This window comes from Polistes dominula, unplaced genomic scaffold (assembly GCF_049000335.1).
Source record: "Polistes dominula isolate Pdom_NZ unplaced genomic scaffold, Pdom_raw_medaka contig_436, whole genome shotgun sequence".
Taxonomy (NCBI): Eukaryota; Metazoa; Arthropoda; class Insecta; order Hymenoptera; family Vespidae; genus Polistes; species Polistes dominula.
Window position 1 is genome coordinate 277 of NW_028301050.1, and position 72,089 is coordinate 72,365.

Here is a 72,089-nt window from a genome sequence, read left to right on the forward strand (position 1 = left end):
CACTCCGCAAATATAGCGATCACAACCTTAAGGGTTGTGATGTGGAATGGGCTCACTTTCACGAGTCTTGAAGATTAGGAATATTCTCTTCGTTGTCCTTTGTGAATTCTTAAAGCCTCTATAATCCCTCAAGATGTGTAGTCGTAGGCGTCCGGTGAAGGAATAGAAAGAATGCCCCTTTTGTACGGTCACAGCAGGACGTACGTACTAGGGCGATGAGAAGTGGGGATGCGAGAGGTGGGGGTTGCTAGAGCAACGCTTCGATAGTTACTAACAGTTGATCGATGCTCGCAATGAGTATCGATCTAGAATCCCAATCGATGGAAGTGGATGCGCGCGAATTTCGAATACCGCTAATCACCGTACGATCCTTTTCGGATCGTACATACTCCCCCCGTTGAGCGTGTAACGATCAATAACATTCGTAATACATGGTTTGTGTTGTGCGCTTATTACAATCGATTTTACGATATTTGTGAAACGAGTCACAATTTATGTATTGCTATAGCATATATCGCTTGCAGCACGAGCTGCCTGCCGTCTTCCGTGAATCGCTGTATTATATATCGCTTGCAGCACGAGCTGCTTACCGTCTTCCGTGAATCGCTGTATTATATATCGCTTGCAGCACGAGCTGCTTACCGTCTTCCGTGAATCGCTGGCCAGTCGATTTATCTGTTTTGTACGTACGAGAAAATTATTCATAAGAGATTCAACGCACGAGCGTTAATTATAAAGGATACAACGCAAAAATTAATGATGGTTTAACAATGGACAAATAGTCGTTGCGTTTCGCTTGACAACACCGTGAACCGTCTTCACGGTGAATACTCGCATTGATAGTGGACAAATAGTTGTCACACTTTTCTTGACGACTCCGTGAATAGTTTTCACGGCTATCTCACGTATAGTTGATTTGTCGATGAGAATGACGGTGGTGTTCCTTTGATTTTATGCTGGGATTGGGTCCATTTCTAGCGTTTTTTTTTTTTTTTTTTTTTTGGAATGTGTTTCCATGAAGACAATCGATTAGCTGGTGTCTTAATATAATTTTCCTTCCACAATGTCGTAAACGTTCCTTTAATCTAAAAGAAATGTGCAGGCGTTAGTATGGTTGCATCATTTAAATCTGACGATTACGTTACCCTTAACGGGCGTAAACTTAAAATAGCTTCGATTTCGATAACAAATGTGGTCTACTTCTTCGTATGCGAAACGCAGTTCGCTCACGTTTCGTCTAAAATGATGTTTGAAAGATTTGACTGCAATTTCCCCCAGACCTCCTTACCGTCGAGGAGTCAAAAACGTTGTTGAAGGGCATAGAGGGTAGTCTGTATACCGGCGTGAAAGTTTTGTTCATGGAGCTTTCGGATGAGATCGGTGACGTGATGTGAGGGCAATAATATCGGACATTTCTCGTGGAAACTTAAATTTGCGTTCCGAAGTCGACCCCCCACTCGAATTAAACCCTTTTCGTCACGAATCGGAATTAACGCGGCGAGCCTTGCGCTCTTGACTCCCCCCGCTGTTTTCAACCTTTCTCTTTCGGCGTGACATTGTAAGTCTTGCACGATTTTAAAAACGCGTCGTTCCGTTTCTGTTATTTCTGCGGTAGACAATTCTCCCTTATATGAGTTAGTTTTAAGCCATCGTCAGCATCGAGTTACAATTTTTAATCATCGCGTGAGTATCAATGCTCTGCATAATTCTAAACGTGGTACAGTGGTGTCCTTAAGAGGAGCCACGCGACTTTTAGCGCAAAGTAGACGTACGCGTGTGTTACCGAATTTATGTCGCGATCTTACATATAAGCAGCCTCCGTAACCAGATTGACTCGCGTCGCAGAAACCGTGTAATTGGCCGTCGATCGGGTCATCAACGTATAGATCACGGTCTAGTATGTCGGCTCCGAGTGGATAATTCGCGCTTTCATCTTTCGCGAGTTTTTTATGGTTCGTATAGCAAGAAAAGGTGTTAAGGTTATTTCGAGTGTCACCGTGTTAAGTTCGAACTCGCGAATCCGTTCGTTATGTCACTAAAATATCTGTTGATATTGGCGATCGTCTGGATGAACTCATGTATGTCGATACATTTCTCGATGTCCGCGTTCCATACGTACTGATACGTTCGGAATCGTAACAAGAGTTTTACTACAGTATCTCGACTTGTAGGTTCTACTAACAAAGTGTTGTTGAGAAATACCTCTGATCATTTTTTCGCGGAAGTGTCGAATACGACCCATACCTTAGTTGTCATGCTGACTGATTTAATGACCGCGTGATGGGGAAGATAACAGCCTCCCGTAAGTTCGTCTTTAACATTCGACATATGTCTTAAATCGATATATTCCCGTATAATCCGTTCATATTCCTTCCTGAGTTCGGTATTCGCGTGTAACTTCTTCGAGAGATTGTGGAATCGGCGTGAGGCTATACTACGTAGGTGACTGTGATCATGTCTTTCCTCGCGAGGATATACGCACCATATATTTTCCCGATTCGTATCGTCTCGCCTTTTAGACGTAATGAATTTCGCCTTCTAATTTGTTTACTGAATTCGATCGCGCTATATTAGAGACGATGAGTAGCGAAAAGTTCTGCTTATATTTATGGTTTAGCGATTAAATGATTACCTCGATGACGATCATCGATCAAGTTCTGATCTAGCGTGAGTGGAAACCTAATATGGTATAATCTGTTAGCGTAACTCTCTCGTGACATTTTCGGCAATGAAGTGTGCGGCGACGCATGTATCTAAGAATACCCGAAATTGTTTAAAGGTCCCGTTTCGTTTTTTCTAACACGGTACTTGGCGCTCATAAGGAATTAATTCGGTACACCGTGCGAATTGAAATGAAGGATCGGTGTTAGTCGCGTAGTGATGGGTTCGTTTGAGATGTCGACGCGGTCTCCGTTTTCGCGGGGGTGTGGCTCTCCTGTTTCGTGACCTCATGCTCGTCATTGTCTATATGTATCGACGTATGATGGGATCGGCTGCAGATTTGACAATGTGAACTCTTACATGGGTCTCGATGCTTCCGTAAGCAATTTTTACATAGTCCATAACGTTCGACCATCGCCAGTCTGTCTCGTTTCGTCAGGTCATGGTACCGGGGGCATTGGTATAAAAAATGTTTATCTCGTTTGCAAAGAATGCAATTAATTGAGGTCCGAGTAAGAAATGTACGCGTTATATGTGTCTCCTGTCGCTTTAGTGGCCGTAAAGTCATCGTATCAGTATGTCTACGTTTTGAGTGAGGCTCGTTTCCCGATGTCGATGGAATATTCGACGACGCGACGCTACGGAGTGTGTACTCGTTCACAAAGTCGCAAAGCTGATTCATGGTCGGATAATTATCCGCATCTAACTGTTTGTCCCATTCTTGTCTAAGGTCGCGGGGTAGAATGCGTTCGCCAAGGCGTACCATCAGTGCGTGTGGTACATTGAAAGAAGTAATAGTATCCGAATGGGCCCGCAAGTCACCAGCAAGCCGTGTCATCTCTTCTATTGACATGCTTTTCGGCCGTGGAGTGTCTATGAAAGCGTCAATGGCCCGTGCTAGGAGTATGCGTTGCCGGTCGAAAGTTTTCAACAACATTTCCCACGCATTCTTATAATTCTGCCCGGTCGATGAATATGTCGCGATCGTCTGAAGCGCTCTACCGGTAAGAGACTCGCGGAGGTATATATGTTTTTCTAAATTCGACATGTCGGTACGCGCGTCCACCAGTGTCATGAAACTCCCCCTTGAATTGAATCCACTTTCCGATGTCTCCGTCGAATTTCGGGATCTCGATTCGGCGTAATCGTATTTGCTGATCGCGGGTATTTGTAGCACCGTCGTCTCCATGCGAGCCGTTCGCGTTACTAACCGCGGCCGTATCGCCCGAGTCAATTTTGTCTCCGATCGCGAAATATCTCTCTATGATGGGATTCAAACTATCGACTCCTCCTACTTCGCGGATGGCAGTAGCGCACTTTTCATACAATGTTTCGTATTTCTCTACTAGCTGAGTAAGTCGTTCGTAACGCTTTCTTATTTCCTGTTTACTTAAATTCCCTTCTTGAATTAGATTTTCGACGTGTGTTAAACCTGATTCTAAAACTAGCCGTTTTTGTTCGAGCTGTTCGAGCTGTTTTTGCGATGCCATTATGAACCGTTATTAACTATTCTACTCTTCGAAATCTACTCAAATGAATTTGTGATATTATAAAAATTTCCTTTGCACGAGTATATGACCGCGCGTTGGGTTCTTGATCACGCGAGTACGGTCCTGCTGCCGTAAATCGTTGGAGGGGGTGTCCGTTTATTGTCAGTGGTAGCCCGATGGAGGGGGTATGCGATCGTCGCTAGCTGTATGCCGATAGATGGGATGTCCGGCGATGACGTCACGGCGTCTTCGTTCTAGTCGACCGTTCAAACAAAGGAAGGTGGCGTGGCGGTGAAGCCGCCGAAAATCTTATCGTTCTTTGTACGAGAATAAAGCGTTTTCCGAGATGGAGAATAACCTTCGATTATATATAATGTATCCGTTCAAATTTAGAAATTAAGTTCTATAAGTCTTTTCGATGTTAAGATGTGAATTTTACAGAGAAATGAGCGTAATGCATAGATATATAAGAAATTGCGAACTTCTACGGGGTTCGAAGACGCAATTTCCCTTGAGATATATATTAGTAAATGAGGGTGTGTACGCATAGGCGTATGCACGGGTAATTAAAACTACTTATCTCGCTTCTAGATTTTTCGTGATGCTGCCTCCGCTGAACGGTGTAGATGTTCACAAGATGGCGGACTCCCTCGACTTCGTTGTTCTCTAATCGGTTTGCTCGGTGTGGTGATAGTCTACTCGCTGCTTCGTAAATCAGAAGTCGGGAATTCGCACCTCACAGGAGGCACCAAAATGTTATGGCCGAAATTCCTCAATTAAGAGTCCTCTGGCAATTTATTTATGCTATGAAGTGGAGAATAAAGGGTTAGGTTAAGGTGTAAAATAAAACACGTGGTTGAGCCAACCAAAGAAACAATGCCTTTTTTATTGGCTCGTCAGGGAAAAGCCTTGCGGCATAAAAACCCTGGATGGTACTTGATTATACAATAAGAATGCACCACGTGGCGTACCACGAGGGAGAATACCGTCGATGTGAAATAGATATATATTGGAAAGATCTCACCTCTCGCACTCCGCAAATATAGCGATCACAACCTTAAGGGTTGTGATGTGGAATGGGCTCACTTTCACGAGTCTTGAAGATTAGGAATATTCTCTTCGTTGTCCTTTGTGAATTCTTAAAGCCTCTATAATCCCTCAAGATGTGTAGTCGTAGGCGTCCGGTGAAGGAATAGAAAGAATGCCCCTTTTGTACGGTCACAGCAGGACGTACGTACTAGGGCGATGAGAAGTGGGGATGCGAGAGGTGGGGGTTGCTAGAGCAACGCTTCGATAGTTACTAACAGTTGATCGATGCTCGCAATGAGTATCGATCTAGAATCCCAATCGATGGAAGTGGATGCGCGCGAATTTCGAATACCGCTAATCACCGTACGATCCTTTTCGGATCGTACATTATATTATATTATATTATATTATATTATATTATATTATATTATATTATATTATATTATATTATATTATATTATATTATATTATATTATATTATATTATATTATATTATATTATATTATATTATATTATATTATATTATATTATATTATATTATATTATATTATATTATATTATATTATATTATATTATATTATATTATATTATATTATATTATATTATATTATATTATATTATATTATATTATATTATATTATATTATATTATATTATATTATATTATATTATATTATATTATATTATATTATATTATATTATATTATATTATATTATATTATATTATATTATATTATATTATATTATATTATATTATATTATATTATATTATATTATATTATATTATATTATATTATATTATATTATATTATATTATATTATATTATATTATATTATATTATATTATATTATATTATATTATATTATATTATATTATATTATATTATATTATATTATATTATATTATATTATATTATATTATATTATATTATATTATATTATATTATATTATATTATATTATATTATATTATATTATATTATATTATATTATATTATATTATATTATATTATATTATATTATATTATATTATATTATATTATATTATATTATATTATATTATATTATATTATATTATATTATATTATATTATATTATATTATATTATATTATATTATATTATATTATATTATATTATATTATATTATATTATATTATATTATATTATATTATATTATATTATATTATATTATATTATATTATATTATATTATATTATATTATATTATATTATATTATATTATATTATATTATATTATATTATATTATATTATATTATATTATATTATATTATATTATATTATATTATATTATATTATATTATATTATATTATATTATATTATATTATATTATATTATATTATATTATATTATATTATATTATATTATATTATATTATATTATATTATATTATATTATATTATATTATATTATATTATATTATATTATATTATATTATATTATATTATATTATATTATATTATATTATATTATATTATATTATATTATATTATATTATATTATATTATATTATATTATATTATATTATATTATATTATATTATATTATATTATATTATATTATATTATATTATATTATTTTTAGTGTAATGTTATTTTTTCTCAAACTGTAAATAAAAGTGTGCATGTAAGGACGATTTAAATATTCCCTGTTTTTAGATAAGTTTTTTTCTTTGAAAATTATTTAGTAGATTATTGGATTATAAAGTCAACTTGTGATAGAAAGTAGATTAAAAATTAGAACGTTAAAAAAACTGTATTTTACGAATGTGTATTAAAAATTGTAATTAAGCTTTGTACATACCCAAAGTTAAGGTATATTATTATATTACAATTTTTTTAAAAATATACCTCACTAATCGTAAGATTATACTCGTAACGATGAAAGTTCTGATTTTGTCACTATGTATCTAATCAAATAGATTACAACAAATTGAGTTATATTCTAATTACCAGACAATTCTTTCACCTACATATGTTATTACGTATAATCTGATTATAGCTAATTCTTAAAAACAATTATTAAATCAAAATATTATTTCGAATAAAATTCTTAATAAACCTTCTTTTTTTCTTTTTCTTCCTAAATAAAATATAAATAAGGAAAAAAAGCAGGGAAAATTATTTTTATCGATTTCTTTTCATTTGATCACGTCATTAGTTATGATTTCCTACTAGAAAGTTTTCTTCGTTAAAGATATTTTCATCCTATGATGGTAGTGATATTACAGGTGCTTTCTCTTCCTACGGAATATCTACGTAAACTGGATCACCTAAACGTATGATACCACTTGGTCCTCTCAAAGCAAGATGAATTCCCATAACCGGAGCCTCACCTATATAGGGACGAATTATTGGATCCACAATTTGCCTATAGCTATAAAAAAAAGATAATCACAATTAGAATATTTACTCTTAAATTATCAATAGATCCTATATTATTTATGAGAATTATATTAAAATGTTCTCAAAGGAACATGACTAAAATAAATTAAACATTATCTAGCAATGAGATTTGCAATTAATTACAAAAATTAAAATTATGTAAAGAAAATAATTAGTATACCTTTTCAAAGTCTTTAAAGGTTCAACCTTAGGACTTTTAGTGCCGGTTTCAGGATTAATCGTAGTTAAAGTACATCTAGTACAAGGTCTAACATTTCTGAAAACAACGTCTCCGATCTTAACCCAATCCCAACTATCTTCTTCGTAAACGTTCGCACCTGTCACAACAAAATTCGGTCGAAAATACGACGAAGTTATCGATTCTTCCAATCGAGAATTTAAATCCATTATTGATGAGTAATTTATAAGATGATAGCTGGTTTCATCAGGATAAGCACCCTGTTAAAAAAACGTTCGATAAATTATAAATAAATCTGAAGAAAATTATTTCTACATTCGATTAAAAAAATAATCAGGATTTAGATAACGCGATTATTAATGTACTAGATGAGTACGGTAATAGAGTGTAATAATAATAGTACTAAAATTAAAAATAATAATAATTATTCGTATATGGCTTCACGTATATTCTTCGTAAGCAGAGAAATTAACATAAGTTTGATTACATTTGTAACAAATATGCGACACCATGTTCGTATAAGAAAAATTGTATTAATCGATATGTGCTCTTTTTTTTTTAATAAAGTTGCTCAAGATGACAAAGTACAATTGATGGAAAAAGTATGTAAATTTCCACATTTCGATTAAATATTTTCTGATTCTAGGAAAGTAAACAAAAATAAAAGAAGAAGAACTTTTGTAAATATACTCACGCTATCAGCTTTCTCAAGCAAGGGGAAAATCTTGTTCTTATCTTGTATTTCTCTCACTGGTCGATCTAACGGATAATAGACCAAACGAAAACCGACGTCTTCTTGAAGAAGAAAACGTGACAACCATTTGGCTGCTTCTTCTCCACAATCGCAAGCAGGTACTGTTAAACCCCATACTGCTGTTTGAAAACTTTTTCCAGGAATACGTGCAAGATCTACTGACACCGACGTCATACCTGGAGCATTTAGGGTTAAAACTGAACCCGAAATGCTTGGTAATATCTGTTAATAATTTTCATTAATTTTTTTTTAATTTTAATATTTCCATACTTATGATGCATGCGCGCAGTGACATGAAATTAACAGCATGAAGTTGATTAATAAACCCTTAAGGGTTCATTCTGGTTTCTATGCCGAAAAAAAAGGCTATTTTCACGATTTTTTTTTAGGCTTTGTAGAATACATATACATATGAAAGTTGTTGGGTATGATAAATACACTCTAGAAGTACAAGAAAAAAATTTTTTTTATTGTTTTTAACGTTTTTTGACATCAAAAATGGCTGACAAACGTGAACCCGTCAAAAAAAGGTATGCTGTTGGCGGGCATCGAAATTTGAGAACGGGTGGTCTAAAACAAAAAAATTAAACGGTTTTAAATTTAGTATGACAATGGCTATCGGGTATGCTAAAACTATCAATTTTTATGAAAGCAAAACAAAATGACAGCCATTTTTCGAAAAAAAAAATCGTTGATTTTTTTCGCAGTTTTTTGTAAAAAAAAAATAGTAAAAATTAATATTTTGACTTGGTTGTAGCATGCGAGATAGCCATTCATGTGTAGAGTATGTGGTTAAAATTTCAGAAGGATCGGTTGAGTAGTTTCGGAGATATCATGCCCGCCAACCGAAAAAACGTTGTTTCGAGAAAAACGCGTTTAAAGTTTCTTTTAACAAATTTTTAAAAAGTCTGACTCTACCTTATTCTGCGATGCCTGCACCATACAGTATGCCTTCTGCTTCTTCAAAATACTCATTTTCTTCAACTCTAACCTTTTTTCGTTGTATCCTGGCCTCTTTTAAAAATTCTCCGCACACGCGTGTTGTCGCGGTGACTAGCGTAATTGACTGCGATAGGGCCAAGTTTTATCTCCAAAACGTGCATTATTTTTAGTATTGGATCAAAACCTTCGTTAAATATACAAGCTGCCAATTGACAAGCTATTTCCACAATTTTTTTACCATTAAATAGATGTTTAGGCACCATAGCCCAAACGCATTTGTTGAAGCACTCATTATTATTTTGAGTGTTGCCACCTAAACATCTTTCAAGCAATTCTGGTTTTGTCAGGTCTTCGTACACTGGCTTTAATACTTCTTGGACATCTTTAGCGAGAGGAGGAGGATGTTTATAAGTATCAAGGGTTTTAGCTGCCTCAACTTTACGATACTTACACCAGTTGCTAGAACAGTATGTATGTTGCGGGTCATCATCAGTAGAAATTTTGTGATAGTACCCCGCCCAAATTTCCTTTCTCATGTTCTCAATTGAATTTTTATTTCTTTGAACAGCTAACCCATAGTTAGTTGACAATTCCTTCATCAACTTTATAGTCAATCGTTGAGTTTCAATCACTGGAACACTTTTTTTAATAACTTTTTTCTTTTTTACAACTTTCTTCGGTCCTTTTTTTGCAGCAGGTTTCTTGGCTTCCGCTTGTTTCAAAGCTTTTTTCTTTTGAATCAGTGCTTTTCGTGCTTCATTAGCACGGTTGAAAACTCGTTTGGCAACATGTAAAACACACTCTAATTTTTTGATAACAAAATCTTCGCCGTAGGGAAAAACATTTAGCAACATTTGAAAAGTTTTCGTGTCGCCATCGCCGATATAAAAACCATATTTTACAGAGAACTTCTTGAGTGATCGAAGAAACATCTCCACGATACCATCAACCTCCATCTTCCCGGCACTACCTTCATGGTTTATCGTACAATGCGTTTTATGCTGTTCGTACCAGGCAAGATAGTTTATTTCCTTCACTTTTTTTTCCACATCTCACATCCCTTACAGTAAGTTGACCTTATAGAAACGTCGACAATTTTTCCACTATATTTTAAAATTAGAGAAACTATTCCAATCAACGAAGAGAATCCTCTTTTGGCCCAAGAGCCGTCGCCAGAAACAGACAGAATATCCTCTGGTTCTCCTCGTTTCTTGTTTTCGAGTTGCTCTTCGGTGACGGCTTTATGCGACACTACATTAAAAACAGCATTGACCGCGATTAGTATAGAGTCAACGATTCCATAATATGCAGAGATACTTAAACCTTTTCCGAGGTCCATAAGATTGCAAAACATATTTATACCATGCACACCAATACCAAGTAGCCCTCCTAAACTTTCCTTTTAGTCTCTGCATAGAGTTTTCCTTTTCAAAAAAAGAATATAGCGAAAAAAACTGAATACTAGTTTTGTTTTCCTACACCATTCTGAATAATATGCAGAGACATTTCCACTTAAACAACCGTTTATGGTTTGTCTCCTCTCTCTGTAATATCTCTGTGTTTGGGTCGCAAAATAATATACTTAGACTGTTCGGATCGTTCTAAAATTTTTGTATGATAATTCTACATATGTCTACTTTCGAAAAATGCAAAAAAAAAAAAATTAATTTTTTCAAAATTATAAACCAGAATGAACCCTTAAGTTTTATGTGGACTGATATCTGTATTCAAGATATTTATTCTAATATTTCTACAATATACACAACATGTATTTTATATATACAAATAAAAATTTTTTATGTGTTTTTTTTTATAATAATTTATAATTAAATTATGTAAATATTTATTTATAAAATATTACTTAAGATTATAATGATGGTACTTAAAGATTATTAAAAAGAATTATTTACAAATTTTCTTACCTGTATCATTTTTGGAAATTGTCTAGCAGTGACAAAGTGTTCGTTAATATCAATAACCAATAATGTTCGATCACGTAACCACCCATCTTTAAGACCCAATACAGTACACTCCATCGTTGTGTATCTAATTGGACCCAATGATTTTACCGGATATGTTACGAGATCACTAAGTTCACCGACTTTTCTCCATTTCGATGGTAGTTGATACTTCTGTTTACGGTTCCACCACCACCAAAGGAAGAAAACTACTGTACCGACACCGACAGTTGTTACCGTAACGCAAGCGAGTCTTGTTCTATCTGTTAACAAGTGTATAAGCAAAAACTAGTAAAAAGACATATGCACTTGATTCTAATTAATAATTTGACTGATCGAGTCTAATTGATTAAAAAAAAAAATATAAGAAAAAGAAGTCGAACTCTTGTTAACTGTTTTTAAAAATGCATCTAACAAATAGTATACAACTATCTATAGAAGATGCTTTTGAATGACAAATTTTGTTTACACTAGTCGAAAGATCATAAACATTTTTTGTTTTAAAATTATATTTTTTTTAACGCAATGGTTAAAGTTAGTTATATCCTTCTAGGAACATTGTAACTATTGTGATTACGATATTGAAAACGATGATTAAACAATAGATATTTTATATAAGTTTCTTTTTATTCTGTATTATTAATGTACTCAGAAAACACATCAAGCAATCTTCATACTACTTTTCATTTCTTTTAACTGCAAGATATATTTTAACCGTTTATTTTAAAAATGGTGCAAGTTCATTTTTTGTTGTTTCAGGTAAATTTCAAATTAGCATATTAATTAATTAAAAAATATAAGTTACTTATGTCAATTTTGGTAATGTTTTCACTAATTTATCACTATATAATTTGCTTATATACATTTCTTTTAAGCTTCTTTTAACTAAAATAATATATTCTTACGGGTTTTAAGTAGACTTTAAGTAGACATTATTTTCATAATTAATCATTTATATAAAAATCATTTAATTTTAATGATAAAAAATGAAATATTACCTAAAATATATTTTGTTTTAATCAAATCTTGTTCATAAATAATAACAAGAAATAAAATAGAAGTCGTATTTATTATTTTTAACGTTAATTATATTTATATATTGTCAAGCTTAACGTAAGATATTGTCATTTATACTCCTTATATGACAGCGTTTTGAAATATTCATCTGATGTACACGTCACGAACATGACAGCTAATTATGGCTCATTTTGTAAACATTTTCAAATTTGTTATCTATAAAGATAAATAAGAATTTTTGAATATTGTTAAGAATATTGTTAAAATATTAAGTAGATTTATTACGTTATGCGTACGTTAGATATGTACGCAAATGGTTCTCCTTGTAGTTAGTTTTTAAGTTTCTATCTTTAGAATAGGATAAATACCTTTCTCACATAGACAAAAGAAAATAGATGGTTTTAGAAAAGGTAAAACCGATCTTCTTATAAGTATAAATAGGTATTCTAGAGTAAGCGAAATGTTTTTTGTTAGGTTAAAGTATAGGAAATGTTAGTCTCTGTTGCTATGAAGAATATAGAAGTATGTATCTGAAGAAATAAAAGAGTATATGAGTTTTGTGTGCGTGTGTGCATTAGGATATACGTGATTTCAAAACGTTAATATTAGTTAGTAGAAATAAATATTTTGGAATGAAGAGTTGAAATAAAGATGTCGGAATAAACAGTCGACAAATTTAACACATATAAATGTGAAATCTACTTTTGACTGTAAGTACAATTAAATTATTTTGAAAGTAAAAATTTCTTTAGAATAGTGGTCATTTGAAAAAATGAATCGCGGCAATTCTATACTGCGATGTAACAGACACGATACTAAATAAGAAAAGGAAAAGAGACAAACATATATAATTGAGCCTACGAGAGAATGATACAAAATATAGCTATACAGTTTTTCCTATTCTCGGTCTCCTCTTTATGCTATGCTTCGTAGTTATCGCTCCTGGTTGTATATGTGTGTGTTTGTATGCGACTGCATACTACGAAGCGTAGACACAAATTATTTCGATACTAAATCTGTTTGTAGGTAGGAGCGATAAAAGGGTAGAAAAATAAACCGAGATAAGCACGTAGGTAGGCGACAAAAAAATAAGGCACAAACGAACCGACGGTCGAAATAAAGAAAGAATATGTATAGCATGCTCTGTAAGTTGTATAAGTGTGTAAATCTGTGTGAATCTGGAAGGTTCTCGAACGATACCGATGCTTTGTTTATTGCATCAGACTGGACGTTTTGCAAAATTCGAGAACCGCAGAATATATATGATGGAATATATGGAAATAAAGGAGCGGGTATTAAAATATATTTTAAATATATTTTATCAGTAGAATTAAACTAAGTGTAACTTAACTTCGCACCTCTACACTAAACCCAATCCTAAGTATATATAGAATCCTAAATATATAGAAACAAATATATATATATATATATATATATATTGTTTCTATCTATGGCTGTCGCATTCGGCATTCTACTATATCTTAATTGATATAATTTGGAAAGTGATAGTTTTTGTTAGTTAGCCTCATCCCAAGATCATACCGATGCTTTTTGATATATATGCTTACAATATTATAATAAATAAATCCTACAAAATATCTTACTGTTGACACTTTGCATTCGTCTCATTCTCTCGAAACTTAATTTTTTGAAGATTTCACTTCTAACACGTATGATTTGCACACATGATATTTTTTTAATTCATATTATTTTTCTTTTTGTCGATATTTACCGAATAAAAAACTATGTTTTCATAGAGAAAAATGTTTCACAAAATATTATACTTTAAAAATCTACTAGAAACTATGATGAAATTTATTTTTAAATAAAATTTTTGAAAAACAAATTCTTTTTCAATAATACCTCAAATGAATCCTATTATAAAATTTTTGAAAGTATCATAAAAATTGCTTTATAAATAACAAAGGTATGTTAATTTCAGAACGTCCAAGTTTGCCCAAAAACGTACGGTCCCAAGCATAAGTCTGACAAATTTCTCTTCAGTCCTTAAAGTGTTAATTCATATGTACGACTTTGTACAGTAATGCACCACCGTATTTATAAAGACCTTAAACTTTATTCGCTACTATATGAAACTATAAATAAATATAATTACAATTCAATTACTTTTTAATGAAAATGTCCGCCATTTTTAGTCCGCTATTTTGTTTTTTAACAAAATAATATCAGATTCGTAATCAACGACCTCTAAAGCCCACAAATACTAATTTTTAATAAAATAAAATTCCATCTTCTACTTTTAGCCACGTTTTTGAGATTTAGCTACACTATGCTAATAATAATTTTATAAAAAACCAATTTTAAAGAAATCAACTAAAAATCCAATAAACATGATCGTATCGTAACGAGAAAATAAAACGATATCATATAAAAATTCCAAATGTTACTAATAAACTTATCGTATAATTCCATTCTATATATCTCTCCGGTCTTTAATATAAAAGCTCAATGAATCTCACTTACTATAACTACGATAAAAAATTGTCATAGAAATAATTTAAAATAAAAAATTATAATTAAATAAATAATAAATAATGCACACATACTTGTTATCATAATTGAAGAAACGTTGAAAATATAGGATGAAATAATATTGAGAAATTTAAGGTTATGTCATAATACGGTTAGATCAATTTAATAATATCACTTGTACTTGAAACGTCTGGCGCTGAACTGAAGGTCGTTCTCGACGAGAGTCTCTCTCGACATCCATGTGATCATCCATCTCTCTTTTACTCTTATCTTATCTTATCTTCTTTTTTCTCTTTTTTTCGTTACAATAAATAATTTTATAATAATGTGGTTTGAAATAACTGATAAAGACATTTTTTTCTAAATTTTGACTTTAGACCGCTTTCATAAATATAAGTATATACAAACATGAATTTCTCTCATTATCAACACTCCCCTCTTTTCTATATTTTGTTTATTTTATTTCTTCTTAAAAGATTAAAAAAAAATGTAGATTCCTACTTCGATCTAGATAAAAAAAAACATAAGTAATTTCCTATATAGTAAGAAGGCATCTTATATAAAAATCATTAAAAAATAAAATCTGTTGAGAAGAATCTTATCAAATGTGTATCAATCAACGATCAAAGAGAGAGAGAAAAACAATGAGTTTGCACTTATATCACGTTGTTTTGCAAAGTTTTATGCTTCATCCCGCCATACCCTGTTTCATTTCTCTAATTGTAAAAATACTTTCTACCGATTGTTTATTTTTAATGTGAAAACTTCTTTAGAATCGAGATGATTTAGAAATCGTGAAACGAAAATACGTTTTACAATGGAAAACGAAACGTCTGGAAAAAAAAACAAACATAAAACATCTATAGGATTTTTCATGCGAGAGAATGAGACAGAAGATAGTTTACGTTTGTTTCTTATTATATCGGCATACTGACTATGCAATGCCTCGTAGACTCCCCACTCTTGGCTACTAAGTGATGTACAATGTGTACGCTTGTGTACGCCAGCAAATTGCCATGCAGAGTATGTACATTAAGGTGGGTCAAAAAAATCAATTATTTTTTTTTTTTACAAGTGCCACGGAAAAATGGGTTGCTAGACACCTTAAAAGAATTCTCATTAAATATGAGCTCTTCATTTTAATAGGAAGATCCTCCTCATCGCAGTTTTTTATTTTTTTCTCAGTCCAATAGAATAAAATTCATACCTCATCATTAATTGATTGTACAGAAAAATGTTCTAGAGGAATTTTGTAGGAAATTTAATGCTCTACAAAAAAAATTATTATATATTTTATCCGTAAACCTCACCATTTGCATGATATTGAAGATTTAAATTTGATGATTTTTAGACAAATTTCATTTTTGTTTATGAATTTTATAACTCGACAATAAATGACTATTATAAGATGCTCAATAAAAATTTTTGTAGGAAATTAACTGCTCTATAAAAATGGTGTCTTATGTTTTGGCGAATTAATTAAGCGTTCAAAAGATATTCAGAGACAAAAATCAGTACACATGAAAGTTTGATGATATATATATATATATATGGGGCATACCACGTTAAATCGGTCACTTTTGACCCCGACCACACTTCGAGACCCTTATTATTTATAACATATCTCGTCCTTATCCTTTGGACCACAAACTTATCTTTCTAAATACTCTCGTCTAAATAAAGAACTGAACAACGAAAAATATAAAAAATGCATTAAATCGTATTGCTCTCTCAGCTTATCGAATTGTGTACACTACGAGTCTCAAATTTCAGCTCCGTGGTAAGATTCTTTGATTCACGCTGGGCGTTCAACATCTTAAAAATGTTTTTATTTTATTGAAAAATTAGTATAAGTTTCTTAAATACGCAAATTGTAATATAATTTTCATATATGCATGGGTCAGTACATCTCTTTGGATATTTTTCATAAAAACATATAAAAATCAAATTGAACAGACATATTTTGTCTTTATGCATCAAATATATTTTATAAAGAAGCAAAATAAAAATATAACAGTAATTTACTTGCTTTTGAATGGAGTTTGTCATGTGCTCCTCATTTATTCCACAGTATTCTCTAATTCTTTTTCTCTGATGTATCTGGTAATCCTTTTTTTTTTTTAAATATTTCAGACAATACAATTATTATATATTCTATATACTTCATAATCATTTATTATAATATTTGCGAAATAAAGAGTTTAATACTAATTTTTTAATAAAATAGAAACATTTTTAAATAAAAAAGGTATGACAAGTTGTAAAAAAAAACTATAGGCATGAATATTATCGCATCGATAATAAAGATAATAAATGTAGATCGAATTTCAACAGACCTTCCCTGTTTTTTATAATTCTTTTCTCATGATAAGGAACCGACCTTGGGGTGTAGGAAGCTGACAAAAACTAATATTTTCAAAATTCTATCCATCAAGATGGAATGCTGAATGCGATTGCCATAGATAGAGACGAAAATTGTAGAATATTTGTCGACAGAAAGATACGTCGTCCTCTAATCCAAGTAAATATAATATTTTTTTTATTTGAGACTCAGGTAGATGAATTTCTTTTCTCTTACACTTTTCACACTTTCTGTGAATGTGAGATATCTTTATCATGGGTTAGCATACACAAGTATTTCTTTTTGTGTTGCAACTAATAACTGTAGATGCAGTTAAAAAAGGGAACAATTGTTGTCATATTTTTTTTGTTTCATCGGGTTTTGAATTACAACGATTTTAAAATCTATTTCTATTTTCGTTGTTTTATTTCAAAATATTAAACATTTTTTTTTAAATTTATTTTTTGTATTTTTTTTCCATATTTGTAAAATAAGTTATATTATTATATTCTTATTGGAAATATAAAGTAATTAAGGTTTATTTGTTTTTGTAACGTGTCTAGTTTCTTCTATTTAAAAACTTTTCTATTTTATTGAAAAATTAGTATAAATTTCCTAAATAAGCAAACATTATAATTAAAAAACATGTCTTTGGATATTTATAAGAAAAATATTCTAAAATGTTGTTTAATTTTTTTTCTCTGATATATCTGACAATCATTTAATTTTTTTGTAAAGTATTGCAGACAATACAAATATTATATTCTATATATTTCATAATTGTTAATTATAATATTTGTGAAATAAATAATAATTTAATAATAATTTTTCAATAAAATAGAAACATTTTTAAATAGAAAAGACATAACACGTTTGGTAAAATAAAAACAGACCATGCACGTTCTTTCTTTATTTCGACCGTCGGTTCGTTTGGACCTTATACTTTTGTCGCATACCTAAACGCTTATCTCTGCTTATTCCTTCTACCCTTCTATCGCTCCTACCTACAAACATTTCGAGTATCGAAAGAATACGTGTCCACGCTTTGTAGTATGCAGTCGCATACAAACACACACATATACAACCAGGAGCGATAACTACGAAGCATAGCATAAAGATGAGACCGAGAATAGAAAAAACTAGATAGCCATATTCCGTCTCTCTCTCGCAGGCTCAATCCTATATGTTTGTCTCTCTTTCTCTTGTTATTTAGTATAGCAGCCGTTTCATAGCTTCGTTACACATAGCTGCGTTTCTTTTCTTTTCAGATAACTCCCATTCTAAAGAAGTTTTCACTTCAAAAAAAAAAAAAGAAAGGCAGAGCTCACAAATTAGAAGATATTGCACCGAATGCTAGAATCAGTATGTACGAATATTAAGACCAAAGACAGCTAAAAATGTAACACAAAAAGTAACAACCTTATGTAACCAATGTACACAGAAACCTCACCTTTGCTTATTTTGTTTTAATAAATTACGTTAATGTATTTAGGTATTATATTCTTTTCCTTGAAGCATTGACCAAAAAAGACCGATATCGTATAATTTAAATGTTCAGTCTCACAAGTACGCAAGGACCGACCAGTGCTGTCAGATCGTGGGTAGATCGTACCCTCTCCCTGTGCCACTGGGATTGCACACAATGAAAGTTATCCATGTCCGTGTGTTCGGGATGTCGAAAGAAGTCGAGTGTAACCGAAGTTGGCGGGCACGCCGGAGTGGCACATTATGAAAGCGACTCGTGTCCATGTGTTCGGACGACACGAGTCGCTTTCATAATGTGCCACTTCGTGGCCAACCGCCAACTTCGGTTACACTCGGCTTTCCTCGAAATCCCAAACACACGGACATGGAAAACTTTCATTGTGTGCAATCCCAGTGGCACAGGGAGAGGGTAAGATTTACCCACGATCTGACAGCACTGGGACCGACACACGCTCTGGGATACAGAACGAAAATCCAGGGCTGGTCCCTAGGGACCGGCGTGGCGCTTAACGTATTAACCACAGAGCATAGATACCAGGAGGGCGATCGACATAGGAAAATTACTAGCAAATACGAATGGAAAGAAAAGGAAAGATTATTTTCGGAAATACGCCGCTAGGTTTCGTTATGTTTGCTGATGTTGTAGAGGGTTTCTCTATAGTAAAGATAATATTAGACTGAATTTGTTTTATGATCTTTATTGTTAGGATGCGATTTGCTTTTCTTTGTTGTACACTTCTCAACGGCTACGCACAGACTGTACTCGTCTGGTGACCACACTTGCTAGCGTGGTTCCCTAGCCTTCTAGTAACTTAGATGGCGCGACCATCGGTCGTACCGCTACATTACTCCCTTCGGAGCATTTTTCTTATTACATAAAATGCGAAACTTAAAATTATAGATGTTTACAAGTATATAAAAATATAAAAATATATAAAGATATATAAAAATATTGCATTATCTCTATCCTAACCTAATAAGTTTTAATTGGTACATACGAATCGGTATTGCAATCTTTTTCGACGAACGCTGGTTTTAGTCTTTCTATAGATACATTTATATGTTTTCCTTTATAGTTAATTTTGAAAATATTATCTGTAAGTCTTTGTATAATTTCGTATGGACCTTCGTAAGGCGCTTCTAATGGTTTTTTTACAGCGTCGACCCTTAAAAATATGTGCGTACATGTATATAACCTATCCTGAATAAAATGTTTCTTTTTGGTATGGTGTGCTGTGGGTATCGGTCTGATTTGCCTTATATGTTGTCTTAATTTTTCTAGGAATATGTGTGGATCTTGTAATAGCTCTTCGCTGAGGAAAAATTCTCCTGGTAGTCTGATGTTTTCACCATATACCAATTCCGCAGCTGAAGCTTTTATATCTTCTTTTAGACTTGTGCGTAGACCAAGGAGCACTGTTGGTAATATTCCTACCCAGTCTTTTTCTTCGTGGCACATTATTGCTGCTTTAAGTGATCTATGCCATCTTTCTATCATTCCATTTGATGCAGGGTGATATGCTGTTGTTCTAATTCTTTTCGCTCCGACTAATTTGGTTAATGCTTCAAATAGTTGACTTTCAAATTGTGTTCCTTGATCAGTTGTAATTGTAATAGGAGAACCAAATCTCGAAATCCACTGCGAATAGAATGTTGTTGCCACTGTATCTGCTGAGGTATCTGGCATTGGAATTGCTTCTGGCCATCGAGTAAACCTATCGATCATAGTTAGGCAGTATCTCATATTTTTAATCGTTGGTAGTGGACCTATTATGTCTATGTGCACATGTTCGAAACGTCCTTGTGGTACTTCTATTTTCGAAGGTACCTGTTTGTTATGACGGCTTATTTTGCACTTTTGGCATGCTAAACATGTACTTGACCATTCTGCAATATCTTTGTTCATCTTTGGCCACATGAAGCTTTTTCCTATAAGGTGTTTTGTTACTCTGCCGCTGGGATGTGACAAATTGTGTACGTTCTTAAAAATCTGCCTCCGTAAAGAGACCGGAACGTATGGTCTTATGCTTTTTCCTACTATGTCGCCATATATGTATTTATCAGAGCTATCGAGGAAAATCTTTTGCAGGTTCCATTTTTCTTCTGCTAAAATATTCTTTAATTCGTCATCCTCTTGTTGCTTTGCCATTAGCTCTTCTGTTGATACTAGGACTGGCATGTCTATGGTTTCCAGTCTTGACATAGCGTCAGCTGCCACATTGTCCTTTCCAGCAACGTAAACAATTTTGGAAGTAAACTGTCCTACGTAATCCAACTGTCTGGCTTGTCTTGGGCTTGCTTTGTCAGTATTTTGCTTAAAAGCGTATGACAGTGGTTTATGGTCAGTCTCTATTATTAATTCTCTTCCTTCGACAAAATACCTAAAAAACTTTAAACTTTTATAAATAGCTAACAATTCCCTATCATACACACTATATCTAATTTGCGCTTTTTCTAGTTTCCTTGAGAAATATCCTAGTGGTTCCCATTTGTTATCACAGAATTGTTCTAACACTGCTCCAATTGCGCTATCGGAAGCATCAGTCTTCAATTTTAATATCGCTTTTTCTTTTGGGTATGCCAATAACGTTGCTGTGGCAATTGCTTCTTTAGCTTTTTTGAAAGCTTCTTCCGCTGCTTGATTCCATTCTACCAGTCTTTTGTCGTGCTTCTTGGCACCTACCATATATTTGTTAAGTGGATCAAGCCATTCTGCAGCCTTTGGTAAGAACCTCCTATAAAAATTCACTACCCCAAGGAAACGTCGCATATCTGAAACAGTCTTTGGTTTTGTATAGTTTTGTATAGCGTGGACTCGCTCATCCAACGGCGCTATACCCTTATTATCTATCTTATAACCTAAGTAGTTTACGCTATTTTGAAAAAAATTGCACTTTGAAATGTTTATTGTTAGTCCATATTGCCTAAGTCTATCGAATATTGCACGCAGATGTTTTTCATGGGATTCCTTATTTTTAGACGCTACAATTATATCATCTATGTAACAGGCACAAAAATCTAATTTGCTTAATACTATGTTCATAAACCTTTGGAACGTTTGCGCCGCGTTACATAAACCGAAAGGCATCACTGTGTATTCGTACAGACCAAAAGGTGTGATTACCGCTGTTTTTTCTATATCTTCCTCAGCCAACGGAATTTGGTGATATGCTCTAGACAAGTCTATTGTAGAAAATATGTTACAGTCACGAAATTGTTGCGTGACGTCGTGTACATGTGGAATGGGGTACCTGTCTGGTACCGTAACGCTATTTAGTCGCCTATAATCTCCACATGGCCTCCATTCGCCGTTTTTCTTTGGTACCATATGCAGAGGGCTCGCCCATTGACTCTTGGACGGGCGACAGATTCCTTCGTTGACTAGTTGCTGAAATTCGGCTTGTGCGATTCGCAGTTTTTCCGGATTTAGCCTTCTTGCTCTCTCTGCTATTGGAGGGCCTTTTGTGATTATATGATGTTTCACCGTGTGACTGATGGGTTTCCTTGAAGTTGGTTTCGTTAAATCTGCGTACTCCCTAAAAAGTTCTAAATACGGACTATTGCAATTAATGGTCAAAATGGTTGGAACGTCAATGTTTACTAATTCTGCTTTCCTAGAAAGCAATGTATTGCCGTCCAACAATTTTTTGTTTCTTAAATCAGGTAATAAATTATAAAAATGCAAGAAATCGGCGCCTATTATTGCTTTAGAAACATTCGCTATAATGAATCTCCATGAAAAATCTCGACGAAGTCCAAGATTTAAGTTTAAAAGTTTTTTTCCGAATGTGTCTATTTCTGCACCATTTGCCGCGTATAACTTACACGTATTGTCTTTGGTTTCACTTATCGAAGTACGTGGAATCACTGAGACGTCTGCACCAGTGTCTATCAGAAAACATGCTCCTGTTTTCCTATCATTTACCATGAGGCGCAGGTTTCTCGTCGCGTCGTCAACTGCCTCTATTTGAGACGCTTGCATTAGTTTTCCGAAGGCTTTCTTTTATCCGGGCCTGTCCACTTGCACGGGGGTCTGCACTTCCACGATTGTTCCGCGAATTTCCAGTGGTAATAACATAGGCCGTCATTGTTTCGGTGTTTGCTTGATGATCGGCTTCTACTTCGGGATCTTCCGCGGAAACTTCGGTACCTTCTTCTGCCGCGCATCAATTTTTCCATCTTCTCTGTTAGTTGATCGATTCTCCGATTGATTTCTGCTACCTCGCGATTGGTTGTTGTTTGAGCGGTACTTCTTATTGGCGCTGCTTCAGTAATGGCGGCCGTTTCCGGCAGACGCTCTCTCTCGAGGATCTTGTCACCCATTTCCGCTAACCTTGCGGGTGACGTATTTTCGTCTGCAATGGCCAGGATCTCTTGTGCCCTGGTTGGCATCCTTTGCATCCATAATGTTAGGAGCATTTTCTCGCTAACACTATCTCCTGCTAAGCGTTTCATTTCTCTCCAAAGTTCGGAGGGTTTTTTGTCTCCTAATTCCACTCCCATTAACAATCGCCTTAGCCGTTGTTCGTCGGATTTAGTTAGTCTCTGTACTAAGGCTTCTTTTAGATGTGTGTACGTACATTGCTCGGAGGGGCTGCTAGGATGTCGTATACCTCTCTTATCAGCGTGGTATCCAAACTTCTTACCACCGCTGACACTTTTACGGCATCCGATTTAACGTTGTACGCCGCGAATTCCTTTTCCAACATCACGAACCATAAATTTGGTTCCTCTTTCCAAAAGGATGGAAGATTTACATTTCTAAACTCACTGGCGTTGACTTCCTTTGTGTCGGTATCGGCACGGGCCACGTTGGCTTCGCTGGTTGATTGTGCCATTGTTCTTCTTTTTATTATTTTTTTTTATTTTAGTTTTTGTATTATTTTTTTTATTTTTTTACGCGGACGTTCCCGGGTTTCGGCACCAATTTACTGTAGAGGGTTTCTCTATAGTAAAGATAATATTAGACTGAATTTGTTTTATGATCTTTATTGTTAGGATGCGATTTGCTTTTCTTTGTTGTACACTTCTCAACGGCTACGCACAGACTGTACTCGTCTGGTGACCACACTTGCTAGCGTGGTTCCCTAGCCTTCTAGTAACTTAGATGGCGCGACCATCGGTCGTACCGCTACAATGTTGTAGAGACCCTATAGGAGGGACGCGCCATGTAGATTGCAAGGCTGAAAATGTGGGGGGACAACTTCCGTTGCATCGCGCAGCCTTGTTTATCTTTAGTATGTATTAACGGCTGTGGTTAGTTTAAGTTTGTAATACTTATAGTTTTTAATGCGATATTTATATTTAATTGTTTTTTTTTTTTTTTTAGTAGTTTTCTATAAGTGTAAGTTTAATTTACTCATTTAATAATTACAAGTATAAATGTACAAACTTAACCTATAACTTATCGTTTGAATCATTCGTGCGCAATCACGTGACTACACGAGTTCCTGTCCCCCAGCAATGTACATAGCGCGTCCCTCCTATAGGGTCTCTAGGTTGTATAGAGACTCATCCGCCAATTTTGCTCCTACAGAGAAGCAGCGATCCCATTCGTACGATAATTTGAGGTCCTGTACGATCCTTTTGGAATTTCGAAAACTTTTTTATCGTTTTATCGTTTAACCGTTTTTATCGTTTTCATGATAGGGTTTAGGAACTTGATGACTAAAAAAAAAAGAAAAAAAAAAAGGTCATCAACTTGAAAAAGTTGGAACTTGGACACTTTTTCCAACTTTTTCAAAATTTTGTCCGAGATTGTTGGATTTTTGTCGGATTTCAAATTTTCCCGGGGCGTACGATAATTTTCTGCTGCGTACGATAATTTTGCGCCCCTGTGTCGATCAAACGAACTAAAGTTTCTGGGATCACTGGTCGAGATAGCAAGTTACCGCGCGTGTGCAGTTGACTTTGCATCGCGCATGGACCGTTTGTCATATAACGACGCTATTTAGTGTACAGCTACAATATTAAGAAAAAAGAGAAAAAGAAGACAAATCTTATGTACGTATATTCAGATCTATCTATATATTTATTATCTTTATTATCGAGGCGATAATATTTATGACTACAAATTTTTTAAATAATATAATCGTGCCTTTTTCGTTTCTCACTTAACCTTAAATTTTTAATAGGTTAATCAACAATATTAAGTGTTAACAAGACTTTGTCGTTGCATTTGCATACAAGCGAAATCAAAGCAAGGTAAGGTAATTAGATTTTCTAATTTTTACTTAGAAGACATTATATTTTTTAATATATCAACTAGAGTTTTTTTATTAAGCAAACCTTTCATTTAAAAGATAAATAATGTTTTATTTTAAAAGCAGTATTGTTAATCACATGTTCAATTTCTTTATTAATTTTAGCATATTTATCAAACCATAACTTATCACTAACCCCATAAGTCTTTATAGTTGATATATCTGCCCAGGAAATATAATAAAAGAACAAATATATTATCTGTATTCTTTTTTTCATCGTTAAGTACTTCAATTTGATCTATTTATGTGTGTTTTTTCCAGTTTACAATGCCAGCAAAACGTAAAAGAACCAATTAATGTACTAATGATCCAGATGTACCAATTGAATTCAAACGCGTTCAATTTCCAATTAAATTGGCATTCGCAGTGACAATCAATAAGTCGCAAGGTCAAAAAATGTCTGTTTGTGGCTTAGATTTAAGTAAACCGTGATTTTTACATGGACAATTATACGTGGCATCTTCTCGCGTAGGTAAACTATCCAGTTTGTGTTGGCTAAAGATGGACTAACCAAAAATATCGTACACTCCATTGAACTAACAGATTGATAATGTTTTTTTTTGTGTTCTTATGATTAGTGATTATGATATTATTATGATATGTAAATATAAAATAGATTAATTGATGTTATTAAGTACAATGAATTAAAGAAATGGATGTTTTGTGTTTTGTTATTTGTATAGGTCATCATTATTCACAGCGCTCCATTCCTCTTTCAGTCATAGATCACATCCCCACACATTTACAATAAATTACTTATTTTTTATTAGAATAGTTTAAAGAGCGATTATTTTTTATTTTTTATCGTTATTTAGATATCTAGGTTTTGTAAGTATTCAATAGTTAGTGCTGCATTTTAATTCCATTATTTTAATTAATTTTACAAGTTTTTTTTAAATTTACATACGACGTAATGTTACTTTTTCCACTTTTTCCTATTACCATATTATTATATATTCATATATTTTTATTAAACAACTTTTTAAATAATTATACTAAATATGATATGATTTAAATGTAAAATTACAAATTGGATGTTCTTTTGTGCTTAATTTAAACTCACTGAAGTTCTAAGTGAATAATAATAAGACCTTATTGAACAGTTTAAAAATTATATTAAATGAACGTATTATAAAACAAGGTAGAAGTGAAACCTTCAAAGAAAACCAAGTTTTGATACGTGAACATATTTAAATAATCGATTGGTAATACAGCGCCATCTATTGAAAGAACCTTACACAATCTAGATAACTCTAAATAAAAATATTTAAATTTGTTATAAAAAATAATTTTTAAAAATCGCAATAAAAATTATGCTATGTGCTAAGCTGGAAAAAAACGCGTACAATAAAATAAATTTCATTAAGATATGATAAGTAGTTTCAGAATTATTAGTGAACAAACATAATGTGACACTGAATTTTTATATATAGACTTTTATTTATTAATTAATATATAAAATAAAAAATTATAGATTGAATTTTATTAATTAATAAATTATCTTTGTTTCATCGATTTTACGTTCTTCTGTTTCACGATTTTTAAATTAATCTGATTTTAAAGAAGTTTTCACGTCAAAAAGACACAGCAACGCGTGGCTGGGGCACCCCTAGATAAATATAAAATATTAATTTATTTTTTTAGAGTTATTTTTATTAAAAAATGGGAAAGTGTTGTGCCGTTTATGGTTGCTTTAGTGGCCGAAAGGCAAGTGAGAATTTAGGAAAAGTGGCTTTATTCAAAGCACCAAAAGTAAGTAACCTAAAAATAATATTAAAAATTTTATGTTAACAAATAATTGATTATTACATTTGTGTAGTTTTTAAATAATATTTCAAAAAGGTTATATTTTTTTTGTGTAATATAGAAGTAATGAGTTTTATTTTTTTCTAAAAGGATGTTGAAACGCTCAGTAAATGGAACTCTGCTCTGGGTAAATGATTAAAAATTACGAGTTTCATTTGCGAATTACATTTTAATCCAGAAGATGTGATTAAAAGTAATCAAGAGGTTCTAAAAGATGGCAGTATATATGTCTGTGAATACGAGAAAGTTCATTTGAAGAAGAATGCTATACCAAAATCTAATGCTACTAACAATGCTAATTAATATCAGATGTTTTTACCTTTGCAGATTATCTCTTAAACTTCTCGATATAACTGAGTTGAAAACGTTTGAGGTTTCTAAAAATTTCCTTAAACTTTTATTGAATTCTACGTTTCTCAAAATATTTGTTTTCAGAGTTGTCAATAGCAACAAGACTTCCCGCGTAAGTATTTAAACGAGTACTTCTTGAAAAGTAGCGCGCCCTACCGGCAAAATATCTGTCCCCTAAATTGATGCCGTTCTTTCAACATTACGTTCGGACTCCTTGTATCTACACTTCGTGATTCACTTATTGCCACGGATCTAGGCTCCGTGTTTATTGCGTTGCAGCCATAACCTGATTTTCATTTGTCTATTCTAATACTAAGTAAGTATTCTTTCATAAGATATTAAAAAGTTCATATATATACTGAAAAGTTTTAGTATATAAAAAATTGTATTAAATAAAATAATTATAATATACTATTACTAAGTAAGTTATGTATAAAATGTTATATATATTGTATTGTTTATAGATCTTAAAATGCTGAAAACAAATTCTCAAGTCTCAAAGGAGAATACAGCTCGAAGTAAAGATATGAAAGTTAAACTGAAAACTGAAATGGAACATATTCTGCATATTCTAAAAGCATTAAAAAAATGTAGCAGTCTATCATTGAAATGATTAATCTCAATCTATAAGTACTTTTGTGATACGTGAATTGCGAAGAGAAGAGAAATTCCGATGTTTAATTACTAATTTTGTGAATTAATGAAAATAGCCAATGAAAAACAAAGTAAACTATTGACATATGTAATATCACATCTATTATCATTGAATGCATCTCCATTTCAAATAGATGTGATAAAATATTTGTCATTAAATTAATAATAGATATCTACAATCGCTTCACTAACAATGATGACATTTATAATGCAACTAGAAAAGCTGCGCTGCAATTAATGGTACAACTGTAAATACATTTCTTAAAATATCACTGTTCAAGTCACTTCCTTTGAGCATTGAAGTCGTTCATTAATATCTTACTTTATTCAAATATGTCAAAATTTTAATCATCAATGAAGTGAGTATGATTAACGTTTAGTTACTTTCATTCGTTAATTCAAATCTGAAACTAATAACTATAGATTTTTACATATATTTCAGAGAATGGATATGATTTTGATATGAGATTTTCAACAATTTCCATCAGTCATGGCTATTCCAATCTACAAGCGAGTTAAACAGACTATGGTTGGACCATTTCTGTGGCAAGGATTTAAATTTTACCTACCGAATCGAGCGATGAGGCAAGCGAAGCAAACATTTGCAACAATTCTTAACTTTTACTACATAAAAAAGCTTCTAAAGGTTGTTGTTTTTTTTATTTACACATCTATATACTTGTAAATTCAACTGTTTGTATTTTAGGTAATGACGTTCTCACCTGTCGCATCAATAGGAATAGTCTTCGATTCTTCTTGGGAGAATATTTTTCTTTTTTATAAGTCTTTTCTGTCTATAAGTTTAAATAATTCTTGCTACATTTATTAATTTTTAATTATATACAAGAAAGGGAATGAAAATTGTCAGAAAAAATTTGTCGGTTCTCTCCTGGTTCATAGTCGTCTAATAATACGCTATCTTCTAATTTTTTTAAATCATTTTCTACACATTTTTCTTTTCTCACAAATTTATCGCCTGCAAGTTAACGTGCCAGTTTATTATTGGATATTGCAGTAATTAAATTATCTCATATCGTTCAATTAAAAATTGCATTTAATATCCTTATATTTTGTTACTAAAAATATTGATAGTATATCAGAAGATAAAAATAGAACTTATAAAGAATTAATATACAGTAAAATGGCAAGATTGAGATTCAAAAATACAGCTGTTTACTTTTAAGGTTTTCTAGTTGCAAATAATCTAATTGCTTCAGAATCCGTAACTTTAATTTCACATAAAGCTATATTAATGGTTAAAGAAATTTTCAATAGAACATTGGAAATTTTTGTGGAAATCATTACTGTTAGTGGTGAAGAACACATAAAAATGAAACGTGTAGGGAAAAGATTTTTGAAAACGTCAAAGGTGACGTCTCATCTGACGATTATGAATCAAAAGAAAAACGATAAAAGAAGAATAAACAGTTAGGATTATAAAATTCAAGTCGTTAATATCTAAAGAGCACATCGTTAAAGAAGCTTTTATCAAAATGGAAAAAGGAAATAAAAAAAGAGGTGATATACTAAATAAGTATAAAACTATTAATTCTTAGATTTACAATCGTTTTGTTGAGGCTAAGGAAAATTATCAACAAGTAATGATCAAGAATTTTTAGCAGCTTCAAGCCAATTCTCGGATGTTAATTACAAAGCTACGAAAAGTTCGGTGACAAAATTTAAAACAAATATGGAATTAGTCAACGAAAGATTACGAAAATTGTTTCCATTATGACCTTGAATAAGTTTTCGCTGTTTTTTACAAAATAAAAACTTTATTTAAAATATAAGGAACAAAGATGTTTTATTAAAAGTATTGTCCATCACTAGAGACCATTTTCTCCCATCTTTCTGGCAGTATATGAGTTCTAAGTTGGAAAAACGACATGTCTTTTGAGGCTATCCAAGAATTGACCCATTTTTTAGCTTCTTCGTAAGAATGAAAACGCTGGTCAGCTAAGCCATGTGCCATTGAACGGAATAGGTGAAAATCGGAAGGGGCTATATCAGATGAATACGGCGAGTGGGGTAGAACTTCCCATCGAAGCGTTTCCAGGTAAGTTTTCACTGGTTTTGCAACATGAGGCCGGGCGTTGTCATGTAACAAAATCACTTTGTCGTGTTTCTTCTCGTATAGCGGCCGTTTTTCTTTTAGGGCTCGACTCAAACGCATCAATTGAAGTCGATAGCGATCCCCCGTGATAGTCTCATTCGGTTTAAGCAGCTCATAATAAATTACACACTGCTGATCCCACCAAATACAGAGAAGAAGCTTCGAACCATGGATATTTGGTTTTGCGGACAATGTTGATGCATGGCCAGGCTTACCCCATGATTTTCTACGCTTTGGATTATCATAGTGTATTCATTTTTCATCGCCAGTCACGATACGGTGCAAAAAACATTTTCTTTTCTGCCGTTGAAGCAGTAGTTCACACATGACAAAACGCCGTACGATATCTTTTGGATTCAATTCATATGGCACCCAATGTCCTTGCTTCTGGATCATTCCTAACATTTTTAAACGTTTTGAAACAGTTAACTCATCAACTTGTAATGTTTTTCCAAGTTCTGCTAGCGTCTGAGATCGGTCTTCATCGAGTGATTTTTCCAATTCTCTGTCTTGAAATTTTTTTGGTTCGCCAGAACGTTCTTTATCCTCAAGTTCAAAATCATTATTTTTCAAGCGTCGAAACCAGTCTCCGCATGTCGTATCCGAAAGAGCATTGTCACCATAAGTCTCAACAAAAATTTTATGTGGTTCAGCTACCGATTTCTTTTGAATAAAGTAGTGCAATAAAATTCCTCGTAAATACACTTTAGTTGGCACAAAAGTAGACATTTTTAAAACTAATAAAAAATTACTTTGTTTACACTAAAGTGAACTATCATACACTGAAATTTCAGGTTAGATACAGTACTTCCTTGCAAGTGCGTTACCATTCGAAATTTCACGCACGGAGTACTGCTATTGCCATCTTTGATGAAACAGCGAGAACTTATTCCAGGCCATAATATAAAGGAAGCAGCAACCTTACAAAAACAAATTCATTCAAATTCATACCAAATTTTCTTAAAGACTATGTTATTAATACTGTTCTAAAAGGTATCGTAATGCAAAAAATCTCAAAATTATCTTCGATTTTAATTTTACACTTACCTGTTTCATATAACCTATGTTCTTTCCTTTTTTCAGGGTGCCACTATCAATTTAGCCAGAATTATAACTCTTGCTAAAAAAGAAAAATCTTGTTTCTGTTAGAAGGCATGATTATTAATAGAATGACGCATTCTTATACTGCGCAATATGCCATTACTTTTCTGAGAAAATTTTACCAAAAGTATTAATATGTCTGCAAGAAGCCACTGGTCACTTTGGACCTAAATTCCAGAAAAAGCAATAAATTATTATGTTAAAAAATATACAAATATCGTTGTAAATTCATCAAAGTCTGAAAAATTTATGACAGAATTATACACTATATTTCTGAAAGATTGCTTAAAATCTTACGTAGAAAAGAACAGTTCCTTTTCATCATAGACTCTTGGGGAAGACACAACGCCCGACCCACATAACATAAAAACTTTCTAAGAAATTTCTAAAACATTTCTTGGAAAGCTTTAAGTCTTTCAAAACGATTTCTAAAAAATATTTCTACAAGGTGGAAAAGTCCGGGTTTAGAAACTTGGGAAGGATTTCTAAAAAGGTCTTTGAAAGATTTTATAATATCTTATTACCATATTTTGCGAAAGGTTTCTAGAAAATATTTTTGAATTTTTTCAAAAAAGACAATTGAGAGCTTTCCCTGCCAAGGCTCACCGACCAATCCTTTTCACGATTGCCCGAATTTTTTTTTTTCGTGGCGTTGTAAGACTGTGGAACATATTACGAAAACAGACCCTCCATCTCAAATGAGCCCCCTGTGTGGGATTCGTGAAGAAAATTTGACCGCTGGACTGACTGGGGGACCAGCGGGATTCGAACCACGGATCTTTTGCTTTCCGGGCGCGACTGCTCTTTAACTAATTGAGCTATCCAGGGCTACTGATAAATACTTCTTACGAATGCTTCATAAGTTTGGCATGGAGGCGCTCGTCCCACAGAAGGTTTTTGGAAGATTTTCTGAAACTTTATCGTCATGTTTTGTTAAGGCCGGCGATACAAGTAAAATAAAAAAAAATCGAATTTTTTTTTTTTTATAAATAGTTAGTTTCATGTCTCAAAAACATGCCCGTAAATTTTTTGAATGAAATTCGCATTATTTATCGATTAAAAATTCATTTAAGGGCTCCGCCTCAACTCGGCGCTAGACGCGAACGCTAAACTTTGAACGCGTTTTTCTCAAAACGACTTTTTTCAAACTGACGTGCAAGATAACTCAAAAAGTTCTTAACCGATTCTTATGAACTTTAGCACACATTTTCTTTATAGTATTAGCTTCTAGTTAAATTTTAAGAATGCCACCAAAATTTTCCAAAATTGCCATTTTTGACCCAAAAATCGTTAAAAAAAGGGTCAAAAATCGGACTTTTCTGTCTTAGTCGTGCCAATTTACGATTTTTTGACTTTTTTGTTTTTTTCCTAATTCAACTAAAAGATACATGTTTTATGAAAACGCTCCGACTCTTTTTCTTTATTCCAAATTGCTGTAACTGAAGCTAAAAATCACGCTGATTGATGCCTTTTGTCGCGAGGGCCTCAGGAGATTGGTTACTACATCGGCCATTTTGAAAATAGAAATTAAAAAAAAATCGAATATTTTAATATGTAATGAATAAACATGCTGAGTTTCAAAACGATTCATTTATTCCTTCCATTTTAAATAAGCCTCTGAAAAACAGTCAAATTTTAAGTGTTTACATGTATCGATGGCCTTAAAGGTTTCTATAAATATGTTTGAAATGTTTTTGACATATTTTTCATAATATTTTTACAAACTTTTTTGAAGTATTGTGTGAAATATTTGCAAAATTATTCTGCAAGGTTTTATTGTAATTTTTTTCATCAAGATTTTGCGAAAAATTATATTTTTTTGAAAAATTTTGGAAATATTTTCAGAACATTTCGCAAAAGATTTTAAGAAAGTTTTCAAAAATGTTTTGAGAAATATTATTGAAAAGATTACAACAAGATTAACAAAACGTTTTGAAAAAATGATTAAAAGAAAACTTTTAAAAACCTTTCTGCAACATTTAATGAAATATTTTTAATAATATTCTTACAAACTTTCTTGCAATATTTTATGAAATCTTTTAGCATGATTTCTGCTAGGTTTCATGGAAATAGTTTTAAACATTTTAATTACTCTTTCATTAAAATATTTTAAAAATTTTCTTGAAATATTTTTGTTAAATCTTTTATGAATCCTTTTCAGAATATTTTAGAATAATGTCTGCAAGATTTCTGAAAGATTTTTTGGGAATACTTTACGAAAATTTTCGCTGAAAGATTTCAAAACTTTTCGTGTCATGTGGGGAGCTATATGATGAAGTATTTTAGGTTGACGATCAATCGCCCATCTGTACTATTAAAGTTATTCTTTCAAAGGAACTGACTCCTTTAGTTCACTCTTCTGACGTTTATTTTTATAAGCAGGTTAAAAATCTGATAAGTTTTTATAATTAATCGAATACATTCAAAAAATTAAGAATTTTTGCGAAGATTGTATCAAGATAAAATCAACTGTCATGGATAATTTTTAGTAAAATAATTCGCGATATTCTTAATACGCTTTAAAACTAATAATTGTAAATGAAAGAGAAATATTTTAAATGTAAATAAAATTTGTTTTCCAACTAATCTATTAAAAAGTCGTTAATCTTGGAGAATGTCATCTTTTATTAATTACGCAAGATGTTACAAAATTTGTATTGTTTTCAATGTTTCGATTAATAACTATAATTCTGTCATCTGCGTATAATAAATATTAATAAATGTACACAACATGTGTCTAAACATTTAAATATAAAAAAATAGAGAATCCAGCAAAGCTCGTTGATTTTCTGCAGGAAACATTTCATTTGTATTTCGTTCCATTTAACTCATGCACATACGCAGGACACTTATTAGCCTTATACATTTTTCCTTCGCAAATTGAAACATTCTTTTATTTACATATTCCTTTCAATTATCGCATCTAATCACATTTACTCTTTTTCCAGTTTTATTTTCACACTCATTCACATATTGTACCATGCAATAAAACACTTCATCTTTCGATTCTATACAATATACTTTCGCTATTTTACTGTAATCATCAATAAACGATATGAAATATCTTTCACCATTAAAACCCGTAGTTTTAAACGGACCACATATATCTGTGTGTACTATTTCCAATATATCTTAAGCAATTTTTCTATTATTTGCGAATGGCAAGTTATGCATTTTATTCTCTAGACACGTTCTACACTTTACTAACTCTGAATCTAGTTCATTCGGCAAACCATTTAAAAATTGATCTTTACAAAGCGTTTTTGAATAACCAAAATTTACATGTCCTAATACTCTATGTCATTTTTCCTTCTTTCTCTCTTTTCAGTCATTTTATTGTTTAATATATTATTATTAACTATCGATTTCCTGTTATCAATCCAACTTTTTACAATATAAATTTTATTTTCTTTGTACGCAATTTCCGTTAATTCTCTATTTTGATCATAAATATTCATTTCATCTCCTCTAGAAACAATTATATTATTTTTAGTTATTCTACCAAAACTTATTAAATTTTTACTCATATCCTTAGCATAATATACATTATTAATTGCTACTTTATTCTTTCTATTATCAACTTAAAAATATGTTTCTACTATTCTCATTTTTGTTGCTTGAACTGACCTGTTATCTCCAAAATGAATATTTACATACTTTTTCAAATCAGTAAATTCACTACAAGAGTTATTATCATTTATTAAATGATCAGTGCAACAACTATCTATTATCCATTGTATTTCACAACTATCTAGTCTCATTCTATCCAACTTATTGCGACAAACTATTTGCAACGCTGTCGATTCTTTTAAGTATAGTTTATCAAATTTCTTTATTATACCGTACGCTTTCATTTCTTCACAAATAAATTCCAACTGTCTATTTGTAGTTGCTTCATATATATAATGCATAGCTCGCGTGTCACTCTCATCCCAGTCTGTTACCCAGTGAACACAAGACCTTAAAATGATGTCATACGTATGTCATAAAGTCATCTTTAAATTTTTGAAGTGAAAAGTGACTTTATTTATGACCTCAATATTAAGTCATATGTTCTGACATAAAAATGACGTAATAATTTCATCATATTCTTACAGCAAAAAAACAAAGGTTGAATTTTTTTTTTAAACTTTGTATTTTGAGACTAAATTAAGTATATAATATTGTAAAATTGTTTAATTGCATTAATTTAATTTAAAAAAAAAATTAATTAAAAATTTTTTTTCAATTAAATAAAAAAAATAAGAAACTAACTCAGCTTACTCTGGGACTGGCGGGGATAATCGCAGATTTAGACAAAGTTTTTTTCTAGAAAATAAAAAAAAAGGAAAAATGGCGAACTTCGAGAAAATAACGGGTTTTCTCAAAAAATACGAAAATTTTATGGATTTTATAATTTTGAAAATTTTTTGTATTTTTTTCTGAAAAGTACATTTAAAAATAAATATTAAAAAAAAAACGTTCCAATAGGTTGAATTTTAAAGAAGTTATAGCTATTTCAAAGAAAAGAGCCATTTTTTTCAAAAATTAAAAATTGTTTTTGGGTTTGGTAAAAAGATTTGAAATAATTCTAAAAATTGTTTTTCATAGGGTAGCATAGGACAAAAAACTTTCAGCCAAATCGAAAGGGGTCGGGGTTAAAAGTGACCGATTTAACGTGGTATGCCCCATATATATCATATCAGTGATATATCATCAAACTTTCATGTGTACTGATTTTTGTCTCTGAATATCTTTTGAACGCTTAATTAATTCGCCAAAACATAAGACACCATTTTTATAGAGCAGTTAATTTCCTACAAAAATTTTTATTGCGCATCTTATAATAGTCATTTATTGTCGAGTTATAAAATTCATAAACAAAAATACAATTTGTCTAAAAATCATCAAATATAAAACTTTAATATCATTCAAATGGTGAGGTTTACGGATAAAATATATAATATTTTTTTTGTAGAGCATTAAATTTCCTACAAAACTCGTCTAGAACATTTTTCTGTACAATCAATAAATAATGAAGTATGAATTTTATTCTATTGGACTGAGAAAAAAATAAAAAACTGCGATGCGAAGGATTTTCCTATTACAATTAAGAGCTCATATTTAATGAGAATTCTTTTAAGGTGTCTAGCAAACCCGTTTTTGCGTAGCACTTGTAAAAAAAAATAATTGATTTTTTTGACTCGCCCTAATATATATGTAGGAGAGTTTTAAGTGTAGTAGAGGAAGACAAAAACTAGTATTCAGTCCTTTCTGTGGATCTTATTTTATTGAAAAGGAAAACTCTATTCAGACTAAAAGAAAAAATCAGGTAGGCCATAAAACCATAAACGAACCTTAAGGATTATTAGGATATTGGTGTAATAAAAACCATGTGTGCAGTGTTGGGACCTTTTGAAGAATTTCAGATACCTGTTTAAACATATGCGATGCCATAAAAAGGGTAACATTCCGATTTGCTAGATTAAGTTTCTGTATGCATAGTTCCCACTACCGAAAACCATAGGCTGTACCTGTCGGTGGACTATGGGGTGGATCCTTATGCTATTGGTCAGTAAGATTAGTAAGCTTCTTCCCTCTCAAAAAGGGGTGTAGGTGATTTCTGATATAAAAAGACATGAAAAGAAATAAGAAAGCAGTAGTCTCGGTGGTAGAAGTAAAGCAGTCTCAGTCGTAGAAGTAAAGTAGTCTCAGTCGTAGAAGTAGAACACTAGCAGTCGTAGCCGTAGTTAGATATCAGTTGTAACAGTCGTAAGAATTCAGTCGCTCATCTAAGTTGTAACCGTAAGATTGCGAAACTAGTATTGTACTTTTTCTAATACCTGTTTTAAATAAATCTTATTAGTAGGATTAAACTGGGTGTATGTTCACCTCGCACCTCTCACCCAAAATAAATTATCCCTACATATATATATATATATATTTAAAAAAACGGTGACGGTAAGTCACCTTATAAGTATATATTTTCAGTGCATTAAATAAATATATCTAATGGTATCCGGTGGTACACGTGGCACGGAACGTGGTAATTATAATTTATATTATAAATTTATGTTATATTTTATTATTTAATATTATTTATTAATTATAATTATTAATATTTATTAATTATAAATAATAATATTGTTAATTATATATGGATTAGTAGTTTAATGGAAATTAGCAAAAGTTCGTATGGCTCAGTGAGGCAAATCACCATCCTCTAGTAGTAATGTCCATCCAGTAATCGTATGTTCCCGAGTTCAAATCCCGGGGATGAAAAAAAAATTATACGTCATATATTAGTAAGAAATTCGGCAAAAACTAGACATTTGTATGACATCATTGCTTTTTTGTTCTTTTGTTTCGTCAGGTCAGCTTAACGTCATATTTATTACGTAAAAGTCTTACGTCAATAAGTGTTAAATAATGAGTCACATGTGACTCATATCTGACTTATATCTTACGTAAATCATGACATCGCACAAAATCATTTTGACGTCATTTTGACGTCATTTTGACGTCATTTTGACGTAATTGTGTTCACTGGGTACTTTCTCTGGTTTTTCTTTCTTTCTTTCTATGTTTTAACTACACTTTTTCATCTTTAAAAAGATAGTCAATCTTTTCTTCCACATAGCATAGTCTTGACCATTAAACAGTGGAATGTGTGAATTCGTCATCTTGAATATATCTGTTTTTTAATTTTCACCTAACACGTGTATTCACTTATATTCTCTCTTTATATATCTACTATTATATAACCTCACGTGTTTCACCTCAAGTCTCGCCACGTGCTCTCCTTACCATTTATTACGCTTGCCACGTGCCACTTTATATCTATTTACATCAGCACGTTTTTCTATTTATTTGCGCTTACTTTTCTATTATTTTCTATCTTTTACACTTATTGTTTATTGTTTTAACTGTATCTTTTTTAGAAGCACTTTGTAAACATTTAATTGTCTGTTATTCATTTAAACCAGTCACTTATAACCAACACAACGAACCACGGTTCGTAAATAATTAATTAAATTAAATAATTTTAATTAGACAATTAAACAACCAACCATGCTCTGCTACCAGGTTGAAATATTTAGTTCTATTTAGCTTTCTATCTTTATTTCTATATCTATCTATTCACTATTTCAGGCGAGACCAAAACGACCGTGTACCTACGCTATCTATATTACACACACTCCCTCTCACACTACAATTTTTAGCGCTCGTACCCAAACTATATGTCTATCAATCATTTCTTTATTACCAAATTTGTTTATTCAATAAACAAATTGTTTTTTACGAGGTGAAAATTGAAAACACCTATTAAAAATTGGAAAAAGTGTAACTCCCCGTATAAGAGTCTGTTCACTCCATTTTATTAAAGATGATTTTTTACATTCACGTAAGTATTTTTTACAATTATTTTTTCTGGTTATTATAAATTTGTAAATCAATAAATTTACTCATGCTTCTATTGTTTTTGTGTGTTGTTATAGCTATTGATTCAACTCGATCTCATTTAAAAAAAATAAGTGTTCCTAGTCAAAATCTTCCTTTAGGATTATCAAAAAAATTTGCTTGTCCTGTAGATTAAATAGATTCTTGAGAAGAAAGAATACGTAGAAGATCAATTAAAAAAGAATAAGTGACAGGTAATGATATTGAAAAATTGAATCTGAATGAAAAAAAGGGAAAAAATTGAAGAAAGGGAAAATAAAAAGGAGGTGATGAACATGAGGAAAGAAAAAAGTTGACGATGAAAACAAAAAAGAAACTGGTAATAACTTAAATTGTAATGAAACTCAGACAATATCAATTTCTATTAAGAAAAATGCATTATTCTTAGAAGAATGTAAAAGTATAGGGATACAAGTTCAAAATAACTTAATGATCCTAAAATTCTCCTCTTTAATTACATCAAAAAAAGAATTAAGTATTGACTGGTATTTCTACTTTTGAAGTAATAAATTTACTGGAAAAATTAGTCGTAACCGTAAGACCAAAACACAAATCATCTTCAAGATTTGATTTGCGAGAAATGATTTTGATGACTTGTATGAAGTTAAAGCAGAATTTATCTTACGCTGTATTAGCAATTTTATTTAAATGCTTTTATTTAAATGCCGTAAAGATATTATTTTTGATATAATAAATAATTTAAATCAATGTTTGAAACCTGTTATCTATTGGCCAACAAAGTATAATATTTTAAAAAATATGCCGAAATGTTTTAGAGGCTTCGAAAATGATAATTTTATAAACGTTGTTCTCTATTTTGTTAATATACGTAATGCATAGTAACCTACGAACGCTAGTTCATATTTTTGCCGCTAGGGTAAGTCACGCCCCTGCTAGAGATCCCAATATTCTAACAAGTTTAATAAACTATACAGATGACCCTTATACAACACGGTAAATAGGTTTCTAGAAAATGCCGTGTTATTTGAAACCGTGTTGTTTAAGACCCAAAGCCAATGCAAAAAGGGGGGTTACGTTTCGAAAACTTTTTAAAACCAAATACTTTTTTCTTTTTTAAATAACAACCTAATTTTTACTAAAAATATAAATGTATGAACAATACAAAATCAAAAATATTATTTTAATTTAACGTAACTTTAATTTAATTTATTTCTTCGTCGTCACTGCTCAGTATAATCAACCGAATACGTTTTGTCGTTAGAATAATATCGACTTCAATTTAAGAACATTTTTCTACATTTAAATTTCTTGCATCTTCTTCCCTCTTTAAAAAATCTGTACTTTTATTTTGCTTGTTATTTCTTACCAGGTCATTGTAAATTTCTTGGTATGGAGCTAGACAGTTTTGATGCTTCCTTTTGAATTTTCGGCTCTTTTCTTTGGATGGATATTCATTCAAGAAAAATGACTCGAGATTTTAGGCCTTCTTGTAATATTTTTAATGTTAACTTATTAACAACACAATCTTCATCAATGCTAGTGTTCTCAGGATCAATTTGATTTACAGTTTCGGATACCATTTACATCAAATCCGCTTCGTCAACTTCTTCTTCCACTAATACACCTTGGACGTCCACAATAGCCATATCCAAAAAACCTTCGCATCCGGTTGATTTAGCAAGTTCTAATATGCCACCAATTTCATTTTGTGACGATTCACGCACGTTTTCTATTTTAACTGAAGAGACCTATATCTTCTTTCAACATGCATTTAACGTTGATGTTTTCAGTTCACAAAAGCGTGAGACACTTTTGTTTTCAGGCTATGGAGATGAAAAGAAATACTTTCCGCAACACTATATCTTTAAGACGATAAGCCTCGCCGCGGCTGTAGAAGGACAGTGTTATAAAAATTTTTTTGAAAGAAAACCGTTTTATTGGATGCTGTGTTGTTGGAGGATTTGCTGCAATTTGTGAATCGTGTTATAGCGAAATCGTGTTAGGAGAAACCGTTGTGTTGGAGGGATGCCTGTATTATATTTACTTACGTTAGGGCGAGGTATATTTCCATCGACAAACATTTTTTAAATTAAATTATTTACGTATTAATGAAATTATTACTAATTTTTCAATAAAATAGAAACATTTTAATTTTTCTATTTTTCTACAGTAAGTTGTATTATTTTTATTGTAAATATAATAGCAAATATGGTATATTTTCTTTTTACCAAAAGTGTCATATCTTTTCTATTTAAAAATGTTTCTATTTTATTAAAAAATTAGTATTAAATTCCTTAATTCGCAGATATTTTATGTAATAATTATGAAATACATAGAACATAATAGGTGTAGTGTCTTCAATATTTTACAAAAATAGAATAATTACAAAATACATCAGAGAAAAAGAATTAGAAAACACTGTAGAATACATTAAATGCAGCTGACAAACTCCATTCAAAAGCAAGTAAATTACTGCCACATTTTTATTTTACTTCTTCATAAAATATATTTGATTCATAAACATTAAATTATTTCTATTGAATTTGATTTATATATGTTTTTATAGCAAGTATGATGACATGTATCAACCCAGCCATATAAGAAAATTATATTATTAATTTTAATATAAACGTAATAAAGAAATTTATGTTAATTCTTTAATCAAATAAAAACATTTTTAAGATATTGAACGCCCAGCGTGAATCGGTGAATCTTACCACGGAGATGAAATTTGAGACTCGTAGTGTACACAGTTCGATAAGCTGAGAGAGCAATACGATTCAATGCATTTTTTAGATTTTTTGTTGTTCAGTTCTTTATTTAGATGAGAGTATTTAGAAAGATAAGTTTGTGGTCCAAAGAATAAGGACGAGATATGTTATAAATAATAAGGCTCTCGAAGTGTGCCATGCTATAGAGTTGAAAAAAAAATTCTAGGGTATAACATAATAAGATTTCTCATTGTATTTTACTAGAACCTTCGTTCAGTCCAGCAGTATTTTCCATATGTTTTTCGTAACATCTTTATTTCGTCATTCCTAAAACGTTTGTTAGACAGCTCAAAAATGAAAATGAAAACGAGAAATTGAAAATCATCCTAACAAATAAAATTTTATACCTGAGTTTCACAAAAAAGATATTCTATATTTACTTATTTTACGACGAACAATATTTCTCTCGATAAACATCCTACCATTTTGGTGATTATTTATAACTATCGCATTCAGCATTCCGTTTTTATTGCTTAAATTGTGAAAAGCGCACTTTTTATCAGCTATTCCACCCAGAGACCATACCGGTGACCTTTATTATATATAGTATTAATATTATAATAAATAAATCCTATAATTATCTTACTCTTAAAACTGTCCATTCGTCTCATTCTCTCGAAACTTAGATTTTTGAAGGTTTCACTTCTAACACGTGTGATCTGCACACATGATTTTTTTATTTTAATTATAATATTTCCGTATTTTAAATTTTTTTACATATTTTCAATAACATAGATACCTTTTTAAATAGAAGAAACTGGAAACGTGACATAAACAAATAAACTTTTGCTATTATATTTCCATTAAAAATACAATAATACAACTTATTTTTAAAATATGGAAACAAAATTTTGTTTATATTAAAAAAATTAAAAAAATTAATAAAATAATTTATAAAATAAAACGACAACACTTGTTTCCTTCTTTTTCAAGCATCTAAAGCTATTGTTTACAACAACTAAAAATACTTATATGTGATAACTCATGATAAAGATATTTTCAATCCAAAGAAAGAATATCGTCTACTTGAGTTTCAAAAAAGGATATACTATATTTATTTAGGTTTGGTCGATGTATTTTCCATTGACAAACATTCTACAATTTTTTTTGTTTCGATTTATAGCTAGCGCATTCGAGATTTAATCTTTATGGGTAGAATTTGGAAAATGTTACTTTTTGTTAGTTACCTACACCCCAAGATCGGTTCCTTTTCATGAGAACAGAATAATAAAAAACAGAGAAGGTCCGTTGAAATTTGATCATCGTTATAATCGATGCTATAATATTCATGTTTATAGTTTTGTAAAGAATATGGACGTGTTGTCATCACTCCTCCCCACTTCTCAAATCCTTTTGTTAAGGATACCTTAGTCTATCCATTAAACAACAAAATCTTCCCATTTCACCACTGGACGTCTACGACGATACATCTTAGACAACCTTTCAGGAAAAAACAGAAAAAGCGACAAAGAGTTGACGATATCGGACAAAGAAGGCTAAGTACCACTATCATTTCTAGTTATCATAAATAAGACTTCGTCGTTGCATTTGCATACAGGGAGGAGTCAAAGTAAGGTAAGTCACGTGTCCAATTTTTGCTTGGTCGACATTACATTTTCTAATATATAAACTAAGGTTTTTAGGAAACGAAGCTTTTTTTTGGCGAACATATAAAATTTTATTATACTATCAATTTGGCTCAATCACATATTTTACTTCTTCTTTTGTTTCATCACATTTTCTCCACCATAGCTTATCTGTGAAGCCAGAAGACTTTATTTTTTATATATTTGTTTAATAATACAAAGTATGCCGCATACTAGAACAAAAAAGTGTGAAAATATACAAAAAAATCAAATTAGGAAAGTAAGAAAGAGTTCAACAGAACGCGTTCGAGCATTTCGAGCACGCCGAAAGGCGTTATTAAATGAGCAAAATAATATTTCTAATGCGGATATTGTTGCGAGCACTGTTCAAAATAGTGAAAACGATCATCGTAAGTCATTACAAAGCTTTAAGGAAGTATATTTCTTTTTTATTATTTTCTACTCATACAAGACATGCATAATCTAAATAGATCTCGTTTAATACATTTTTGAAAAATTTTATATTCTATTAAGATCACTCGCAATTGGATATTGTGAGTTGCGATTCAAATGTTTCCTAACCGAAAATTAACGCTGGACAATTTTGTGAAAATAAGCAGAAAAAACAAATAAGGAAAATTCCAAAGAGTTCAATGGAATGCGTTGAAGCATTTTGTTCACGCCGAAAGGCGTTATTAAAGGTGCAAAATAATATTTCTAATGCGGATAATGTTGCGAGCACTGTTCAAAATAGTGAAAACGATCATCGTAAGTCATTACAAACCTTAAACAAGTATATTTGTACGATCCGAAAAGATCATACGGTAATTAGCAGTATTCAAAATTCGCGCGCGTCCACCTCCATCGATTAAGATTCTAGATCGATACTTATTGTGAGCATCGATCAACTACTAGTAACTACCGAAGCGCCCCTCTTCTCCCCCCACCTCTCGCCACCCCACTTCTCAACCCCCTAGTGCCTACGCCCTGCTGGGCCAGTACAAAGGGACATTCTACTAGTTCTTTACCGGACGCTTACGACTACACATCTTCAAAGATTATAGAGGCTATAGTGGACAATGGCTTTAAGAATTCACAAAGGACAACGGAAAGATCACCTTAATCTTTAAGTCTTGTGAAGGCAAGCCTATTCGACATCACAACCCTTAAGGTTGTGATTGCTATAATTCAGGAGGGCAAGAGGTGAGATCTTTCCATTATTATATTTTATATCGACGGTATTTTCCCACGTGGTTACACCACGTGGTGGACTTTTCTTGTTATAATTAAATATCATCCAGGGTTTTTATGCAGCAAGGCTTTTCCCTGACGAGCCAATAAAAAAAGGCATTGTTTCTTTGTTTGGCTCAATCACGTGTTTTATTTTACACCTTAAACTAATCCTTTATTCTTCACTTAATAGCATACAACTAATGATCAGAGGAATTTTCATTAAAGAATCTTTTGGTCATAACAATATTTCTTTTTTATTCTTTTCTACTCATACAGAGCATGCATAATCTAAATAGATCTCGTTTAATACATTTTTTTTAAATTTTGTTTTCTACTAAGATCATTCGCAATAAGATATTGTGAGTTGCGATTCCAGAGTTTCCCAATCAGAAACTAACACATGATGATTTTGCGTAAATAAGCAGAAAAAACAAATTAGGAAAACTCCACAGAGTTCAATGGAATGCGTTCGAGAATTTCGTGCACGCCAAAAGGCGTTATTATATGTGCAAATTAATATTTCTAATGCGGATAATGTTGCGAGCACTGTTCAAAATAGTGAAAACGATATTCGTAAGTCATTATAAAGCTTCAAAGAAGTATATTTCTTCTTTATTCTTTTCTACTCATACAGGACATGCATAATCTAAATAGATCTGGTTTAATATATTTTTTTTAAATTTTGTTTTTTATTAAGATCATTCGCAATTGCATATTGTGAGTTGCGATTCCAGTGTTGTCCAACCGAAAACTAACGCTGGACAATTTTGTGAAAAGAAGCAGAAAAAACAATTTCCTAAAGTTCCAAAGAATTCAACAAAACGCGTTCGAGCATTTCTTGCACGCCGAAAGGTGGTATTGAATGAGCAGACTAATATTTCTAATGCGCGTAACAATGCGTGCAGTGTTATAAATAGTGATAACGATCATAGTAAATACTTCAATATTTTTTCATCAATATATATCTTCTTCAATTTTTATTGCTCACCGATCACATACTTAATCGCCACACTTCATATTTAAAGCACTAATTTTTATTTTCTAGATAGGTGATTCTTTAGTTAATATAATGAATTTATTTTGTAGGTTTTTCTCAAGTTGATAGAAGTCCTGATATTCCGTACTCACAATTTCTAAGAAATAAAGTTGCCCATTATGATTTTCGCAAAAAAATTGTTTAACAATATGTTCGGTTATGCATGCTCTGTTTGCGATCGATTATGGTTCTACAATGATTTAGAACCACCACGGGCAGAACTTGAAGAACTCTTACGTATAATAATTGATAATTTCAATTCAATTAATGAGATATTACTTTGCACCACGTGTCACCAATCAATCGAGAAGAAAGTTATTCCAACATTGTCCACATACAACGGTTTCAAATACCAATGTATACCTGCGTCTTTGCCACCACTTGATTTAATTTCCGAAAGACTTGTCTCTCCGCGAATTCCATTTATGCAAATTAGACGGTTGAGACACATCCACTGCCAATACGGAATTTATGGTCAAATTGTTAATGTACTAGTCGAAGTGGACAATATGGTAAAACATTTGCCTCGCAATATTGATATTGACCATTGCATTAACGTTCATATCAAGAAAAAAAATTTACAAATTAAGCTACTTAGTGGGAATGGTTAATAAAAGAACGATTCGTGCATGGCTTCAGTACTTGATTCAAACTCCACTTTATGAATTCTACGATATTAAAGTAGATGATAGCTTTTTCAACTATGATCATAATATTGATGAAATTCATCGAGAAGACGTAAGTGAAGATATACCGATCGAAGAAAGTCTAACGGCACAACAACAGACTCTAATGTGGAATGATGACGAATATTTACGGATTGCACCTGGACAGTATAATCTTCCACGAAGTATTATTTTTGATGAACATGCTGAAGAACTTTCTTTCCCATCGACTTATTTAGGCTATTTCCAAACATTCAGAGACGGAATAAATGCAACACCATTCACAATAGCGACTAGTGAATTACGGAGAGCAGACCGGCGAGAAGTTACTCCGTATCATTTATTATACGTTGTTATGAAAATAATTAGAATAAGAGTTCGTGACTCACTTACTATTGCTGTACGATCCGAAAGGATCGTAATTAGCAGTATTCAAAATTCGCGCGCATCCACCTCCATCGATTAAAACCCTAGATCGATACACCTTAACCTAATCCTTTATTCTCCACTTCATAGCATACAATTAATGATCAGAGGAATTTTCATTGAAGAATCTTTTGGTCATAACAATTGCCTTCAAGCATGTGGGAAAAAATAGTAATATTATACGGCAGCAGATTGAATCAGACGAGTATATTAATAATTGCATCGTAAGTAATCTAGCTTTCCTACGATCAATACCTAATTCAGTTTGGTATTGGAACGAACGAAAAAGAGATCTTTTTGCGATGATTCGACAATTGGGAAAACCTACTATGTTTCTTACTTTAAGTGCAAATGAAATCGGATGGAATAATGTACTACAATTACTGTACAAATTAAAAAATAAGGGAGCTGAAATTTCTACAGAAGCAGCTGCGTCACTAGATTATATATCTAAGATTACCCTTGTCAATGAAGATGCTGTGATTTGTGCTTTATATTTTAATAAAATAATCAATGTATTATTGAATATTCTCCAATCGAAAAAGAATAGTCCATTTGGAAATTATCATGTTGTCAATTATTTTAAACGAATTGAATTCCAACATCGTGGTAGTTCTCATGCACACATTTTATTATGGCTGAATGATGCTCCAGTAGATGCTCTTGGTGGAGACAAACAAAATGCTAGAATGATGATCGATCAATTGATATCTGTTTCTTCAATAGAGGCTTCTGGATATATTCGTTTGCAAACTCGTAAACATACATTTACTTGCTACAAAAAAATAAACGCCAATAAACCTCAGAAAAGTCGATTTGATGCTCTATTTATGCCATGTAAATTCACCACGATATTAAAACCGATGGGGAAAAATCATCCTGGATATGCCAGTTATGCTCAGCGTTATAAACAATTACAAATAAACCTCGAGAACAATGATTACGAAAACATTGAGGCTCTTTATGCACAAAATAATATTTCTAATGAGGAAGATTACTTTAATATTCTTCAAGCAGGAATTATTAGACCTAAAGTATTTTTAAAAAATACAACCAAGAGAAAAATGGCACAATCCGTTTAATCCTTTCATTCCTAATATATTACAATCAAATACAGATATGCAGTTTATTATCGAGGAATACTCTTGTGCCGCATACGTTGTTGATTATGTTAATAAAACTAATAAAGGTATTAGCAACTTACAGCGGCAAGTTCTTGAAACAATGAATGATCATCCAGAATTCAACTTAGTCGAAATAACACGAAAAATGAGTGTTAATATGCTCAATACTGTTGAATTGTCGAGTCAAGAAGCAGCGTGGTATCTACTTCGTGAACCTATGTCAAAAAGTTCTGTCTCCGTAGTTTATATTTCAACCGTATGGCCTACTGAACGAGTGCGTATTAGACGAACACAAAAAGAATTGGATGAATTGATGTATGATGAAAATTCGACAAATGTTTGGAAGGAAAACTGGTTTGACAAATACGAACAGCGGCCAGAAAAAATGGAAGAATTATCATTTGCACAATTCGTTGCCAATTATACTAAAAATTTAAAAGGAATTTATATTCGCTGAAACAAACAACGCATTATTCGATATAGAAATTATGACATTGCTTCTGATTTCAATGAATACAAAAGAGAAATGGTAACTTTACACATTCCATTTCGTAATGAAGAACTTGATATTCTTAAAGAGATGAAATTTATTAGGATTTACGACGAAAATGAAAATCTTATTTTAGAACGTCGTAAAGAGTTCGAATCGAGCTTAGACATTAACAAAACGATTGAGATTTGTCGAAAACTATGTCTTGAAGATGGACAAGGGGACGATGACGATGAGATCCAAGATGTCGCCATGAGATTTCCAGAAGCTAATCCATTCCAAGCACTGTATGATAATCCACATTCTGAGGTCAACAATGATTTACGTTTAGCAACGATAAATAAACTTGGTGCTATTGCTAAACGGAAAGAAAATCTTATGCCCAATGAGCAATATTAAGAACTGATGAAAATAGCTAACGAAAAACAAAAGGAACTTTTAATGCATGTCATTCACCATCTTCAGTCAGAAAATCCATCTCCATTACAAATATTTTTAACGGGCCCTGCTGGATGTGGGAAAACGTTTGTAATCAAATTATTATTGGAAATTTATAATAGATATACTGAAAACGATGGATTCTGCAACTCTTATATCACGTGCGCTTCAACTGGTAAAGCAGCTATGGCTATTGATTGATCAACGATACATACTGCACTAAAAATTAGTCTTTCTAAGTTGCTTCCTTTATCCATCGAAGTAGCACAACAATATAGATCATTGTTCAAATATGTTCGCGTATTAATTATCGATAAAGTTAGTATGATTGGAGCTGAGTTGTTATTTCAAATCAATTCTAGATTGAAACAAATAACCGGTAATTATCAAGTAAGTTTTGGTGGATTAGATTTCATTTTGATTAGTGATCTCCGTCAACTACCTCCAGTTCGCGCTACTCCAATTTACAAACAAATAAAGCAACAAATAGCTGGTTCAACATTATGGCGAGGGTTAAAATTCTTTGAACTGACCGAAGTAATGCGACAAGCCAATCGAACATTTTCTACAATATTAACCAAAATTGGCGATGGTAAGCTCTTGGACGATAACGAGTTGCAAATTATTAAATCAAGATTTTATTCTGAAGAAGAAGCAAATATAATTTGTCCAGACGGGATATGATTGTTCTTCAATAATCATTCAGTTGCTGAATACAATAACAAAGTTTTAAATTCTTCAGCCCGAAAAGTTATTTCGGAAGCAACTGATGTATATATTGGTTGTCGCAATGTTGAACAGCAAACCTCTATGCGTTTAAAATTACATAAAATGACAACTGTTAATACAGGAGGTTTGCCTTATGAAATTACATTGGTTGTTAATAAACCATACATAATAACATCAAATATCGACGTATCGGATGGATTAGCGAATGGTGCGACAGAAAAATTGATTTTTATCGAATATAATGAAAAAGGAGAGATTTGTCAATTACGGCTAGAATTCCCTGCATGTCTCAAAATAAGAGAAAAAATCAGAAGAAAGGCAGCGTCATAAATACACAGGAACAATCTTTGTCCACCTGCAGTTCCAATTAATCGCAGAACATGCTCTATTCAATTGGTACCTAATAAAACAGTTAATGTTAAAAGTAACCATTTCCCATTGGTTTCTTCGTGTGCGATAACAATTCATAAGTCTCAGGGAGGTACATTTAATGAGATTGTATATGAATATGACAAGACACACGTTCAACAGCTACTGTACGTTGCACTATCACGAGTAACATCGATGCAGAGCTTACATCTCGTTTCCAAAAAGAATGACAAAAAATTTTATCATGGTCGAAGGGTAACAGTATCGACAGCTGAATTGCGTTCTGAGTTTGAAAGGCTGAACATGAATCGATTAAAAACTATTAATAAATTATTATATAATTTTATAAATAAAACTAAAGGGTTGTCACTGTTCACCTTTAACTGCCAAAGTTTACGAGCTCATGCACAGGATCTTTAATTAGACAGAATAGCATCGTCCTCGAATTTTCTAATTCTTTCCGAGACATGGATGAATAATCAAGACATTATAGATATTCAAAATTTTGATATTGTTGTTCAATATAAAAGACCACATATGAGGACTGACGGAGTTGCAATCTATCATAATATAAATGACGGAGCCCGTGTTGTTACTCCACATATAGATATCAATGAACAACAATTGCTATTACTGTCTGAACAATATTCTAAAGTAGGAGGTCTATGTGCTTGTCTAACCAGTTTGAACCATGGTTCTTCTGTTATAATTGTGGCAATTTACATTTCTCCTAACCAATCAATAAATACAGTTATTGAATTCATCAACGATAATTTAATAAAGTAGACGCAAAAAGATTTTAGTAAAATTCCAACGATTTTAAGTGGGGATTTTAATGTTAATTTTTCATTAGATACGGCTCTCCCTTTGATTGAATTCTTGAACACAAAATTATATTTACAAATGTGCAGCAGTCGCACTGAATCTACAACAAGATCAAAAACAGTCATTGATGCTGTATTTCAAAGATATATTGATATAATGGAAACAAAAACATTTATTTCATACTTTAGTTACCATAAGCCACTCGTGTCATTTCTTGTAACTGAGAACTTGGAGTCTGGATAAAATATGATGTAATGTATTTTTATGTCATGGCCTGGGTTGCCTTCGAAGAATAAATTTCCTTTTTACGGATACAAAGAAGATATGGACGGTCAAGAAGTAGCAGCTTTCTCATAACCAAACAATAGTAAGATTTTCTTCATTATTTTGAAAGGAGAGAGAATAAAACAGTTTAACTTTTGTTTTTACACCTTTTAGATTTCGAAAAGTATAAGGTTCACATGATTGGCAGAGAGATTACAAATCGAGGTTATCTTAGAGAATGATATTTACGCAGATACAAAGAATATATGGACGATCAAGAAGTAGCAGCTATTTCCTAACAATACAATAGTAAGATTTCCGTCATTATTTTAAAAGGAGACAGGGTAATGCAGTTTATCTCTTGTTTTTTTACACCTTTTAGTTTATGAAAAGTATTAAGTTGATACGCTGAGCATGGAGAATTGAAATCTAAGTCATCTCTTAGAAGGGCATTCACACGGATACAAAAAAAAAACACAAATATTTAAATTTAGCGCGCTATTGGAATTCGTAATATTCTAGGAGTTCGCCCTTTTCAGTGGAGCGAGTTGAAAGGGGAAGCGTCTTAGTTTCTGGTCCGTACGACCTCTTGGAGGTTTTTATGCCCTCCAGGGTTTTTCCCTCCAGGCGGAACGAACTTAAACTCCGGGTGAATACCAGGTCGATGTGTGGTGTGGAGGCCATGGCAATGTATGTCGCCTCTATGCTGACTGTGCAGTACAAACACTATTTGATGCTGTATACATCGATATATCAAAGATATATCGATCACATCCAAACAAAACTATTTATTTCATATTTTAGTTACCATAACTAGCTCGTCTCATTTCTTCAAATTGAAAACTTGCTTACTGTCTAATATGTTATGTATTATATGTCAATAAAACATAAAATAATTTTTGAATGTAGTAACAATATTATAATAATAATATTATAATAGTAATAAAATATTAATAATTTTTATAACAAATAAATCCTACAATTATTCGACATCTGATACTCTGCATTCGTCTCATTCTCTCGAAACTTAGTTTTTGGAAGATTTCACTTCTAACACGTGTGATCTGCATACATGATTTTTTTTACTTTTTAGATCACTTCTATTCTGAAGAAGTGTTCACTTTAAAAATATTAGTAATGGTGGATAAGAAATCAGCATTTAAATTTAAAATAATTATAATGTATAATATTAATAAAAAATATAAATATAAAATAAAATAAATATATGAATGAGTCATTTTGTACCACAATAAATTTTTCTAATTTACTGAGCCAGACATTTTGTGAAGTAAAGAGAAATTAATTAAACTTGCTTTCCATTTGTTACATTATTTATTTTAATAATAAATAAAAGTTTTTCCCTTCAAAGTGTTCCAAAAAAGTGAAAAATTGAAATTTCGAAAAACCCTCCCAGCGTTACCTGGCGAAAACTATTATCTAACGAATGAACTTTGATTTTTTAATTTCAGATGATCTAGCACAAAGTTATGAGGGGAGCCGCAATTTTACTTTTTTCCTGAGACATTTCCGAATAATTGCTGCCATTGCCGTATTTTTTAATATTTCTTCGTGAAAATTTTATACAATATTCTTCGAATGTCATACTTTAATGTACCATTGGTTTTAATAAAGAGATTTTAACTGTCACAAAAAATTCACAAAAACATGCCTTGTTTTGTACGAATTAACCTTACCCCTAAATGGAACCGCAGAAAGGTTTAGTAGAACAATAATGGATAAGGCGTGTTGTTTAATGGATGAAGCAAATGTAGATAAAAAATATTGGCCGGAAATAGTGCATGCCGTGACTTACTTGAAAAATAGAACGCTTGCTAATACTATCGAAAGAAAAACACCTTACGAGATTTTCTTTAAAGAAAGGCTGAGTGTAAAGCATTTACGTTTATACGGAAGTACAGTTTCTGTTAGAGAGTCAGAACAAAAAAGAATGTCGAAATGGGATAAAAAGTCAGAAATGTTCTACGCAACACTTGATGCAATAGGTGACGTTCAAGTTGGTCTTTTGATATTAATGGACCGCTAACTGTCCATATCCATATCCATATCCACAATGTACAGGTAGAGGTTACGAACACTCAGCATAATGTGAATAATTTTTCAAGTTGCATTGGTAATTTCTAATAACGTTGATTTATTTAAGAGTAGAGATATATTTATCGTCAATTATTTTATTCTATAGTTCTACCTGAGACTTTTTTATGAAAAAAATTACCAAGATAAAACCCTTGTCTGATTAGCGATTGCAATACTCACAATTTAAATTTACCAACTAAAGCAATTGGAAATTGGAATCTAGTTTTGAATTTTAGTACATTGATAGATAGAAGAGAAAGACCTCGGAAGTTTATTTTCCGAATTGAAGAATAAGAATTTAAAATTAGAAAATGCTCAATAATTTTTATCAGTATATCAACCGTTTCATATCTGAGCTACGTTTATAAACATTACATAAATTATGTGAGTTTCATTGTGTCTGCTAAATTGCATTAGTTTGAAATGTCAACTATTGAGTACGACAATACACGAATTAATTCGTAAAAGGAAAAAAAAATAAAATAAATGTACACATATTTAAAAGAAAAAAGAAAATTCTTTTATAAAATTAATATTTATAAACTACATACTTTTTACTTGGAAGAAATATCTTCATGTTTTTCATTCTTTAGCTTTAACATATTTTCTAATTCAATTATTTTATCCACCATCCTTTGATTATTCTCTTCTAATTTTTCAATCATTTTAGTATTCTCTGAAAGACTGCATTGAGTTAGATCGAGTTGTTCTTGCATCTCGTTTATCTTTTCTCCATATTCTACCATCGTTTCTTCATGTTCTTTAATTTGAATGTCCTTTTGTCGAGCATCATTTGTGATAGTAATATATTCTTCTTTTGCTTCGTTCAATAAAGTTTTAAGTTTCTAAAATATTATTTATAGTAGGATATTATCAATTACCAATGTATTGTTTAATATAATTACGAAAATGTTAAACTAATTAATTACCTTCACATGATCTTTCTTAAAAGATAATTGTGATTTTATCTCTTCAGTATAATATTTTTTTTTTTTTCGTGACACAGATCTTTCTGAGCAGCATTCAATAAATATTGTGTTTATTTTAATTCTTCCTTTGACAAGCTCAATTGAAATTCAGTTTTATGTTTTTCTTTGCTCAAAATTTTATAATTTTTTTGTAATACATTAATAGTGTTTTCCATATATACTAATTTAGCAGTTAAATGAGAAATTTCACATTTTAAGTCTTTAATATATTTTGAATTTTTACTATTATTATTTTCATCCTCATTATCATTATTATCTTCGTCAGATAAATAAGATCGTATCCTTTTTCGACAATTTAATTTAATTTTTTGTTTATAGAATTCTTCAACTTGCTTAATTGACCATTGCAAAGTATCTTCTTGCTGTTCTTCAACATCTTTTACATGAGATCTAGATATAAGTATAAGTAATACGTATAGTAATTCATATAACAATAATATGAAAAAATGTATTTTATATACATATAAATACATACTTCAAATCATTCTCAAGCTTTTTTATGGCAGTAATATAAATGTATACCATTTCTTGCCGAATTTCAAAGTTACGAGCTAAAGCCATATTTTTTAGATTCGTTATTTCCTTTCTTAATTGTTTATTTGTTAGTAACAAATCTTTATATTCTTCAGAAGAGATTAACTTCATTTCATCTATTTCTATCCTTGTATCTGTATTTGTATTTTAACAAATCTATTAAAAATCCAATGTAACTTATCCAAAATTAAAGTTATTTATAATTAATAATACATATTATCTTATCACCAGTATTTTCTAAATCTGTAGTGTCCCAGTTTGTTACACTTTTTATACTTTTCTGAACCATTTTTGAAAATCTTGAATGATGTGTTTTTTTCGTATTTTTTATTTTAGGCTCTATGATTATTTTTTTTGCAATTGCTGCAAAATTCAATACATTTTGTGTTTCTAAGTAAAGATTTGGCAAGAGATTAATATTAACAATTAAAGCAATATTTTCACTCCCTGATAATGCTCTTTGAAATAATCTTGTTAATTTTGATTCCCTGAAAGGTCCAGTCGCAGGCTCAGATTTGAATTTTGATAACTGAGCGTTATAAATTGATTTTAAACATTTCCCTAAGACCAACAGACTCGTATTGATATTTTGCGCTTCTTTTAATCTGTCACCAATGTTTAAAGTCTTCTTTAAACGTTCAGAACCAGCTAAGTCACAAAAAGAAAACCTGTTTAAAAAATAATTATAATAAACAATTTCACATTAAGTTTCAATCAAATAAATATATTAAAATACATACGTGCTTATATCTACTGAATCTGTTAGATTTTCAGAATAATACTTTAATAGTTTAATAGTAAGCAATGAGATCTCGAACTTCTTGCATTTAAAGCTGTTGCGGCTACTTTTAAATTATATTGCCAGTCATTAAAACTTTATATGCCTCCGCATCAGAGTTAACATAAATAACATTTAAACCTTTGATAAAAATTCTTCCATGATTATCAGTTGCTAGTTGTAGTGGTACTTTCTTTTTTGGACAGTCAATAGTCAAAAGATCATATACATTTTCATTATATATTTCAGCAAAAGATATCCACACTGAATAATGAGCATTGTTGTATTGGTCAGATTTCAACAGTGAATCTTCTTGTAATACACTTTGCATTTCCTTATAAGTATTATTATATTGATTTTTATCCACCGCAATAAAACTTAACAATCTAGTTTTAACTTGTAACTCTTGAGCTTGCTCAAGAGAATTAGAAATATTGCATCGCAATATTGTATAGGTTTATATGAAGGTATAGATTTTGGAGTGATAATAGAAAATAAGAATCCTAAAGCGCGTGGAATGATACCAGGTGATGTAATTGTTCCTTGCAACGTATGTGACTTTCCGGAATTTGTTCTACCTGCAAAAATATAATTTCTTCGCATAAAATATATAAACAAATGTTAATAAGAATTTTGAGTATATAGCTCTTACCGTAAGTCATGACGTTAAAACTTTGCCCAGCTAAGAAATCTACCATTTGTTGCTTAATAACTCGATCAAATAATTCCAATTGCATTATTTCTGGTCCAAATATTTGAGTGAACGTATATGTTCTGCATGCTACACCGTTACTTTTACCTCTTGCAAAACAACTGTTATTTTCTAAATATGGTAACTTAGTTACCAAAGTAGTGGAATTAGTTATTTTATAAGCTTCTTCTTGTTCTAGTAATAATTTGATTTTTTTTAAAGACTGCGAATTAAAAAGTTCGCTTTTTGTTTTTTCTGCCGAGTCAAATTCTTCTGTTTCATATACAGAAAGAAGATTTTTCTTTTTATCTTTCTGTTACGCGGAAATGTTCACGTGAAGTTAAATTCGCGTTGATTTCCGGATAACGTAAGAATTCGGCCTATTGAATTCTTGTGATTGTATTAAAAACAAGGATTTCCAAGTTTTGGAAAGAATAACTTTTATTTACAACAGATTTACGTTCGGATACAAAACGACTTACAAGCGTAACGGCCAGGATAGAAGAGAAGTTTCGGATGTCGAAGGAGCCCCTTTTAAGGGAAATCGGAACAAGGAATGTTCTAGAAGAAGGGCGTTTTCCATAAGTTAAGGGATTCTTATTGGTGTTCTCACGGTGCAGTGGGGGATTGTTTAAAATTCCAAATTTTATGTTCGGCGTGAAAAAGTAGAAACGGATGTCCCTTAATTAGTATGCAGCGCAGGTGTAGGTTTTATCTACTAGCCCTAGCAGGTTTAGACAGGTTTTCCAAGGGATCAAGATAATACATCTAAGCAGGTATAGTTCACGTCGGGCCTAACATTTCGATGGACAAGGTCTCTGTCCATATGCCAAAATACTGGGATCTCTACCAAATAAATATGACATTTCTTCACGGATATAACTTTCATTTGATAGTCGTATAGAGTCTATTGTATTACTCATCTATAACAATAAAATATCTTACATTAATAAAACATACTCTATTTTTGTTAAACATTAATATCATATTTTTTATATCTACAAGGAATATACAGCGTGTTCTCAAAAAACAATTCATTTATGCAATCAATTTATGCAATATATAGATTACATTATATTTATTGTAAATAAAAAAGATAAAGTTTTCATTCACTACTAACTTTTCGATATTCCAATTGGAGTGTCTATCCAAATAAACACAATCTCTCTTTTTTTCGATATATCTATATAAATATCTCTAATATTCCCTTGATTAAAGTTTATACGCAATATAACTTATCCAAAAGTGAAGTAGGTATATCGGCTAACAGTAGCAGCTGCAGAAGCATCTAAAGGGAGTGGAAGGAAAAATTATTAACGAAACAAAAATGCAACGGCAGCAGCGAGAGAAACAGGAGTTATTTAAGATAACTAACAAATGTAAATGCGAATGAAAAAATTTGACAAATTGTTTGAATGTACGAAAACAATTGACACAGTATTACGCATATAGATTTCTGATGAACTACAGAGAGAAAGATAATCTTTTAAGAGCTTTTGTCCTAATTATATTAACACAATAAGTAAAATATAAACAGTAGAACAAAGATTTTTTATAAATATTTATTTATATGTGAGTATGCTTATTTGCCAGCGCGTCCTTCATTGAAATGTTCTTTGTTTCTTTCTTTCAATCTAACACACAACCGTAAATACGTTGAAGTTATAGAGATGAGATTATTTCGTTTTCTCTTATAAGTACAAATTATTAATTTTCTTTTATTTCTAACTTAAATAGCTCCACATGTTCAATATTATTGAACAATTTCCACGATTATGCAATAGTATTAATCGTCTATGGGCTACATCGATTACATATTAATAATATTAGATAATATTAATATATTATAATAGATATACATATATATTATTTTATAATCTTAAATTATAAAAATGAAATAGATCTAATATCTTTCAGTCTAAAAAAATAGAAGGATAATATAAAAATATTATTTTAATAGTACTAACCGTAAGTTATTTGGTATTGCTAATTCCATGTATGTTTAATGTTTAAAGTTTGTTTATGACGATATAATAATATTAGTAAACATGATCGTAGGCAACTGATATTGTCGATAGGAAATATCACTTTAGTTTAGTAGAAATAGAATGTCTACGGAGGAAATTGTTAGATTTATTAGAATGTTCAGTAACAGAGAAAAATATGATATACAATAATAATTGTTTACGGTGCGTGCAATAATAATGCTACGCTGGCTAAAATAATGTATGGAGATAAATACCCTCATCGAATCAGCCATCACAAAAACAACTCAAAAAAATAGGTAGTTTTGATGTACAGAAACGCAAATTTGAGAAAAAAGAATGAGAAAACAACGAAAATGCATTGATTGTAATGGAAAACACTTCGGACACTTGTGATGATAAAAGTTTATATGTGAATATCTCAGCAATTATTCATTTTAGGTTCTACATAGTATAATGGTTTTTTTATGCAGAATTTAATGCTTTATCAGAATCAAGAAAAAATGTTAGGCTATTCCATTTAAAAATATAACGTTGACTTTGATTTCTCATTAAAAAATTACCTTAATGAAAAATTTTTTTCACTTTTATATTAGTCCTCTAATTTAGTTTAACTACACCGAAAACATTTTTTCATACCTTAATTTATAAATATTTTTCTTGCCGATCGAACTTAAGTATACGTGTCCATTTATTTTACGTACATTATGAATTAATCGAAGTTTTCCGTGTATATATGTTACCAGAAAAGTAAAGAAAATCAGGCATTTTACAGAATGCCTAGGCATTGGTGATAGTGCCTAAAATTAGCCGGAAATATATGAAATGTATTTATAGTTCATACATTTCCTAGACATTCTACAGATTGCCAAATAAGAAACCGGCAAAGTAAGAAACATCTATTGTAATTCTGAGCATACGTCGAGCAAGTGCTCGCCCAGCTGTGCCTCAGGCTATTGCCTATTACACGTGATGTTGAATGCGTAAAACCATTGCGAAGAGAACAATGACCGTAGGTGTTATGATCATTGGGCTTGGAAAAACCCCCTCTTCACCATTTCTGGATCATCAGAGAGGTAGACCGTCCCAAAGCTGGGAAGTGAACCCACTTAGCCGTTTTGCTGGCAAATCATTAAGATTTACCAGCAAAACGTTGTCCAGCAGGGGCCACGAGGAGGCGGGGTCACCAGCAATTGCTCGGTCTCATGCAGGCTAGCATCAGATGTTATTGCTAGTATTTGGATAATTTTGCAACCCAGCTGTATCGGTACACCAATTGGTGCCTGCGAATACGTCTACAGCTTCTTTTGCAGGGATTAAGAACGCTTACCTTCTTATGTTTAGGTCCTTGTTCTTAAGTACTGTAACTGAAAATTCATTAAAAATGCCAAAAATTTCTTTAGTTACTAAGCATTTGTAATCACATGGCCAAATATGGTATTTATCTAATATTGCCTGTTTTAGACTAAGCCTTGAGTCATTTAGGAGCATACAGTCAAAGATGATATGTCGGACTGATTCGACTTCACCACAGCTGCAAATATCAGTGTCTGCTAATTTAAGACTCTTGAGTTTCTGTTTAATATTACCGTGTCCTGTGAGGAGTTGAACTATGAAATGGTTATGTTTTATCCATTTTGCATTTAACCTGTTTTCTATATTTTCATAGAACTGGAATGTCAGCCTTCCTTTCGGGCTATCATTCCAGTTCTGTTGCCATATTCTTATTGTTTCTTTTTTAATCTCAAGGAGTCTTAATTTGGTTTCACTTCTATTTACAGTCTCCAGTGCTTCGAATCTTTTTGAGAAGTGCTGAAAAGACAAGTTTTTCCGTTGATAATAAAGACTTACCTTTTCAGTTAGTTGAAGTCCTATGAGAGTTGCTCCTGCTATCACACAAAGAGCATCCGTTGATACTGTTCTATATGCTTTAGTAACCCCAATTAAAGCATATCGTTGTGCTTGATTAGGTTTCCTGTGGTGATGTGTATTAAGTTTGTCAGCCCAGCCAGCTGCAGCATAGGAGATAATAGGTATAAAAACTCCCTTGTACAACGATTCCATGATAGAGTTGTTTAAACCCCATGTACTTTTCGCAATTCTGGCAAATTGGCTGAAAATGGTCTTACTCTTGTTATGAATGTAGTTAATATGTGGGGTTATGTTCATTCTTGTTCCATATGTAACTCCTAAATATCGTGATTCTGAAACCATTCTTAGTGATCTACTTCCAAGTTTGACGGTTGGTGGTCTTCTTATATCTAAGAAACCTTTAAGAAGAATCATGTGAGATTTTGTCACTGATAGTACTAGTTTCTGTCTTGTACACCAGCTATTCAAGATTAAAGTGACCTCATTTGCCTTAAGCTCAAGAGCTTTTCTGCTATTACCTTTCACTAATATAGCAATATCGTCAGCATATGCAATTGTTTCGTTTCCTGTATTAGAGATTTCTTCTAGAACATCATCAAGGATAATGTTCCACATTAAAGGTCCTAATACGGATCCCTGTGGGCAGCCTTTGCTTACAACTTTAGATATCTGGGTAGTATTAGTTGTAATTCTTGCTATTCTATTTGAAAGATAGCTCGAAATAAGGTTATATACGTTTCTGAGGCAATCTCTGCGTTTGAGATTGCTGAGTACACTAGGCCACCATACACCATCAAATGCACCAGAAATGTCGAACATGAGGCCGATAGCATACTTGTCGCTGGTTTGATGCACAATGTCTCTTAATTTTACAATTGCATCTTCTGTTGATCTGCCTGGCCTGAAACCGTACTGTCTAGTCGATGCCAAAGGGTGTGTATGTGATATTGTCTGGAGTCTTCCAGCAATAAGTTTTTCCAGAACTTTCCCAAGTATTGGAAGTAAGGAAATAGGTCTGTAAGACTTTAAATCAGTTGCTGGCTTGTCTATGCTTTTTCTCAGTATCCTAATTTCCGCTATTTTCCATTGATTTGGGAAAGTCCCCTGAATTAGGCATTCGTTAAAGAGATCTCGTAATTTACTAGACAGTACAGGCATAGCTTTCTTTATCATTTCTGATTCAATTAGATCGTGTCCAGGAGCCTTTCTATTGCCTAGTTTTTTGATAACATTCTGTATTTCAGAAACACTGAAAAGTGGTGCATCCTGTGTGCTTGGTGCTAGAAGTGTGTCACTTCTAGTAATAATGTGCCACTCTGTCTCATTGTCCACATTATCATCAGGAATCATGTTATTGAGCAGTGTTTCCATTGTGTCATTAAAATTTAATGTTTGTCTGCCACTTTGATTAATCGTTTCAATGACATTTTCAATACGGATTTTGTTTCTTTGAATTTTATACACAATACTCCATGGTTCCTTATTACCAATATCAGTGACAAACTTCTCCCAACTTTCTTGTTTTGCTTTCGCAATGTTCTTTACATATTGGTTTCTTAGTCTTTTATATTCCGTTTTATGAATTATTTTTAATCTATTGTTTATTGTTTTATTATATTTACGTCTGGCTCTTTTGACTAATTGTCGTAGACTTGTTAGATCACTGTTCCACCATGGGGCAGACTTGGAAAATCGTTTCTTTTTCGGAATACAAGTTTCTGCTGCTCGTAATAATGCATGTTCAATATTATTTGCAGCATCTGTTGCACTATTAGTACCTTCATTGTTAACTGTATCCATGATGTTAGATAAATTTCTAATATACTTTTCCCAGTCTGCTTTTTTGGTATTAAATCTATCACCTTTGATACTTATGACCTTATCTGAGGCTGATGTCATTTTAAATGTGATGAGGTTATGGTCACTTGTTGTTTCGCCGTTGTGTACCTTTCAATTAGATATAAGGTTAATACAACTATTGCCAGCGATTGTGACATCGATATTATCCTGTCCTTGTGTATTGTCAAAGGTGAAGGTTTCAGATTCTTTGTTGGCAATGTGTAGTTGGAATTGCGATAATAATTCCTCAAGTGCTTCTCCTTTTTCGTCTGTACATTTACTAAACCAAGTTGTTGACTTAGCATTTGAGTCTATGCAAAATATAATGTTCTTTCTGTCCAGCACCGTTAGGATATTTTCCAAATGAAGTATATATGGATCAATATCCTCACAGTGTTGGAAATATGCACTAACCAAGTAAAACTTTAAATTGTTAATTTTAATCTCTACGCAAATTATGTGTGTGTTGCTTAATTGCTCGATTTTAATAACATCAATTCTGTTGTTAAAAATTACTATTGCCGCTTTAATATTATTAGATGCTATAACATTTGAGAATGTTTTAGTATCTACTATCACTTTAGTGCATATTCCCATGCCTGCCACCTTATTATGAAACGAATAAGGCTCTTGGACAGCAAGTATGTCTATCTTGTGCTCAAATGCTAACTGCCTTAGTTCGTCTGATACAGACTTTGAATTTTGCGCATTTATTTGTCCTATCGTTACAGTTTCCCTAGTAATATAAGTTGTAGAGTTACTTACCATAATCTACTTTTTGGATGTAGCTGGCAAGTGCAATCTTATAAGCTGGGCATTCTGCTGAACGCGATGAGTGATTGCAGGGTTTTCCTGCTCTCTTGCAGTTTATGCACACCGGGTTTTTATCCTTCCCTTTGCAGTCCTTATAGGTGTGTCCATCACATCCGCAATGTCCACAGGTGTCACTTTTTGCTTTGCAGTATTTTGCTACATGTCCGAATGATTGGCACTTGTAGCATCTGCTCACTGCAACGTAATCACGGATCCGAAGAGCATTTCAGCCAATATAGACCCTGTCGTTTTTCAATAGAATGTTTCTGGTATTTGGTGAGATCTCTAAAACTATGTTTACAGTGTCTGCACTTCTATTACCAGATCTGTGAGAGATTGATACCTCTTCAGAGAATTTGCTTTTTTGGTATTCGTCCATATTCTGATTCCTGAGCGCTTGGGCAAACTCCTTGTCGTTCATCTCTTTTGGCACGTTGTAGACTATTATCATAGGTTTCTTCTTGCTGGGTTCTCCAGTATTAAGGCCTGCTGCTTGCAATTTCTCAGATTTGAGAACACGCTCTAGATCTTCTCTAGTTTTTGTCTCAATTAATATTCCATTATTGAAAATTTTCTTGACTGCACATATCTTTAATTTTTCTTTAGTAGGAGCCATGACACTCATGACCGTAGATTTAGTTTCGTCACTTGACTTGATATTATTTCCAGTGCTGGGATAAATCGCTACAACGTGCCTTTTATTGCCAGTTGAGTTAGCGTTTTCTTTTGCCACTGCAGGAACTTTCAACCTATCAGCATAACTACTTGTAGATTTTGTACTATTTGGGTCGCTTTTCAACTGATTGATGCTTGTTGTAGCAACGTGTATTGCCTCCTCTAATTTTTTAAGTTTTTCGTCGATTGATCCTGAATCTGACCTATTTTGTTTGAGAGAATCATTCTCCTCTTTCAGGAAATTTATCGTCTTAAACATATCTGAGAACTTAAGTTTAATTTCCTCTAGATCTTCATTCTCCATATCTTCTAACGTCATATTACTTAGATCTCTCTCGAACCGCTTGTAGCTTTTAATTTTTTTCTCAATGTCACTTAGAGGAGACGTTTTTTCTGAGCTACACTTTTTCTTTTCTTTTTTGATGGAAATTTCCTCGTTGATCTCCTCATCACTTCTGTCTTTTCTCTTTTTTACTTTTTCTTTATTCGGCATATTGATATCGCATACGTCCATTTCTTCCACTGATTTGTTTTTGAGAACTGGAAAATCCAGATCGCTCATTGGTCTACTCATTTTCAGAGGCACAAGACGCCCAGCGATTGGTGCGTCCAAGGCTTCGATAGAGTAGTGTAACGCTGCGGCGCAAGGCGGCGCACCACGCGCGCGGGAAAAACTTCGGCACTACCGCACGAACACTTTTCCAATATGGCTGCTTTCTAGTCCAAGAACACGAAAGAAAGTTTTCGTTTAATGTTTCTTATATACAGCCTTCACCAATATAAATTTATATATGGGTTTGTTCAGAATTTTTTGTACTTTCCACTAATCACAAATTTATAATTATTAAAAACAATTTTGCACAAGATACTACTGGTAAAACACGGAGCGACGTGGAGACGTCCTACACACTTTAATCCAGGGGGCGCTAGTAGTGCAAAGTAAGAAACAGGGTGAAGACAACAGTCATCGACCATGTGCCAATATTTGACCATTTTTTACTAAAACGCGAAAAATAGGTTTTCTTTAAATATTCGCCTTTTGAAACAAATGCAGTAGATGAGCTACGTCATTTACCGATGTGATGCTATTATACGTTTACTTGGATACGATTGTTTATTGTAACTACAAACGATTAATACATATATATATATATATATATATATATATGTAAGATTTATTTAAATTTAAAATATAAATATTTATTTTAGTAGAACAAATATTAATAATTAAGGTTTAATACAATAATGAAAGGATAGGAAAGAAAAGAAAAGTAAGTAATAATAGTTGACACACTCGAATTACACTTCTTTCACTCACAGAATCAAGAAGGCGAAGATCGCATTCTTCGCCGCACTTATATACACATTCACCCTACCAATGGTCCCAATCACTTCCGTCAATCATTCTCGAAATCTCTCGATTACTCCCGACCGTCAAAACAAAAGATCTCTTCCCGATTTCCGGTTCGGGAATATTCGAGAGACTTCAGGAGTGCACACACTCATACCCATATCGCTACACGCACTCGCACTCATACTCTTACACATCTTTCGCATTCGTCAATTGTTTTTCACACACACCCTACACTCTCACTCTTCATCTTTCTCTCACTCTTACATATATATATATAGCGACTGTTTTATTTCTTCATAATGTAACTTTTTTAACGGTATCGTTAAAAAATTTTCATTGACCTCCTTCCCATCCCGCAAATGCGGCTATGGTCATCATCGCCACTCTGGATCGCTTCATTGCCCACTTTGGGAACTACAACTATATAAGATATTTTTGAAAGACTAGTTTTCAATGTCTCAGACTAATACATCAATAAAACTTTACGGACCGTCGATAGAATCGATAGAATTTGATAGAATCCGCTCAGAAAAAGCTAAAAAATACGAATAAGTTATTTTATTTTAAACTATCTTGATAAATAATTACTGACAAATATTATTATAAATTATGTAAAGCAGGAAATAAAAGCATTGATATTATAAAATAAACTTTTTTTATACTAATTAAATTTTTGTTTTATTCGTTTTATGTATATGCGATAAAATGCAGGAAAATAATTAGATAAACTTGTTAAATGATACTCGTAACTTAAATGGAATCAGTGATAACATTAACAAATTTTTAAGCTTATAATAAAAAGAACTTCAATTACAATGTTGATATTCATAAAAAGTTATAAAAAAATTCATATTTATATTATTAATTTAAGAGCGTTAAATATTATATTTGATACACAAAAAAATCCATTTTTTTAAAAAGGTGTCATTGAAATGTTCCTCAAACACGTGAGAAGAATAGTAACAGCGACAATAAACCTACATTATTACAAGTAAGTAATATTAATTAATTTTATAAATAATAATAATATTGCACTAAACTTATATTATTGCAAGTAAGTAATATGTTCTTAAGAACAGAAAGAGATCTTACGTTACTCCAAATTATATTTGGAATGGATTTGTGGCTTTTTCTGAGAAAATTGTCCCGAAAGACGTAAGTCATCTGGCGTATTACTTTGAATAGATTTTTTAGATTGACCGAAATTTGTTGAGAACACTGTGTACACATATTGAATTTGGTGATTTTTGCAGATTACAAAGTATTCGCAATGTATCTTTCATGTAGGAAAAAAGATGCACTGATCAAATTGTTGACATTGAATAGCTTAATAACGTTTATTATATATTTCCTAATTAATTTAATAACAAAATTTTTAATCGTATTTGTGTATTTGCTTTCATATAAATTTTAACTTTGCAATATTGATTTTTATAATAACCTTCAAAAAACTAAGTTTCGAGAGAGTGAGACGATTGCACAGTTTCAAGAGTAAGATAATTGTAGGATTTAATTATTTTAATATTATTACTATATATAATAAAGGTCATCGGTATGGTCTCCGGGTGGAATAGCTGATAATAAGTACACTTTTCTAAATTCAAGCAATAAAAATGGAATGCTGAATGCGATAGTTATAAATAATCACCAAAATCGTAGGATGTTTATCAAAGGAAATTTAATTCGTCAGAAATTAAGTAAATATAAATAATCCTTTTTTTGGAACTAAGGTATAACATTTTTTTTTGTTAGTATGGTTTTCAATTTCCCGTTTTCATCTACATTTATGCGCTGTCTAACGAAAATTTTAGGATAGAGGAAATAAAGACGTTACGAAAAATATATGGAAAATATATTGCGGGACTGAACGAAAGTTCTGGTAAAATGCAATGAGAGATCTAATAGAGATCTTTTGGAGGAATACTTTTTCAACTCCATAGCCTGCCACACTTCTCTCTCTGTGTCTCTCTCTCTCTCTCTCTCTCTCTCTCTCGACCCTTATTATTTGTAACATATCTCGTCTATATTCTTTAAAACACAAACCTTTATTCTCTAGATACCCTCGTCTAAATAAAGATCTAAACAACGAAAAATTTAAAGAACGCATTAAATCGTATTTCTCCTTCAGCTTATCGAACTGTGTACACAACGAGTCTCGAATTTGGGACCCGTGGTAAACTCCACCGATTCACGCTGGGCGTTCAGCGTGTTAAAAATGTTCTTATTTTATTAAAAAATTAACGTAAATTTCTTTAAAACGTAAATATTATAAATAATAATAAATTTTTTTTTATTTCTTTGCTAGAACATGTCTTTGAATATTTTATATAAAAACATATAAAAATCAGTAGACATATTTTGTCTTTATGAATCAAATATATTTTATGAGGAAGGAAAATAAAAATGTGACAGTAATTTACTTGCTTTAGATTGGAATTTGTCAGCTGCTCCTAATTTATTCCACAGTATTCTCTAATTCTTTTTCTGTGATGTATCTGGTAGTCCTTTTTCTTTTTTTAATATTTCAGACAATAAAATTATTATATATTCTATGTACTTCATAATTGTTAATTATAATATTTTCGAAATAAAGAATTGATTACCAATTTTTAAATAAAGTAGAAACATTTTTAAATAGAAAATATATGACACGTTTGGTATAAAAAAGCTATAGACAGTAATTTTATCGCATCGATAATAAAGATTATGAATATATATCGAATTTCAACGGACCTTCTCTGTTTTTTTAGAATTCTGTTCTCAAGAAAGGGAATCGACCTTGGGGTGTAGGTAGCTGACAAAAACTAATATTTTCCAAATTCTATCCATCAATGGAATGCTAAATGCGATAGCCATAGATAGAGACGAAAATTGTAGAATATTTGTCGACAGAAAGATACGCTGTCCTCTAATCCAAGTAAATATAATATATATTTTTTTTGAAACTAAGGTAGATGAATTTTTTTTCTCTTACACTTTTCACACTTCTGTGAATGTGAGATATCTTTATCATGGGTTAGCATACACAAGTATTTCTTTTTGTGTTGCAACTAAGAACTGCGAATGCTGTTAAAGAAGGTAATAATTGTGGTCGTATTTTTTTCGTTTCATCGGGTTTTGAATTACAACGATTTTAAAATCTATTTCTATTTTGGTTGTTTTATTTTATAATATTGCAAATTTGTTTAAAAATTTATTATCTATATTTTATTTTGCATATTTGTAAAATAAGTTATATTATTTTATTATTATTGGAAATATAAAGTAAATAAAGTTTATTTGTTTTTGTCACGTGTCTAGATTCTTGTATTTAAAAACCTTTCTATTTTATTGAAAATTTTGTATAAATTTTCTAAATACGCAAACATTATAAATAAAAAACATGTCTTTGGATATTTATAAGAAAAATATTCTAAAATGTTGTGTAAATTTTTTTCTCTGATATATCTGATAATCATTTCATTTTTTTGTAAAGTATTGCAGACAATACAATTATTATATTCTATATATTTCGTAATTGGTAATTACAATATTTGCGAAATAAATAATTTATTATTAATTTTTTAATAAAATAAAAACATTTTTAAATAGAAAAGAAATGACACGTTTGGTAAAATAAAAACAGACCACGCACATTCTTTCTTTCGATCTTCGGTTGGTTGGGACCTTATACTTTTGTCGCATACCTACGTGCTTATCTCTGATTATTCTTCTACCTTTCTATCGCTCGTACCTACAAACATTTCGAGTATCGAAAGAATACGTCTCCACGCTTTGTAGTATGCAGTCGCACACAAACACACACATGTACAATCACGAGCGATAACTACGAAGCATAGCATAAAGAGGAGACCGAGAATAGGAAAAACTGTATAGCTATATTCCGTCTCATTCTCTCGCAGGCTAAATCCTATATGTTTGTCTCTTTTTCTCTCATTATTTAGTATAGCAGCCGTTTCATAGCCTCGTTACATAGCTCCGTTTCCGTTTCTTTACTTTTCAGATCACTCCTATTCTAAAGAAGTTTTCACTTCAAAAACTTTTATACCTGAGTTTCAAAAAAAGGATTATTTATATTTATTTGATTTCTGACGAATTATATTTCCTTTGATAAACATCCTACCATTTTGGTGACTATTCGTAACTATCGTATTCAGCATTCTATTTTTATTGCTTGAATTGTAAATAGTGCACTTTTTATCAGTTATTCCACCCAGAGACCATACCGGTGACCTTTATTATATATAGTAATGTAGGGAAAACACTTATTATGTATCCAGCTAAGGATATCCGATTTCCCCGAGAAGAACCGGTACCACACAGAAGATTAAGAAAAAACACTTTAATGAACACAGAACAAAACGTTAACAAGAATTAATACACCAAAAGAAAAGAGACGCACTAAACTACTTTTCCGGGAACACTCTCGCTCGAATTATCTCGCAAATCGTTAATTTATTAATCGCCTTTTTATCGCACTCGATCACACCTTCGTACGCACGTATAGTTCTCTCTAAATCCCTCACTTGTTCCCTTGTCCACCCTTTATATATTAAAGCCCCCTTGTTTTGGCTGCTAGGCGATACTCCCGTGGCAACATCTCGCCAGGCAACCAGTTTGCCTCAGTTTGCGTTGCCAGGGAACGCTCACCCATGGCTACGACTCAAAACGCCACGAACTTGCCCCCGTTTATGCTACCAGGCAACGTACCCCTGAAGCTTCTTCACGCCGCACACGCACACACACATACAACAAATACTCCTACTCCCACAGTAATAATATTATAATAATTAAATCCTACAATTATCTTACTCTTCTAACTGTGCATTCGTCTTAATCTCTCGAAACGTAAATTTTTGAAGGTTTCACTTCTAACGTGTGTGATTTACGCACATGATTTTTTTTTTAATTGTTTTTAACATATTTTGACATTAAAAATGGCTGACAAACGTAAACTCTTAAAAAGTAGGTATGCTTTTGGCGGGCATCGAAATTTGAGAATGGGTGATCTAAAACAAAAAAATAAACGGATTTAAATTCAGTATGACAATTGCTATCAGGTATGCTAAAACTATCAATTTTTATGAAAACAAACCCAAATGACGGCCATTTTTCGAAAAATAAAAAAATCAACAATTTTTTTCGCAGTTTTTTGTAAAAAAAAAATAGTAAAAATTAATATTTTGACTTGGTTGTAGTATGCGAGATAGCCATTCATGTGTAGAGTATGTGGTTAAAATTTCAGAAGGATCGGTTAAGTAGTTTCGGAGATATCATGCCCGCCAACCGAAAAAACGTTGTTTCGAGAAAAACGTGTTTAAAGATTTTTTTTTTAAATTTTAAGAAAGTCTGACCTTACCTTATTCTGCGATGTCTGCACCATACAGTATGCCTTCTGCTTCTTCAAAATACTCATTATCTTCCACTATAGCCTTTTTTCGTTGTGTCCTGGCCTCTTTTAAAGATTCTCCGCTCAAACGATTGGCTGAGCGCACACGCGTGTTGTCGCGGTTACTAGCGTAGTTAACTGCGATAGGGCCAAGTTTTATCCCGAAAACGTGCATTATTTTTAGTATTGGATCAAAACCTTCGTTGAAGATACAAGCTGCCAATTTAAAAGCTATTTAAACAATTTTTTTACCATTAAATAGGTGTTTAGGCACCATAGACTAAACGCATTTGTTGAAGCACTCATTATTATTTTAAATGTGTGGCCACCCAAACATCTTTCAAGTAATTCCGTTTTGTCAAGTCAACATCAACCTGTTTTTTTTTGCTGCTATATTCATGCAGAGACTTACACAACCGCAGATGGTTCGCCTCCTCTACCTGTAGTATCTCTATGTGTTCGGGTCGCAAAATAATATACTTAGACTGCTCGGATCGTTCTAAAATTTTTGTATGATAGTTCTACATATGTCTACTTTCAGAAAATGCAAAACAATTGATTTTTTCAAAATGATAAACCAGAATGAACCCTTATTATAAGATTCTAGATCGATACTCGTAACGATACTTCTCGTACCCCTACCATATATGCGCCCTGCTGGGCCAGTTCAAATGACCATTCTTTCTATTCCACCACCGGACGCCTATAACGATACATCTTCAGAATCTAAGGAACACAGTAGCCACAAGGAACAAATGACTTAAGGATTCACAAGGAACAACAAAGAGAACATCCCAACCTTTCCGATTGTGAACGTAAGCCTATTCAGCCTCACAACCTTTAAGGTTGTGATTGCTATATGTGAGGAGTGCGAGAGGTGAGATCATTCCATAATATAATTTTTTTGCGAAATCTAGTTTCCCGTTTAGCAACGCTAAGTGGTAGATTTTCATCATTGTATCTTACAAATATCATCCAGGGTTTTTTATTCCACAAGGCTTTTCTCTGACGAGCCAATAAAGCTTCGCATCTTTTATTGGCTCAACCATGTGTTTTATTTTACACCTGAATCAAACCCTTTATTCTCCACATCATAGCATATACGAAATTGCCAGAGGACTTTTAATTGAGAAATTTAGGCCCCATACACAGTTTTTCCTATTCTCAGTCTTTAATTCGTGGTCCCTACTCTTGGCTACAAAGCTTTGTATATGTGTGTGTTGTGTGTGACTGCATACTACTGTGAGGGTAGAAACATCCAGTGGTGCGTGTGTGCGTGTTTCAAAACAAAGGCAAGTTCTGTGCGTGACCTAATATTGCTACGTTAGAGCGTTGCTATAGTAACAATCAACGATTTATCACAAACTAAACCGTACTTTGTTCGTTACAAAAACGAAATCTTCCTATTTCTCCATTGGACATCTTCGACGATACGTCTAAGATGATCTGTGAAGAAATAACAAAACAAGCGTCTAAGAGTTGACTAAATTCTATAACAAGCGACTGTAAGAGTAGTCGAAAATTGACAAAGAAGGCTAAGTACCACACTATCAGTTATATTTACTTTTATTATTATAATTATTATAATTATAAATAAGACTTTGTTGTTGCATTTCCATACAGGCGAAGTCAAAGTTAGGTAATCTACTTGCTTGGACAGCATTCAATTTTTATTTAATATTTCTAATATATAAACGAGGGTTTTTTTAGAAAGGGAACTTTTCTTTAACAAACAAATAAGGTTTTATTATCCCATCTATTAGGTTCGATCACGTGTTTTATTTCTCATTTTAATTTCTCTCATTTTCCTCTTATCATAGCTTTTCGTTTTTATATTTTATTTTTTTTTTATTTAAAATAATGATTCCCTTTCGGGATACATGGGGTGCGTTAACCCGTTTTAATATAATACTTCTTTACAAATATACATTTTTACAAATACACCTATACACAAGTACACCTTTATAAACTTCTTCTTACTACCACATCCTCTTAACACCGGTCTCTCTTTCTACATAATTCCTTCATCCATTCCATTCCCTTTCCTTCCTCTCCCATCAACACTTCTATCCTCTCTTTTGTTTCCGAATAGCTACATTCCCTCATCACATGCATTCCTGTCTCTTTCTCTATCCCACACAATCTTCACATAATCTTCTCATCCTCTTTTATTCAGTATCTGCTTGCCCTTCATTCATTCCCTAATCTGAATCTTGCCATCATTTTCAATTTTTCCCTTTACTTTTTTCTTGCAGATATTTTGGTATCCCTTCTGTTCTCCATCTTCCATATTCTCTGTTGTACTTTGATTCTTCTATCCTTTTATCCCTTTCCTTTCTTTCCTCTTCTAATACTTTATTTCTCCCTATCTCTGCCACATTCTGTCTGTTATCATCTCTTGCCTCTGCTTCCCATCTATTTAGTCCTGCTCTTTTATACATTTTTTCCCTCAATCTACCCATTCTTGTTTTCTCCCATTTCTCCCTATCCATCTCTCTTCTGCAATGTCTCAGAAGTTCATTTTCCGCCCTCTTAATCTTTTCGTCATACTTAATCACCCTTACTCCTGCTTGCACTGCTATTCTTTCCACCTTCGTTTCCTCCCTTATCAAATATCCCGGTAAACTTAAATCCAGTCCTAGTATATTCCTTAAGTACCT

General features: G+C 32.1%; 3 protein-coding genes and 1 long non-coding RNA gene across 4 annotated transcripts; 1 reads left to right on the forward strand and 3 right to left on the reverse strand.

Annotated features, from left to right (window-relative positions):
* Positions 1–6,949: 6,949 nt before the first annotated feature.
* On the reverse strand, positions 6,950–15,171 carry LOC107072638 (mitochondrial amidoxime-reducing component 1). Its single transcript, XM_015332726.2, has 5 exons — positions 15,020–15,171; positions 11,400–11,698; positions 8,476–8,757; positions 7,764–8,041; positions 6,950–7,574 (listed from the first exon to the last, which is right to left on the reverse strand). The coding sequence occupies exons 1-5, from the start codon at positions 15,027–15,029 to the stop codon at positions 7,442–7,444; spliced, it is 1,002 nt and encodes a 333-aa protein (XP_015188212.2). The 5' UTR covers positions 15,030–15,171; the 3' UTR covers positions 6,950–7,441.
* On the reverse strand, positions 8,783–11,347 carry LOC149031530 (uncharacterized). Its single transcript, XM_089175724.1, has 2 exons — positions 9,454–11,347; positions 8,783–9,105 (listed from the first exon to the last, which is right to left on the reverse strand). The coding sequence occupies exon 1, from the start codon at positions 10,431–10,433 to the stop codon at positions 9,522–9,524; it is 912 nt and encodes a 303-aa protein (XP_089031850.1). The 5' UTR covers positions 10,434–11,347; the 3' UTR covers positions 8,783–9,105; positions 9,454–9,521.
* Positions 15,172–24,625: 9,454 nt separating the features above from the next.
* On the forward strand, positions 24,626–31,693 carry LOC107072640 (uncharacterized). Its single transcript, XR_016177680.1, has 9 exons — positions 24,626–24,774; positions 24,906–24,975; positions 25,296–26,786; positions 26,931–27,507; positions 27,656–28,204; positions 28,288–28,491; positions 28,552–29,901; positions 30,753–30,951; positions 31,042–31,693. It is a non-coding gene; the product is annotated as an uncharacterized LOC107072640 (long non-coding RNA).
* A 21,371-nt stretch (positions 31,694–53,064) lies between these two features.
* Positions 53,065–56,425, reverse strand: LOC107072635 (kinesin-like protein subito). The gene is given in 11 exon segments (XM_089175723.1): positions 53,065–53,355; positions 53,440–53,507; positions 53,510–53,889; positions 53,975–54,167; positions 54,262–54,701; positions 54,774–54,834; positions 54,837–54,893; positions 54,896–55,240; positions 55,243–55,389; positions 55,464–55,811; positions 56,302–56,425. Coding segments are annotated over 11 exon segments (2,454 nt in total).
* Positions 56,426–72,089: the final 15,664 nt, after the last annotated feature.

Coding starts and splice junctions, on each gene's coding strand:
- LOC149031530 (XM_089175724.1), bottom strand. CDS start 10,433: ATGGAGGTTGATGGTATCGTGGAGATGTTTCTTCGATCACTCAAGAAG.
- LOC107072638 (XM_015332726.2), bottom strand. Junction 8,758..11,399: donor AATTTCCAAAAATGATACAG/GTAAGAAAATTT, acceptor AATTATTAACAG/ATATTACCAAGCATTTCGGG. Junction 8,042..8,475: donor TGCTTGAGAAAGCTGATAGC/GTGAGTATATTT, acceptor TTTTTTTAACAG/GGTGCTTATCCTGATGAAAC.